This window comes from Amborella trichopoda, chromosome 11 (assembly GCF_054954075.1).
Source record: "Amborella trichopoda isolate Santa Cruz 75 chromosome 11, AtrichopodaSantaCruz75HAP2 v2.0, whole genome shotgun sequence".
Lineage (NCBI taxonomy): Eukaryota > Viridiplantae > Streptophyta > Magnoliopsida > Amborellales > Amborellaceae > Amborella > Amborella trichopoda.
The window spans coordinates 17,899,032-17,971,120 of NC_142346.1; the positions used below are offsets into that span (position 1 = coordinate 17,899,032).

Consider the following 72,089-nt stretch of genomic DNA (forward strand, 5'->3'; position numbering starts at 1 on the left):
GCCTCACCATGCACATCACTATGTCCTCTCCTCGGGACCAAAGACCCTCTCTAGCCAATAGTTTTGAGGGTATCCTTACCAGTCAACCTAGTCTCAGGAGAGCCCACCGAAATATCTATATGAAAATCCTCACTACAGTCTTAGAGGGACCAAGAAAGCGCACAAAAATGCTCCCCAGAAGCCCTAACACCCAAAATCTGGTCGGCATCCTTTTTAATAGGAGATAACGCCTTAGGAGGGAGTTGAAGAGAGTTGGTCTCTGGTCTAAACAAGAGACACAACTCAGTGATCAAAGGCAAGTCTAGATGGAAGGGCCTAACTCTACATATGCCCCACAACCCTATCCTAGCTAACCTCCTGATCTTCCCCATTGTAAATAACTCTACGCACTCCCTAAGTGAGAATAGATGACACCTAGACCCTATTGAATATTTCTGCAAGCAGAAGAAAAGAAGACAAATAGTGTCATCAAATATATGAGAAATTTTGTGACAGACACTGCCCAAGCAGGGCAATTTTATAAGATTGGTAAAAAATCACCCTTCAGGGATACCCACACAACCCTAAGGTTCTACACACACCCATAGAAGAGATAACATCAATATGAGTGTTAAAGCAAGTTACCTGAAAATGGACAACATGAACTCGCATGGTTTGTGTAGGTAATTTATTTTTTTTCTAAACCGGCTAGTACACTTATAAAAATCCAAATATTACAATATAAACTCAAATAAATGAACACGAACGTAAATTTAAATTCTGCCACTTTAATAACTCTTTATCTTAAGAACAAAAACTATATAATCATTGACTTGGGAACAACATAGAGTGTCGTAAAGTAAAATAGATTCTAGAAGATTACCTCAATTGGATTTGATACACCCCACTCTAGGTTTCCTCCTCCAAAGACGTATGGGATTTAGGTCTTTCTTAAATCTTACAACTACAGAAAGCCTTGGCTAGAAACCCTTAAGAGATGTGAGATAGAAAAATTGCAAAAAATAAGAAAATTATATTTAGAGTAAAATTAAACAAAACATATCTAAATGAGGTTAAAAAAGCAGTGAAAAAATAGATTTTAAAAATCAATTTGTGACAGAATATTTTAGAAATAATCCAAAAGGAAGGCAAATGCAAAAATAAGTATTCATGACAAACACTTTTTAATATTTACCAAAATGATAGAATACAAAAAAATATATTATAAATAAATTTCATATTTTTTAAAAAAAATTTCATAATGTTTTGGAATTTCTTTACCACCCAACTCTGGGATACTTAGACTCACCTGGGTGGCGAGTTCGAGTTACTCGGCCACGTTTAAGTTGCCTCGCCTGAATTATTATACACTGCCTAACATCATGCTTCCAAGAGTCTTGTTCTGTCAGCAAGCAAACTATGCTTCCAAGAGAGTCTTGTTCTGTCAGCACAAACTGTAAATTAGTATCCACGAGCAATCTAGTCATGCAAACAACCGCCACTCTTCATTTCAGTTGTGGGCCAAATATCTAAACCACTAGTGGCCACCAAACCATTTGTGGTTCAGTCAGTTGCAGTGGTGATACAATGGTGGAGGTGGAGCTGGAGGTGGAGCTGGAGGTGGAGGTGGTGATGTTGATGGTGTTGATGGCAGTGGTAAAGTGGTGATGGCTCAGTAGTGGCAGTAACAATGTTGCTGGTAGTAGTGGTGGTGGTGGAGTGGGTAGCGGAATGGTGATGGCTAGGCATTGATGGTGGCGGAGTGGTAGTAGTGATGGTTATGTGGTGGTGGCAATCATGACAGTAGTGGAGCGGCGTTGGAAGTAGTGGCAGGTAGGTGATGGTGCTTGGTGATAGAGTGGTGGTGGTGGTGGTCGTGGTCGTGGCGGCAACGCGAATGTGGTGTGATAGAGTGGTGATGGTATGGTAGTGATTAAGTGGTGGTAGACAGTGGTGGTGGTGGTTGTGGTGGCAGCGACGAGGAGGTAGTGGTGGTGGTGGCGGTAGCGGTCTCATAATGGTCATTCGGTGGTGGTGGCGGTAGCAGTCTCATAATGGTCATTCGGTGGTGGTGGCTTGGCAGAGGCTGTGGCAGTCATGGCAGTAGACTGGGTTGTAAATAGTGGTGGTGGTGGCGGTTATGGTGATCGGGGTGGTGACAGAGAGCGCCAAGTTAACTTTTTATCATACTTCTTCGATTAGAATTCAATTCGAAAGCCCAATTACATTTGGGAATCAATCAAAAATTGTGAATCAAACATCTCTTGAGGTCAAATTACAAGTGAGCAGTTTTTAAATGGGCCTAAATTATAGTTCAACATGAAAAATTAAACGATGCATTTACTTGAGTACCAATTTAGTAGAAAGGTTTGGATGCATTCACTCTCGAGGGAGTACACTGTACATTCATTAAATTGTACACGTATACACATGGAAAGAGCTTTTATAATATTTTGGTGTGGCCTAGCCTGCACCTGTTACTTGCGGGCCAGAGATCTACACCATCTACCAAAACAAAATCCCTCAAATAATAGTCGTCCAAAGATGAAGCAAAATAAACGGTTCAAATATTTTCTCTTGAGAGATATCATTTGTAGTTTTTAAAATTTTTTTATTTTTACAGATTAATAATCTCCATATATTAGGTCCAAATTTTGTTTCAAAAATAAATTCCACCAAATGCATCTTGTGCATCTCTCCCCACTGCAAGCATATGAATCAAGAAAATGCCAATGTGACCTTAGATTAGGGAGGAGAATGTATAAGGCATTGGGGCCGCTCATAGGCTCCCTTGTGGGCTACGCTTAAGGCATCGTAGGAAAATGGCACAACCAACTTCTACCTGTGTTTTAAGCCGTGTATAAAAGACAGGGATCTGTTGGGCGAATTGGCCTTCAGATAATTTATTCCAAATTGGCAAACCGGTGTGAGAATTGGTCCCAAAAAAACTAGATAATAATTTTAATTTTGAAAATTTTAAAACTAATAAAAAAAAAATTGAAATAGTTGAAACCCAGTGATATAGATTGCTCGGCTCCTAACAAGCTCGCCCGATTATCTATAGAACTTCGATCACTCACTTTTGAGACACTGCTTTAGAATAGCGCCAACAAATGAAACACTTGGCGCAGTACATTATTTATGCATGGCACCACGTAAGGCAACTTGGTGCAATTATTTACCAAGCCAGTCAAACAAGCCTTTGGATGCATGCATCCACACATGATAAGAAAGACGACAGTATCACCATCCCAGCTATAGCTTTGATTGCCAATCAAAATCCCTTCCTCGGTCAAGTGGAAGAATATTCAACTTTTTAATGATAGTAAACGCACAAATTCTCTGCTTGGCGATCTTTGAACATGTGGCATCCAAGCTGGCACACAACTGACCACGACACGAGGAAGTTCGACCGCCAGTTTTGGCCCATCATAATACGACTGACAATGGACCCGATAGCCCGGCCCTAAATACTAGGGCTGTCCACTAGGGCCCAGCCAAGACAAGCCCAAGCCCGGCCCGGCCCAAGCCGGCCGCATTTCCAGCCGTAAATTAATGGAGCTCTTATGGAAATGGACAATTATGCCAAGAAACTACAAATTACAAGAAAAGCACAAATTCAGCCACAGCTAATATCCAAGAACAATATGGTGGTCCCGCAGCCAAAACACCAACTACAGAGGGGAGTTGCTGGACCAACATCCAAATGGTCAGTCATCAGCTCTAAGAACAATTTAGAGAAAGAAACGACTCATTCCAGCTCCAACATTTACCGTCCATGTGATGGACAATCGAATGAAATGTTCTAGGAGCTCAGAATCTCTTTCCTATGTGTCCTGAGATTTGTGGAGAAGATTAATCAAATATGATTAGGAATTTTCAGGTCATAATAATCAATAATCTCTTAGCCAATTGTTTTGCCCATAGGATCAAAAGCACAATCTGACCACTTCATGCAGCATCAAATGCTGATTGGAAAGATACTCGCTCTGTTAGTGACATTTCAATTAATAATTGACTCATATTCGCATGTCACACTCCAAAGTACCAAAAAGAACAAAATAAAAAGAAAAATAAATGTAGCACACCATATACTTGCAACCTCTAGCAATAAAAACCACGGAATTCTCTCTCTACTTGCAATAATTCATTATAGAAGGCTTCAGTGCCACGAACCATAGATACACATTTTATGCTCACTCTTGCAATAGAAACCACCCCATCTTCATTTATCTACTTGCAATAATTCATTAAAGGTTTAAAGTAATCAGTCACCACAAGCCATATGTACACATGCTTTTGAACTGTCCGTTTTCAAACACATCTTGATCAACCAAAGCATTATACTACAAACCCGTGAAATAAGGAGCCAGGATCTAACCCTATAGCGAGGAGGTCAGGCTCCTTCACAATGGCCTAGGAGTAGAGCTTCAAGCGTGTGCTTACAGGCCTCCGACATATGGGGCACAACGATAGAGAGGCACCACACTCGGAACATGTCTTTAACAAACAGAACAACAAGACTATCAGGGAAAACTGCTCATCACACATTGCTGCAACAAAACATATTGAAGGAAAACAGGATGGGGCCTAGGATAAATGTGTACATGATATGTTGGTATTCCAATAAGTAAATATCTTGACAGATAATGACTTCTTGGGAATATAGATAAACAGCCTATAACACGCCTGGAAGTTGAGTTACTATGCATCAGATATTCTGAAACAATGAGAGCCTCCAAATGATCTTCTATTTCAGAAAACCTCATATGCTTGTTACTATTTTTATTAACACCATTTATGCCATCAATCTGAATTTCAATACACCAAAATCGAAAGGTCAACTAAACAATTAGAAAGGGAAAAAAAAAAGAAAATAGTTGTTGTACTTTCCTATTCTGATATTCATATAACGAGCCGCCTCTACTCGCTCCATCCTATTTGTAGAACACCAGTCATGAAAAATGCTCTTTAGAAAAGAAAGAGAGGTGGTTATATACTACTATTTTCCATAAAATGTTTGTTAGCTATTTTTTCTTTCTACATCCAGCAATACAAAAATTGGATTAAAAGGAAACATAAAACAGTGATATCCTACCTCATTGCTTCTCTGTTGTTTACAGAATTTGAGAAAGGACACTTTTGTTCTAAATCTGAAAGGAAAAACATATAATAGGACCATTCATATTTGGTACAAAAAGGTCGCAATCACTTTCAACTGTTAAATGTAAAATCGGAGGATTTAAGGATATACCATTGACAATACACAAAGTCTGAAAATAATTTTCTCAAACTTTGTGCCACTCCCCTGGAGCCCACTTTCATATGCTTACAGTCAGAGTCAACCTTACCTTGTGCCAAAGGTAAAAGGTCTTTGTTTTATGATCCCGATCAGAAAATGCCGTAGAAGATATAAGGTAGTCTCTGACAGTTGGCCTAGTTTTTTATCATATGCACTCCTAGTGCAGTACTATACGTATCTAACTTCTTTTTAGGAAAACATGTTGTGACAAACACCAGATTGGGAATATTAAAGAAGGTAAAATGCATAAACTTTCCTTCCCTAGGCCAGGGTTTGAAGTTCTAGACTACATTTTCTTTAAAAGAACAATTTGTTCGGTTGCATCGAGCACGGGATGAGAAGCAGAATGGTAACAAGAAAAGAGCTTGACCATGCCAACCACTTGCTGATTATGCTCACGAATTTCTAGGCACCTGAACATCATATGTACTTCTCCAACACAATGCCTTATAATTTTCCTCGTATTCTATTCAGGCAACCTTAAAATCAGTGACATAGAAAAGGATAAGAAGTGCTCACCAGGTGACCGCAGCCGAAAGCCATGTCTCTTTGATTTGTCAAGCATATGGGACAAACCTTCATGAAATGGATTCACAAAATCAAGACTCCGAACAATCAACCACATGCAAGCAACTAATTGAAAAGAAATGCAGTAAAGCCAAGGGTAGTGCATACCGGCCCCGTGGTTGTATCATCGTTGCTATTATGTAGGGAAGTAGACTGGAAATTGGTGGTGTGTGGGTACACATTGATGGCATCATCATGAGCAATTACTTGAGGTGGTGGTGGAAGGGGACTCAAACGTGATGCCTTGCCTTTACGTCGTCTGTGAAGTTAACATCTCAGCATTCTTCAAGTACTGTTTTTTCTTTTTCATGTGTGTGTGAGTTTTTTTTTTTTTTTGAAGGGAAGTGGGGCAGAGAGATGCTCATTACCCAAGATATCCAAGCTGCTGAGTGGCTTTAAATTGAAAGGGAATCTCCATGAGAGCAGCCAGAGCAAATGCTGCTTCTTTTTTGGATAAAGCTTGGTTTTCAGACATGATCTTTGTGAAGTTTACAAACTGCTTTCCACGAGTTTGACAAATAAGAATTGAGTTAGCAGGCAAATGGGCAAATCCAATCCTATTTTATCTACACCATGGGTCATGGGATTTGAAGATTAATGTGAAACACACCAATTACATCATTTATCTTTAATAAAATTGCATGGAGACTTTTGTCTACAAATCTGCGTCATGGATGCCAAGCTTAACAAGCTAAGACCAGTCATAAGCAGGTGTCAAGAAAGTACACATGCATAAAAGACATGCACAAACTTAGGCTCATCCAGATCAGGTCCGAGATGTTAACATTCACGCATCTATGTTGAAATGAAGTTGACCCAGGATGTTAATTTAATTTTAAACTATGAGTTCAAAACTTATTTATCGTTAATTTTTGTGATGGTCTATTTTGCTCAGGCTCAGGTTGTATCTTTGGACTTCTCCTCCCCATCTTTTTGCATTTATCTTCTGTACATTTAATGATGCTTAGGTCATGATTGCCTCACCCTATTATTCCCTCTATTTCCATGGAGCCACGTGCTATGATATTTGGCATCACTCTCTCTCCAAGTGTCTCCCTCCCTCCTTTTTGACACATCTCATGCTTCCTATTAAAATAATAAAACTTGTGTTTACTTGTGTAAACACCTTTGGGAAGAGAGAGAGAGCATGAAGAGATGTACGAACTTGGAAGTGTGAGGCTTAAAAGAGAAAACCAGGGACTTATGGAAGTGGGGTGTGAGGCTTTTAAAGAAATAGTGAACTCATAGATTTTAATCATGGAGTTTCATATTTTTAGAGTGAGATCAGTCTTTTTTCCGTGATTATTTGCAAGTATCTTGAGTATGCAACTCAAGAAGACTTTGATCTGGCTTTATCCTAGAGGGCTGTTCACCAACGACCCTATAATACTAGGAGTGTTTCGATTTTCTGATATAACCTCCAAATCTGGCTCTGATTCCTACAGGAGTCCGACTGGTATTAGGAGCGTTCAAGTATTTTTTAGACACTATCCCAGGTCTAGGGGAGGGGTTGTTGCATTTTCCGAGAATTGAGAGAGTGAAAAGGCTTATCGAGCCTCAATCAAGCTTATCGAGTGTCAATCAGGCTTATCGAGCATCATTCACGCCTATCGAGCATCATTCACGCTTATCGAGCATCAGTCAAACTTATCGAGCGTCAGTCTAGCCTATCGACCGTGCGTCAAGCTTATCGATTGTGCGTCAAGCTTATTGATTGTGCGTCAAGCTTATTGACCGTGCGTCAAGCTATCGACCGTGCGTCAAGCTTATCGACCGTGTGCCAAGCTATCGCTACAAGAAACTAACAATTTTGAAAGTGTTTACCAGACGTGATGGCTGCTGCAAGCTCGCCTAAAGCAGTGATCCAGGATTTTGTCAAGCTGGACCGTTTTGATGGACTTAATTTTAAATGATGGCAGTCGAATGTACTATTCTTACTTAGGGCCTTACAAGTGGAATATGTGCTAAGACAACCACATCCTATTGCTCCAAGTACTTCCTTGACAACTATCGGTGATCAAACTTCTGCAGATATTGCATCATGGGATAAAAATGATTATATATGTAAAAGGCATATCTTGAATGCTTTAAGTGATTCGTTGTTTGATCTATACTCAAGAATGCCAACTGCATAGGAACTATGGGCAGCTTTGGAAACTAAATATAAGGAAGAAGATGCTGGCACAAAGAAGTATCCCATTAGCAGATACTATAACTTTAAAATTACTTAAGAGAAGTCGATATTGGCTCAAATTCATGATTTTTAGATCAAAACCAATGACCTAGCATCAAATGATAATAAACTTGATGAAGCATTCCATGTCAAGGCAATAATTGACAAATTCCCACCTTCCTGAAAAGACTACAAAAATACTTTGATGCATAAGTCAAAAGACTTTAGCCTCGACAATTGATGACCCATCTAAGAATTGAAGAGGAGACTAGACTTCGAGATGTCAAAGAATACAAATCTCAAATGGTCGCCAGAGCTCACACAGCTGACGGTCCGAGAAGGAAGAAACCGAAGATTGAAAAAGGAATCAAGATTGAAGGAAAGAAAGAAGAAAAATGAGTACTCTAGACCTGATTCCTAAGTGCACGAATTTAGAGAATACTATGTGTGATGTATGTGTACGATCAAAGATCACAAGAAAACCCTTTCCTAAAGAAGGAAGAAGTTCCAAGTTATTGGAATTGATACATACTGATGCCTATGATCTAAGAGCATACAAACTCGTGGTGGGAAAAAATACTTTGTCACTTTCATAGATGATTTCTCAAGATATTCTTATGTATATTTGATTAAGAATAAAGATGAAGTATTTGAGAAATTCAAGGTCTACAAAATAGAAGTTGAAAACCAACTGAATTCTAAAATTAAGGTTCTTAGAAGTGACGGAAGTAGTGAATATTGTTCCGCAGATTTCACTAACTATTGTGAATACAATGGAATTATTCACCAAGTTACTACCCCATACACACCACAACGGAATGGCTTAGCTGAAAGACAAAATTGCACTCTCATGGATATGGTCAATGCCATGCTCATCAGTTCAAACCTCCCTGCTAATCTTTGGAGAGAGGCCCTAATGTCTGCTTGTTTCATTTTAAACCATATACCATATTCGAATTCTAGTTCTACACCATATGAACGATGGAAAGGTAAGAAACCTCATTTAGGATTTCTCAAGGTTTGGGGATGTGCAGCCTTTGGTAATGCTCCTTGACCTTAAGAGGCCCAAACTTAAACCCAGGTATGTTTAGTGCGTTTTTGTGGGCTATGTTGAACACAGCAAAGCATATGGATTTCTAGACCTGGAGTCCACGGATGCATACTTTTTTTAACAAATATTTATTGGTGAGCAGGATAATCGATATGAAGCTCGACATTGTAAACGTAAAGTTGATGAGCATGAAAACCTTGAGCACTTAGAACCAAGGAGAAGTAAGAAAATCAAGAAGCCAAATGATTTTGGTCATTTCTAGATGTATTTTTTTGAAGAAGATCCTAAAACTTTCAAAGATGCCATGTTCTCACATAACGAACGCTCCTTTCTGGAGGGAGGCAGACAACAATGAGATGAAATCGATGCTGGAGAATAACACATGCATATTGGTAGAGTTACCTCCTAGTGCTAAGCCCTTAGGATGTAAATGGATTTTAAAACGGAAAATAAAGGTGGATGGTACCATTAAAAAATATAAAGCTAGACTGGTTGCAAAAGGATTTAAACAAAAGGAAGGTGTCGATTTCTTTGATACCTATGCACCAGTTGCTCGTATGGCTACCATTCGAGTTCTCATAGCATTGGCTTCTATATACCATCTAGAGATTCATCAGATGAATGTCACAACAGCTTTTCTCCATGATGAACAAGATGAAGAAATTTATGTTGAGCAATTTGAGGGATTTGTCCTTAAGAGACAAGAGCATGAAGTTTGTAAACTTGTGAAATCCCTATATGGTTTGAAGTAAGCAGCCAAGCAATGGCATGAAAAAATTAATAGAATTATTTTATCACATGGATTTCAGATCAGTGATACTGATACATGTGTATACGCTCGAGTTTGTGATAGTGTGATAGCTATAATTTGCATGTATGTAGATGATATGCTCATACTAGGCAGCAATATTGCATGCATTAAGGACAAAGAGCTTATTGTCTTCTGAATTTAATATGAAAGACATGGGGATAACTGATGTGATACTTGGAATTAAAATAGTGAGACATTTGACTGGGTATGTTTTAACCCAGAGCAACTATATAGAGAAAGTGCTCAAAAATTTTGATCACTTTGATTCCAAGCCAGCTTCAACCCCTTTTGATGCTCAGAAAGCACCATGAAAATCATGTCTCCCAATTAGACGATGTCGGAGTCATTGGATGTACATTGTATAATGTATGCAATGTCATGCACTAGACCAGATATAGCCTTTGTTGTGGGTAAACAGAGTAGATATACCAATAACCCAGGTCAAGAGCATTGGAATGTAGTCTATAGGGTACTGAGATATCTCAAAGGAACCATAGACTATAGTGTACATTATGTCGGTGACCCCGCTGTACTGGAAGGACACCGTATGCAAACTGGATTACGGATTCCGAAGAATCCATGTCTACTAGAGGATGGATCGTCACCTATGGTGGGGGTGTTGTCGCCTGTGGTCCAAGAAGCAAACTTGTATCTCCAAATCCACGATGGAATCGGAGTTAATAGCCTTGGAAGTCCACAATAAAGAGTCTGAGTGGCTAAGGAACTTGTTGGTAGGCGTACCACTTGTCTCTGGGCCCATGCCTGCAGTCTCAATTCAGTGTGACTATGAAGCTGCAGTATATCGAGTGAAAAGTAAAATTTATCCTGGCAAATCTAGATATGTTCGCTTGAGGCAGAATCAAATTAGACTTCTGTTGGAAGATGGAGTTATATCACTACTCAATGTTCGACTCAAACCAGAACTTGGCGGATCCATTAACCAAAGGCCTTGCAAGGGACCAAGTCTGGAAGATAGCTAGAGGGATGGGATTCAAGCCTATTAGCATTATGCCACAGAGTGATGGGAACCCTACCTAAGGACAAAGCAATCCCAAATCTAAGGTTCAAACGGAAAACAAGTTACTCGTGTGATACCAGATGAATGTTTGTACAAATTTTATTCAATGGAAATTTATAAATTTCTACCTCATCCCTGCTATTGGTACAATTATTGCAATGAGTAGAGACTCTTAGTGATTCAATATGCCTAGATGATGTAAGGCCTAGGATGGGATGTTGCACTACAAAACATCTTCCATTGACTCACCTATATGAGTGTGGAAGTGAAGGCCACTTCCTATGAGAATTAGGCATTCCCTAGAGCGCCCATAAAAACCAGATAAGGCACAGACGCTTACATGCGCAAGCCTTTTAGAAAGTCACAACTTTTTTTTTTTTTTTTAAGTTTAAAAGTAAATATTATAATAGTAAGATTTTTTACAAAAGTAAGGGTCGAGATAACCCACAGACTAGGTCTCTCAACCAAAAATTGGTCACTAGCGACACTAGGGAGTGACCTGTTCTAGAAGACTGGCTCTAGCATCACCAGTGAGGCAAAAGATAGGAGCTTATATAATCTGCCCGTTACAAGATAGAAGACTACAATCTAGAAAGAGGAGGCCTCCCCGCAGTGTTAGTGATATAAAACTCCATGTTGTGCGCATCTATACGTGTGCAGAAGGATGGTTCCTAGCGGCTTCCTTGGCGAGACGATCTGCGAAGTTGTTGGACGTCCTCCAAATATGCGTCCATAAGACGTTTATACCCCTACAAGTATGCTCAATTTCGTAAAAAATGTGTGCTAGGTACCAAGGAGGAAAGGCCTTTCTAGCGGCCCAGAGTACTACATTTTTGGCATCTCCCTCTATGTTCAGGCGTACGCCCTGGAAGGATTAAATTTCTTGGTTCCCATCAATAGGGTCGTGGCGTCTGCAAACTGTGAGTCTTTGTGGCCAAGGTGTTCTGAGAGGGATGACATGACTTCACCGTTATGGTCACGGAAGACTCCTCCTGCGCCTACTAGGCCTGAATTTCCCAAGGAGCAGCCATCAAAATTGAACTTAATATCGCCCACCGGTGGGGGGGTCCAGTACGATACTCTTGGGTTGCGGTGAGGGGTTAATTAAATAAGGTTCACCCAGTTGCAAAGAAAACTAGCCGCCGAAATCCCAGCGAACAAGTTGTGGTTGGAAGCCCAAAAGATTACCATCGACGTAACCTTGTGGAACAACGCTGGGAGCTCAATTTTGATACCACGAAAAATTCTCGAAGTTCTTTCTAGCCAAATGGTCCACACCGTAGCATCTAGAGCGGCTTTCCAGAGGATCCTGCCCGACTTCGGCCAATTAGATTCGAAGGAACAGGAAGTCAACGCCAGAATTGAAGGGGGGGTGATCCAGGATATTTCAAAAAGTTGGATAATTCGACTCCAAAGTTGAAGGACAATCTGACAGTGAATGAACAAGTGGGGGTTTGTTTCTTTTTCGTTTAGGCACATGACGCACCTATTAGGAGTTTCGACACCTCTTCTCTGAAGTAGGTCTATAGTGTGTGCGCATTCGGAACACATAATCCAGTGGAAGGCTTGTACTTTTGGGATTCTCTGGAGTAGGTCTATAGTGAGTGCGTGTTCGAAACATATAATCCAGTGGAAGGCTTGTACTTTTGGGGGGGCTATGGATGACCAAACTTTGGAGAGCACAGAGTTCGAGTTTAAGGGGAAAGAAGGTTGCAGAAGTTTCTTGTAGAAAGAGGCCACTGTGAAGGAACTGGTAGGCGAGGGCGTCCAGACCAAGGTGTCTGACCTTGAGAGGGCGAGGAAGGTGGAGTGGAGGGAGTCCAAGAGGGACATAAACTCCAAGGTTTCTTCTTCTATGAGAGGTCTCCTAAAGCATGGATTCCAAACTCTGCGATTTCCTGAAGGTATTATTTCCTCCGAGACTAAGGAGGCTTTGTTAACTGCCTTTGAAAGGAAATATGTGGTATGTGGGAGACTTATCTTTGATGAACACAATTCAAGGTTCATCCACTCACTGTCCTGATAAATGTTCTGTATAACATGAAGTGGAGGTTCAAGTCTAAACGACACATTCAATTATGTATTTCCTTTCCTAATCTCACTTCCTTTTTCTTCCCATCTAGTAATTTTTGAAACTGGTGGGGGATTGTTATTTTAATTTTAAATTATGAGTTTAAAACACTTATTGTTAATTTCCATCCAAAAAAAAAAAAAACTTATTGTTAATTTTTGTGATGGTCCATTTTTCTCATGTAGTATCTTAAGACCACCACCTTTTCTCCTCATCTCTTTGTACTTATCTTCTTTGCATTTAATGATGCTTAGGTCATGATTGCCTCACCCTCTTATTCCCTCTACTTCCATGGAGCCACATGTTATGGTATTTGGCATCACTCTCTCTCCAAGTGTCTCTCTCCCTCCTCCTTTTGACACTTCTCATGCTTCCTATTAAATTAATATATCTTATATATAAACTTTTGGGAAGAAAGAGAGCATGAATAGAGGTAGGAACTTGGAAGTGGGAGGCCCAAAAGAGAAAACCAGGAGCTCATGGAAGTGGGGTGTGAAGCTTTTAAAGAAACAATGAACTCAGAGATTTTAACCATGGAGTTTCATAGTTTTAAGAGTGGGATCAATCTTTTTTCTGTGATTTTTTGCGAGTATCTGAGTATGCAACTCAGTAATCAGGAAGACTTTGATCTGGCTGTATACTGAAGGTGTGTTCACCTGAGACCCTATTGCATCTCGGATTTGTATCAGGTAGGGGGGAATCAATACTTCGAAGAAAGCGAACTCCTCCGTGCCTCCAGATCTCGGATTTTTACTGCCATTGTGTATAACCTCTGAATCCAGCTTCGATTCCTACAGGAATCCGACTGGTGCTAGGAGTATTTCGATTTCCTGATATAACCTCCAAATACGGGAGTCCGACTGGTATTAAAAACGTTCAGGTATTTTTTAGGCACTATCCAGATCTAGAGGAGGTGCTGCTAAATTTTTCCGAGAATTGAGATAGTGAAAAGGGTTATCGAGCGCCAGTCAGGCATATCGAGTGTCAGACAGACTTATCGAGCATCAATCTGGACTATTGACTGTGCGTCAAGCGAATGTGCATCAAGCTTATCGATTGTGCATCAAGCTTATTGACTGTGCGTCAAGCTTATTGACTGTGAGTCAAGCTTATCGATCGTGCCTCAAGCTATCGACTGTGCGTCAAGCTTATCGACCGTGTGTCAAGCTATCAACTGTGCGTCAGGCTATCGATCGTGCGTCAAGCTTATCGACAGTGCGTCAAGCTATGACTACAAGAAACTAACACAGGATACATTAAGAAGTTGTGTGAAAGCTGTCATTGTATATCCAGATTCAATTTAGAGAACCATAAATAAGATACAGAATCATCAACAAGAGAAGAGAGCTAACTGGGGCCTCATATTAGAAGAATAAACATTGCTTTCATTCATGCAACTCGAATGAAAGATGGACTACGTTAGCATTACGACCCCTGATAACCTTGATAATGTTACAACTTCCAAACTGTTGTATCCTAAAGGTCAAAAAACCATTAGAAGCAATAGATGCAGTACTGAATATCCGACATGAATCACTAGGGACGATAACTAAACATACAGGGTAGATAAATTCCGACAGGAATCACTAGGGATGACAACTGCCATGTGTAGAAATCGGAGAGCCCCCAACTAGGGATGACAACTGCCAACCATCCTTGTAAAGAAAGCGAGTTTACTGACTTGATAAGACATAACACAACAGGATTTTCTTTAATGTATGGAAACCCAGGTCCGAAAGAAAGAATCATTCTCTACCATCAACATTCCTTTTTATGGGTAGGATACCCCTTCCTTGCTGAACTATTTAAAAAAAACAAACCATCCCGTTGCTGTTGCTCTCGCTCACTTGATGTTGCCAAAGGCATGACTTTTCTTAAATAAGACAGACATTGACACACTCTTCAATTTTCCATCGATAAGACATTACTACTGAGAACCTCTTCATATGAAGGCAACAATAAGGGGATGCCTATCCTATCATAAATGCATAACCATAAATGTCCCATAGACATTTAAAAATAAATCAGAAATTTGTTATTACAAATTAGTATGGCACGACCCATATAAGATCTCCAAATGACCTGTCATGAGCTTTAGTTATCTAAATGCTAAAGTAGCATCCCCATCAACACTTGATTCAGCCAATACTTTTCATTAATATATGTTGCATGCAACGTATTTCAGAAGTCTGTGCTCCCAGACTTTTGCTTCCCCTGCAAGGCACTATCAAGTAATAGCTTAGCAGATAAACCAAAAATGTTGCTCGAGAGTACTTTGTTTCAGCTGCAAACAATCTCAAACATTAGCCTCCATTTCTTTTGCTTGTTTGAACTCTGCATGCAATGTGACAAGATATACTATCAAGCCCTAGAAACTTCAAACTCTACGCAATCTAAAGAAGCTTCAAACATTCCATAACATAATGAAACTTTCTAGTTCAGGTGCGTGAATATACAAACATGCTTACTCAACATGCATATATTACTCAAATCCAATGTTACCTGAAAATTATCAAATGCCCTACAGGGAATGTTATCGTCAAACTGCCGCATTCCATCCCATGGTCCATCACCCACGCCAACCAAAACTATCGAAAGAGGGTACTCACTGAATAGGCAACCTCTGATTCAGGATAAACGTCCTATGCGGTATGTGCTTCAGCATAATGAAATAAAATTTTGCGATTTACCTTGCAGCCACAATGGCATCTATAGTTGCATGCTCTTGTGGACTCAAACTTCCAGGGTCTACGTTGACACTCCTAGTCACCTAGAGGGAATCAGTTTAGCTGATAAGGTAATAATTAGAAGAAAAATCACTTGCAAAAAGACAATCTAAGATGTAAAATGTCAAAGAAGATCAGAGACATGTTAACCTGCCCATCAGCAATGATCACAAGGACATGATACTGCCCCCCACTTCTCTCCACAATATCAATAGATGCCTCAATTATAGGAGCAAAGGATGTTGGACCTGGATAAGAATAAGTAACTCATAGGACAATGGGAACCAGGATGCAACACACAGATGTTAAATAACAATTGAAGAACACAATCAGATGCAAATGTCTACCAACTTTGGCAAATTGCCAATAAATCACCTACAGGAGTATAATATCTGAAGTTAGACATTTACAACCAAAATGTTTTGAGGAGCATTAAATAATATTTAAATGGAAGGATTGTCTACAAATATACCATTTATCTTTTGTACAAGCAGGTCAACTATTCCCACCCACTTGTTAGATGTCAAATTGGATCGCTTAGGGTCAATCAAAGTTTGAGAATTTTTTTTTGGAACTTTGTGCTATTCAATGACACAACTACCCCTTTTAAAATTTAAGGGACAAGAGTGATTGTGACCTCCTTATACAAAAGATAAATGGTCCCTTTGTAGACAATCCCTTAAATGGATGTGAAAATATTGTAACAATCTAATTGTCCAATTACAATTGGCATTCTGGCTACCTCTGGAAAAAAAAAAGCAGATTGCAAGTTTGCAACAATTGATAGGTTGCATGTTTCTGCAGGAAAATATATAAGAAGTAGCAGTCCAGCCTCTGGGCAGAAGTCAAACCAGATTATCATTGAAAAACAAAACGCATATCAATCTAAAACAACATTTAGTGCTAACATTTGGCATTCTAAGAAAATCTCGAAGAATGTTTAGTGCTAATATATGGTGTTTTAATAAATACTTGGAATGCATCTTTAGTGCCTCTACGCATGTAATGGAATAAATTTCAGATTAGGGTCTCACATGTTTATCACTACCTAGAGTAAAAATGCCTTCGCCTGTTGTAAATGTTATTTGTAAACATAGCATCATCTGTTTTTATCATAAATGCCTAGATTTAGATTATGTGTAGTTACCTTTGATGATTTATTTTCAAGATGACATAAGAATGGTAGCATATACTCAACTAGTTTTAACAGATGACCATGTTGATTACCTCTTTTTGTGAATATATCATATTACCAGCAAATAATAGGAAAAATATAATGTGATGCATTGCTAGGTAATTAGGTCTTTCTATGCTCCTACTGTGATCCAGTGCTTGGCTATTAGAAATGGTTACTCTTAGGTTGTTGCGAGGGATGATGTAAACCCCAAGTGAATATGACATATGCAGGCAGGCGATGGTTTTATTAATTATCAATATCAATAAAATAACATTTCTTACTCAATTTGACATTTAAAAACTTTTTCTATGCAAATAGTAATATCCAGTACCCTGCAAAGTAGTAACATCCAGTTACTGTGCAAAGTATATTCAAAAGTTGACATGAAAATTTGGCTTACAACATTTATGATGATCATATGCCTATGGTAAAAGACTTACCTGGTAAGGATGGGATAAAAAATTACATCCGTATAAAGACTTCTACCGGGAATTCAAGGGTGTCATCATCATCATACGAGCCTTATCCCTACTATTTGCGGTCGCTACACAAATCCTACTCTACCATTCTGCTCGATCAAGGGCCACACCCTCAGTAAGACCATAAGTCATCATATCTTTTCTCGCTGCTTCCATCCACATCTTTTTGGGCCTTCCCTTTGCCCTTTTAGAGCCTTCACCTCCTAACTGGTATTGTATTAGGCCTACGTTGCACATGGCTAGGCCACTTAAGTTTATTTTCCTCATCTTATTATCTATTAAAGCCACACCTAAATTCCTTCGAGTACTTTTTGGGGTATATGTCTTGGGGAAATTCAAGAATAGTTGTCAAAAATATATGCAGTGGTCTAGGAACAGAATACTAGTATTTTTGGGGTATGTATTTTAATTTTACTTATTTCCTATACATTGTCTATTTTTTACGGACACTTGGAAGGGTATACGGCGGTTTTGGACTTCCCAATGTATGGGAACTTGGTGAGGATCTCTAAAAACATCTAGCCCTACAATTGGAGCGTAAAAGAGTCTTGCATGTTGGCTTAAAAACACTTTGACAAATTACGAGTTTAAGCTATGAGTCAACCCATGAACTCCTCTCCTCTCGCTTCCTTGGTTACCATAAAGCGACCATGGGGGGGCTGAGTCTGCCAAATTACTCACAATGACGTTAAGAAGAGGCTGTGTGGTCATGGTGCCAACAATGAACCAACAAGGAAGAATTTCAAGGCCAAGGAGACAAATAGAGGAATTGACAAGTTCTCATGCGCTAAACGACAGCTCACCGTGATTCGGACATTAGTAAGGGTGACAAATACATAGCAACAGAGAGGATCCCTTCCGCAATACGTGGTGGGGTTAGAGATTATGCTTAGAGGATAAGCTTGTTCAAACCCCTGAAGGAGAGCATAAAGGAATTTCCATTTCATGTCCCTGAATCCCCTGGAAGGCTTCAACTGGATGGCTTCCTTGGTTCGCCAGATAGTGTAGATTTGAATGGAAGGAGTTATTGGACACAAGAAAGAAAATTTCGAGGCTACAGATTTGAAAGGACTCGCACATGCATGGTGGCAACAAAGTCTATTGAATTGAGAGAGAAGGGAGAAGAAAACATTGCTATTTAGAGGAAGATGAAGTTGTGCTTGAAAGAGAGATTTTTTAGCATCTTCAATTATGCCCAAACTCTCTCTCAACAATCCCATCATCTTATTACACAAAGATAAAGAGTGCACAAGAGTACAAGACTATTCAGTGGAGTTTTAGCAACTCATGAGCTGCAGTTAGTAGCAACAGTTGATCAGTTAGCGCCACGCTATGTCAGTGGACTGCAATCACCACTCCAAGATGCCCCTTCAATGTATATTGGGGTAGAGGAGGCATATCAATGAGCCTTGAAAGTGGAATGAAAGATCAAGCTGACCTCTTATGGTCCTGCTTGTGCCTGTGGATTGACGTTGACCCAGGGAGAGGCACCAGCAAAAGGACGCAGCAGTAGTGTTGGATGGCATTGGGCCTAGATACTCAAGACTACCCAAACCCTATTTCTGAGAGAGGCAGAAGAGCACAGAGGGCTGTCCAAAGATGATCATCTAAAGGTTGTGACCAGCATTTCAACAATTTCGAAGTGTGGTGAAACCAGGAAAAGACTGTTGCAGTGCCCAAGAGGAACGTCAGCGCACAAGCTCATCATGTGCAGCCAATGTATGAAGAGTATGCAAACGATGCAAAAGGGAACCTGTTTATGATTACAAGCCATAAGGGAATAGCGGAGGGCTGGAAAATTTGTATACCCATGCAGGAGAGTAGCCCGACTCATGAGTTCACAAGATGCAAATTATGAAGATCATTGGCATTATCTTAATACTACAGCATGAGATGCACAAGTAAGGGCACACGGTTTGCACCATTACTGTTGATAGCAGTGTTTGCAAACTTTGGTAATTCGACTCAGACTCGCCTAGATGATGAGCCTGCAACCTGCAAACTGAAGAGGTATATATAAGATTTCATCATTTTTTATCATAGGTGTGCCCAATTGAGCCCAAATTTTGCCCATAAATTGCAAGATCAATACATGAGATTTGAGCAAAATCATCAACCTTGAGAGATCTGAGAGATCAAAGATTTCAGCCTAGGGTTTGACCAATTTCAAACAATCGCAATTTCTTCAAGATGGTTGATTGATCTTTAATGAAATTTATTCTGTCTATTTTTGGTCCTTCATCCAATATATGCTTGTTTCTCACAAAAAAATAAAAATTCTTGGAATTGAAAGTTCTTAATATCAGAATTACTATTCACATGGAAATTTCAGGAGCTTAGATCAACTAGATCTGAGCTTGAATCGTAAATCTTGTATGAAGGTTTTGATTTCTGATGTCTGAAGAAGCTTTGATAGAGATCGAAGGCAACGACTTTCCCTGCGTGCAAACATCGGAGGGTCGCCCTATAAATTTTGGGTAAATTTATGTTTTCCAATTTAAATTTCAAAGGATCGACTTATTTATATTTATTTTTTATTTTCCAATTTTTATGTTTTTATTATGTTTCAAATTCTCTATCTTTCATCATTTTTCCTGAATCTAGGGATTTCTTAGGCATCTCAACCAACAAGGAACAAACTCGAGAAACTGGACACGGACTCACAGAAGTAACTAAACTTCACCATTGGCCTAGTTCCGTCCTGAGCTGCTTTTTCAAACATTGGATAATAGTGTGAATTGCAAGAATATAGTTTTAAAGGAGGCATTGACCCAAATGATTTTAATTGTGAATTTAGAAGAAATAATAAAGTACCCCTTGATTCTCGATGTCTTGTCAATATTACTATTGCGAAAATATATGAGGTGAAAGTTTGATTTGAATTGCTTCTCATAGATGTATGCTGCATCACACATTGTCCCTGGCAATATGACTCAGAAGCCATTCATAATGGTAAAAATAATACATACACATTTCGAAAAAATGTTGTTAAGATTACAGTTTGACTGTTAAAAGAAGATTATCAACCCAAACCTTAATAGAGCAAGAATCTTCCTCTAGGAAAGTCATGAAGAAAGGATGATTTTTTGCATTAGCGGCCAAAGATCAAGTGGGGCCTAAACCCATACCAAAGAGTGTGAGCCCTTGTTGCTGAAGTACGAAGATTTGATACCCGATGAGCTGCTGGATTTTTTTTTATTTTTTTTTAATGCTGTTAACTATAGTGTAAAAGGGAATAAGTACAAGGGTGTGCAAAGAGAACCCACATACCGGACCTCTTGCCAAAAGAATAGACCATAGTTGTTGGAAACGCCTGGGAACCTGAATCGTTTAAGGAACCGGAATCGTGGAACCGCGCCTGGCTAGAAGTTTCCCATTGTAGGAATCGTTGTCCGTACAATAGGAATCGTTGGGAACGAGATTCCTAATTTTCAGGAATTGAGTATCGATCAGAATAGGTCCAAGTTTCATCCACATAAGGAATCGAGATTTCAACCTCCTTGGAATCTAGATTCCCATCCCCTTGGGTTCCACACTCCAAGTGTCAAGTTTCATGAATATGCGGAATCGAGTTTCCGTCATCTATAGAATCGAGTTTCCGACATATGCGAAATCGAGTTTCCATCATTTATGGAATCGTGATTCTATCATATTTGGAATCGAGTTTCCATCATCTATGGAATCGTGTTTCTCAAATATTTGGAATCAAGTTTTTGAGGTATATGAATCAGAGATCCATGCTGGTTTGAGATCAAGAATTATAATAGCATAATCGAGTCTTCGACATCACTTGATTCGAGTTTCTGACATATGTGGCACATAGATATTTTGTTGTGTAGAATCCTCAATTCATGTGTGATGCATTACATGATTTCAATATTTTATAGGCATTTAAATTACAGGTGAATAAATAAAATTAGCATTATTAATAACCACTTTACATTCAGAATTTCAATACTAGGCAATGTTGTGAGGCTACACATGGTGTAAGATCACTTAAGCAGTCTTTTCAAATAACATATGAGTAAGATTAAGAAACCAAGGCAGTTTACATCACTGCAAATATAAGAAACATTATTCTATGGGCATTTAAATAATTTCACATAACATATGAGCAAGATTAAAAAACCAAGGCAGTTTACATCACCGCAAATATAAGGAACATTATTCTACAGCCATTTAAATCAGGAAAAAAAGAAGTAAAAATAACATTACTAATAACAATTTTGCAATCGGTAGTACAGTACTATGCAATGTTGCAAGGCGAGACGTCGTGCAAGTTCACTTAACCAATTCACATAACTATGAGCAAGGTAAAGAAACTATAGCAGTTTACATTAACGCAAATATAAGAAGCATAATAAATATAACTAAAAAACAACAAAATCTCATTAAATTCCTTCTAAAATACATGCCTTATAAGTAATAATACCCCTTTCGAGTACACATGCTGCCTAATGCTATCGTTTGGGACCTTAAAACATGAAATCCACCAGAAAATAAAACATTACTTTTGTGGTTATTATTTACAAGAAACTAATATTTTATACGGTGTAGATGATTCAAAACCTAGACGAAATGGGTTCCATTACTTGTAGAATAGTATATCATTTAATATGGAATCAAGATTTAAACCTTACTAGAAGCCAGATTCAATCTATTTGGGAGGGAGCATCTACCCACAATTAGGGGGTTCAAGTTTCTCTAGATGTGTTGGATCGAGATTTCAAAACTAAGGAATCGAGTTTCCTTGGTTCCGAAAAATATTTTTAAAAGAAGTGTTGAATCGAGATTCTGAAATTAAGGAATCGAGTTTCTTTGGTTCCGAAAATAGGTTTCCACATATGTGAGGAATCGAGATTCTGAAATTAAAGAATCGAGTTTCCTATGTTGCAAAAAAAAAGTTTCTATGGAATCGAGATTCCGAAATAAAGGAATCGAGTTTTGTTGGTTCAAAAAAATGGTTTCCATGGAGTTTCTTTAACGGAAACGCAGAAACGGGTTTTGAAACAGGAATCACGAGGTCCGAGTTGAGATTCTAGTAACTATGGAATAGACTACCCCAGTGGGGTTGCCCTTTACAAAAAAAAGTTTGTGCTTAAAACAAGAACCTGAAAAGGGAAAGAAAACTGAAAAACAGAAAAGAAGGCCAAAACATCTGCCCAGTCCATGTACGATAGTAAAAAGAGTCCAAAAAACAGTCTATCAAGAACCCAAGGTACTGGTAGACGCTCCATCTTTAGCCAGTTGATCGACCAGGACGTTGGATTCCCGCCAAATATGCCTCCATAAGACAGTCATGTCCCTACAAATGTGAGTAATCTCATAAAAAATCAAAGCCAAGTATCAAGGGGGCGGGGCCGGGGGATGCCAAGCCCACCACCCAAATGATAATATTAGGTGTGACTCCCTCGACGATAAGAGGTTGTGGCCACGAGGGGTCGCAGAGCTTGAGGCAGCTGAGGAGTGCCATTGACTCAGCCAGTTGGGAGTCAGTATGGCCAATGTTCTTGGAGAAGGACGCAAGAATATTGCCAAGGTTGTCACGGAGGACCCCACCCATTCCTGCCGGCTCAGGATTTCCCAGTGAACACCGGTTGAAATTAAGTTTTGCAAGACAAGCCGGGGAGGGGGAACCAGTTGTTAGACCTGAAGGCCAATGACGAATGGGTGAGGAGGATTTCTTTCCAGTGGTGTAAGAAAGTTGTGGCCGAGTCTCCTCTGAAATTCTTGTGGTTGGAGACCCAAAAAGCAACCTCTGAGGTGATTTTGTGAAATAGGGCCGGAGGTTTGCACTTTGCGCCTCGAAATATCCTCGAGTTTCTTTCCATCCAAATCGTTCAGATCGTGGCTGCAATGGAGGAATGCCAGCAGTGGGCCATGGCATATCCTTTGAAATGTTGAGGAGTGCTGATAGGGAGGGAGGAGTGACCCATGAGAGTTCAAAGAGTGAAGGAGTAAGCTCCGTAGCTCCAGGGCAAGACTGCAGTGTATGAAAAGATGGGGTTTGGTCTCTTCCTCACTGGTACACATCACTCCCCTCCGTTGGAGTTGGTCAACTGTGAGGACCTTTTCGAAGCATGCAATCCAGTTGAAGAATTGCACTTTAGGGGGGGCTAAGGAGGACCACACCTTAGCTACGATACATCATAGAGAGAGAGGAAAAGTGGGGGCTAACAAGAGTTTCTGATAGAAAGAAGCCACCGAGAAGGAACTCGAAGGAGAAGGGGTCCATACCAAGCGATCTGGCCCAGGAAGGGCTAGGAAGTTTGAGTGAAGCAAGGAGGACAAAGGGGAAATCTGTGGTTTCGGGATCGGTGAGAGGCCATCTAAAAGATGGTTCTAGACTCTAAAATTACCAGAGAGGGGCATCTCATGTGGATTGAAGACAATTTGTTGGCGGCTAGAGAGAAAAGAGAGGAGAAAAGGTCCTTAAGTGGGGTGTGGCCCAGCCAAAGATCTGACCAAAAGCGGATGTGATGGCCTTCACAAGGGTGGAAGAGAATGTTTTTCTAGGAGAGGGTGTGAGAGGACAAGAAAGACTTCCAAGCCCCTGAGGCTCTGCTCAGTGTTCTCCCTTCCAACAACTAAGAGGTAGAGGGATATTGATTCTTGTACTCGGAATGAATGACTTGGGCCAAAGTTGGGTGTTTTGTATGGAAAAACGCCACCACCATTTGCTGAGCAAGACGATATTATGTTTTCTCAGGACCCGGATGCCAAGTTCACCTAAGTGTTTGGGTTGGCAAACTTTATCTCAGGAAATTAGGTGATATTTTTTGGCGTTGGCATCTCCTGTCCACAAGAAGTTCCTCATCAACTATTCTAAATGGCTAGCGACCATCGTCGGCATGTGGAACAGGGACATAAGGTAAACCGGTGTGATGGCCAGGGTGGCCTTGATGAGGGTAGATCTTCCTACGAATGGAAGGAACCTTCCTTTCCACCAGGCAAAATGTCTATCGACTTTGTCAATGATGTGGGACCATTGCTCTTTTTAGGTTTGCCGAGGCCTAGTGGAATGCCAAAGTAACTCGTAGGAAGGTCTTCCGCTTTGCTCTCCCAATGAGGAATGAGGGCTCTTGTTTCAGACCTAGTGAGGGCAACCCTTATCATGGTCGATTTATCCATGTTGACTTTGAAGCCCGTGGCAAACTCAAAGCATTTAAAGAAGAGGTGCAGTATCTCAATTTCCTGTGGGACAGCATTTAAGAAGACTAGGGTATCGTCAGCATACTATACGTGAGTGATGATGGGGTCCCTTGGGCCTACTGTCTCCTTCGCTCCCCGAAGCCCATCCAAGCCATAGTTTCGTCGAGGATGTCCCAATCCACGTGGTCGTACGCCTTTTCCCAATCAATTTTGAAAATGAGACCCGATTGTTTGGTTAAATGTCGTCAATGAAAGCATTCATGAGCCACCAGTATCCCATCCAGGATCTGCCTGTCTTTGATGAAGGCACTCTGGGAGAGAGGGAGATCACGAAAGGGAGCACCTCTTTAAGCTTGGAAGCAAGCACTTTGGAGAGGATCTTCTAAGTGGAGTTGACTAGGTTAATCGGTCGGAAGTCCTTGAGTTCTTCAGCCCCTTAAATTTTGGGAACGATGGCAATAAAGGTGGCACTCATGGCTTTGTGGATTATGCCTCTGTGGAAGAATTCTTCGAAAAAATCCACAAAGTCAGGTCTGAAGGTATCCCAAAAAAGCTTGAAAGGGGCCACAGGGAACCCGTCCAGTCCTAGGGCTTTATCTTTACCCAATTCAGTTAAAGCCGCTAGGATTTCAGGTTCAATAAATGGTGGTTCCAACCATTGGGCCCAATGGTCTGAGATAGAGAGAAACTGTAGATCAGACATCCTAGGTTTGGGACCTGAAGGAGCAGTGTATAAGGTTTTAAAGAAGGAGAGAATGGCTCCTTCAATCAGCGAGCAGGTCCAGGTTCATGTTCCCAACCTTGATGGTCGAAATGGAATTATCCCGGAGACAATAGTTGGTTATCCTATGAAAAAAGCCCGTGTTGTGGTCCCCATGGTGGAGCCACTTGACCCTGGACCTCTGGTGCCAAAAACTCTCTTCCTTTTTGAGAGTAGAGAAGTATTCCAACATGTGGTGGTTTCTCAGAGCAGATTCAGAAATTGATAGGGTACATAAGAAACCACCACAATAATTCCCAAGGGGATGAGAAATTACATCAGCAAGGCCGTGACATATCAAGGAAGAGACTGGTTGGGGAAAGTATGAAGCCATGTGTTATGTCCATGCTACTTAACTCTAAAGAAAGATGGGTCTTGGCACATGTGCACACGGACAGCTGAGAGAAAAACAAAATAACCATAAAATACCACCTTCACATATCTTGACTTCCTGACATATTGGATACAATATTGCTGTCTAAAATTCTAACTAAGATAGACCTTCACAGCAACTACCAGCAAATTCCATCTAGCTGGGTGACGAATGGTAAGTGGGATTGAAGAGCAAAGGGGTAATATGAGTGGCTTGTCAGGCCATTTGGTTTGACGAACACCCCAAGTAAAATTATGCACAAGATGAACCAAGCCTTGAAGTTGCTTATTGGAAAGTTCGTTTTTGTTATTTTGATTAAATTCTTATTTATAGAGATGGAAATTCAAAATGTTAGGTACATTTACTGTATGTATTGCAAATTTTAAGTGAAAGGAAACTTCATGTGAATCTTAAGAAGTGCTTGTTTCTAATAACCTTGTATTTTTGGGTTCTGCGGTCTCAGCCGATGGCTCAAGGGTCGACCAAACGAAGGTTAAGGCAATAATAGAGAGGCCTACACCTAAGATCATAGAAGAGTTCCCGAGCTTTCATGGCCTTGCTATTTACCATCTGAAATATTAAGGAGTTTCAGCACCATCAAACTCCTATAACAAATTGCATGGAGGACATTTTTTAATCGATGACAGCAATGGCTTTATGAATGAAAGTTTCTAGCTGAACTAGAGGATTATAACTGAGGCACGGGCTTCAATACTCCAAGACTTCAATAATATCTTTGAAGTACATTGAGATGCCTTGCAAATTGGCATAGGTGCTGTCCTCAATCAAGAAGAATGCATGGTTGCCAACTTCAGCAAGAAATTGAGGTGGTCAAAGGCTGATTATTTAGTACATGAGATTGAGCTTACGAGATTGTCGCACTTCATGTTTATATTCATGTATTTTTAGTTCATGTAATGAGTTTATTAGGTCAGGGGTTGATTTTTCATAACATTTCCATAAAGGTATTTATGAACTTTGCGCACTCCAATCATTTGTGCATATATGAGATTAATCCCTTATTTTCATTAACGAGTATACTGCATAAGTTTCTCTGGTTCTAAATATAGCAGCATCTGTAGTGAGACTCTAACACCACCTTCACGGAACTGTGGCAGCACAAAGAACTATAGCTGCAGTATAGCAGTTCTACAGTTAATGGTACAGTTTACATAAAGAAAATGACAAAAAACAAGAAAAATGAAAAATTCATTAAAAATCACAAAAAATAAAAAGTAATATACAACATAATAAAAAATATAAAGCAATTATAAATGATCCAGACCAAGATTTAATCAATTATAGATATAATTAATTACAAATAAAATAGGGAAAATTTGTACGTACACCCTAATTTGATGTACCATTTCCCAATAGACCTATAGATTGGAAATATATCTAGCGGCATTATTTTTTCAAAAAAGCTATCTTCTAACCCCCTAAATCCATGTGACTCTATTTTATGACATTTTAACATCCCAAACAATTTTCAAAATGACAGGCTCTCTTTCTGTCTTTTACCACCATATTTTTCCCCTTTCTCTCTCTCTCTCTCTCTCTCTCTCTCTCTCTGTATGAGGCCATGTTTTAGGGTATTAACGGCGCACAGAGAGCTCAAAGAACACTTTTTTTTTTTTGGGTGATTCAATGGGGAGAGGGTCCCTACCCTTGGTAGGAATTGAGCCTAAGACGTAGCGTTGCAAATAGTCAAGTGCTAACCAATTAAGCCTGGGTTCAAAGAACACATGTTAATGTTAGTGAGTCAGTAACTGATGAACGCTCTGCCTTATAAATGCAAAAAAGAGAGAGAGAGGGAAAAGAAGATAGTAAAAAGTGAGAGAGAAAGAGAGTTCGTCATTTCAAAATTAATTTGGGACTTTAAAATGACATAAAATAGGGTCAAATGGGTTTTGGGGGTTAGGAGATAGCCTTTTTGGAAAACTAATACCAATGGATACTTTTCTAATTTGTGGGTCTACTAGGAAATGATACATAAATTAGTGTGTACTGAGGAAATTTTCCAATAAAGTATATACCCCGAGTTTGGGGAGGTGATACAGACTCGGCAGCCTAACAAGCTCAAATTATTTGGGCAAGTCTGAGAAGACTCACTCTAAGTTTTTCAGTTTCACTGATCAATAGTCATTATGAGTGCTCACCTTCCGTAGAAATAACATAAGGGATCAGTAGAATACCATAAACGGAAAGTACATTTGTACTCATTGACGTGGACGGCATATCCATTATAGGGGGGATTTCATATGGATGTTACCAAGCACAAAATATCACTAACAGACAATTCACAATGTGGAAACAGAAAAAACTAGTGGATCGGATACTACAAGAACACTGAAGTTAAATATGTAGGACTGCTAGAGAATTGTGATTACAAATAAAAAAGAAAAAATGCAAAAAATATTGGAAGGAAGACATTGTACCCTTGCGGAGAGTAGAAAAGGATCAAATATATATCACAAACCTTCTTAATAATATGAAGACAGCGGTAGTTAATTTTTGAAGTTTGCTTTAGGCAAAAATTAAACGCTTACTGGATTAACATTATCATAATTCAAAGAAAAATATTAGAGAATTTAGCAAAGTTTCCACATCTACCACGATATGTCACTCCCCGTATACTACAAAATTCATAAGCACCATTTGTATGGAAGATATATATACCAAATCAACATGCTCTAAGAAACTGAAAGTCCTGTAATGTCTGTTAAAACATAAGATTTCCAACCCCATTAAATAAACTAAAAAAGAAAACATACACGAAGAACATCTTTTCTATATTAAGTTACCGAGAGAACAGGTCCTCTACCTGATAATGCCAAATGAGGAACAATCTCCCTATATCGAGCCAGAACCTCCTCAAAACCATGACAGTATCGGTGATCCTGGAAAAAGCTAAACACATTCTGATCATGTGTCGAAGCTGCAAAAACACAACAAAGATGAATCATTTTGAAAAAGACAATAATAAACCACATCCAACGAGAAAAAATCACTAACCATCACCAAACCCAAAGCAAGGAATCAAGTTATCCTCATCAAAGTGAGACAATGTACGTCCAAGTATAGAAATTGCTTGCTCATAGGGGTTAGGTGTGGCTCCGATGGCATGAAGACTTCTCTTGTTAAATGAGAATTTCCCTGGAACCATCAAATAATAGCACAGCCATTATTATTTATCATTCCCAATAATTCTTTTGTAGTCCAGAAAATGAGAGAGTTACACGACTCAAAAATAAAATGCTAAAGCATTCTGATATAATGCTGACTTCAATTTTGGAAAGATATCCCAGAAGCCATTCTCTTACCAGACCACTCATTGCTTTTTGTGAAATCAATTCCAATAATCAAATTTGATGATTCGAGGCCAGAGTCTCTCAAAGCAGAAGTTACCTGGAAGAAAAGATAAACGCAGATATGTGACATGCGTACACCTAATTAGTAAAACAAATGAAATTCTGAAAAAAAGGACTACTTCAGTGATAATAAGTCAATAAGGGTATCCATCACAAGAGATACAATAAAAGACTACACAATATCCTGACAACTGATCTTCTCATAACCACAGCATTGAAACTAAACAATACAATGATGGTTGTTAACTTCATCTTAAGTTAAAACTAATGTTTTCATTGAACAGTAATGAGTTACAAGCACAATGCAATTTGGGCAAAGAAGTAGAGGTTCTAAGTCAGTCAGTCTGAAATCTGCTAAAACTGTTCAAAAAAGGTCTTTTCTCCATATTGTACAACAAACACTCACAAACAATGCCTATCAAGGGTAAAGATAGATATTGCTTCACACCACATCTTCCCTCTCCCTGCAAGATACGGTAGATACCCCCCACTGCATGTCCCTCCTTTGCTGCCTCCCCAGGAATAAACAAAGTTGCGCGCCAGAACAAGAGCTGAAAAGAAGGAAGCATGACATTTCTTATTTAGAGAAATAACTAGACTTCATCACTTGTTTTCTTGGTCCCTCTTTGTGCTTGCTGTCTCCCTCATGACATTTCTGATATTTTTCCATAATTTTGATGGTGAGTTGTACACTCTTATATCCCTTGCTTGGATGTGGAGCAGTTGTTTTCCTTTTTCTTTGTCTTTGAATTTCTCTCATCCTGAATGTCCCAAACCTTAGTTTCTTTAGTTGCTATGATGCTCACAATTGATGGACTTGTTTCAGTTTGTTGTTGAAGTCAAGCCACGCATCAGTTTAGTGGTAATGTTTGCATAACTCAAAAACAAAGATTAAGGAAAATGCTTGTAAATTCTGTGATCTGAGATATTGTTCGTAAACTCTAACTCGACGTCGATGGCAGATCCCAGGCTCACACCATCAGATACATAGATGGCGAGTTTGGGAAAGAGAGTGGAAGCCAAGTCGCAGGTCCTACATATATGCCATAAGGACCAGCCATTAATTGGTTCAATAAGGCTGGGATGTACCGTGGATCTTGTAGACGCAGCTCTACTTATCATTCCTCATAACAAGATATGAATCTTTCTTTATGCTATATTCATACACCATAATTTGCACTACATAATTTATGTACCAGAAACAAAAACATAAATAAATAGATCAAATTTACCCTTTTTTTTTTTTATTGACAGTTTAAATACATAGATAGATAGAACATTTATGGGAGATATTGCAGTTATCCTCTCCAGGGAATCCATTATCCAACATTTTGGTGGAAGGAGATCTAATATCGTATAGACAGACTAATGTCCTAATCAACTAAGTAAAAAACTGTTGTGAAGCGGATCCTCCAAGGAGGATAGCCCGTACATATTCCTTACGAAGCATAATAGGCATGTGGCTCATTTTCCATAATTTTGGCCCAAGGGCCAAAACACCTGCATAACATTATTTTTTCTGACCCCAAAACATCCAAATCATTTTTCTTCATCTCAGCAATTAGCCTACAAAGGAAAAATTTGATTTGGAGCTCAAAGAATGCTCCATCAACATTTGCACTCTAAGAAAAAAATCTAGATCTCCCACTTGTTAGATAATAAGATCTAGGGTATTAAGAGCTCAAAAGCAGTTTTTTCTTCTGTTTTTTATTGGGCTTTCTGGAAGTCATTAGAAGATAAATCCATTTTCAAAAAAACAGATTCGCCCATGTAGACGGGTACCAAGGTTTCTAGACGGCCCAAAGTAGAGAGAGATAGACATCCATCTATCATGCATATGCTTGGAGAATCAAGCAAGGCCAGCATGGTCATGCATAAATCACTATTCCCATCCCTTTTCACAATACTACTTTTCCCATTCTTTTTCAAAGTATTATTTTTAACCTTTACCAGTGCACTCAGAGACATGGACATCCATCAATCATGCATATGCAAGGGGAATGGAGCATGCTCAGCTTGCTGGTCATACATAAACCATTATTCCTATCCATTTTCAGAATTTTATCTTAATTAATGTGACTCTTATACAGACATGTCCATGAACCCATTTCTTCTTTTCTTCGATATATAGAGAGACATGGACATCCATCAATCATGCAAATGCATGGAAAATCTGGCAAAGGATAGATAACATTCATAATTCATTTTTCCCATATGTTTTCAAAACATGACTTCTTAAATAAATCAATGTGGACTTTGTACAAATTACAGGTACTACTTTTTCTTTTATATTTTCTTTCCCCTCCTTTCTTCTTGTGGAAGTGTTCTCCGGCAGTCTCCCTGGGCACCTGCCTTGGGCAGAAGGCAGGTGCCTTGGGCAGAAGGCAGGTGCCTTGGCCCATGTGATTTGCTGGCCAACCTGAACCACCTACCCAGCTATGTAGCCAAATTTTAGAACACGCATGCAGTGCTCACACACATGTATCGATATATGTGCCAGTAGAAGCAAAATTTACATTTAAATCCTAGGGCAAATGCCCTACGTAGAAGGATTTTCTTCATCTCAAACTTTTGATTCCCCTTTTGGATCATGAGATGAGTAATTTAGAGAGAGAGAGAGACGGGGGGAGGGAGGAAATGTACATTTTGCTCCCAAGGGCGAAATACATATATGCCTATTGGGTGTGCGTGTGTGGGAAAAGCTTTGGTCTGCCAATGGCACAAAACCGTAGAAAACTGCCCAGATAGGTGTGTTTGACCTCAAAAATTAGAGATCTTCTATAGTCATCTTAGCAGATCAATCTAAAAACAAATGTTTTGAAGTCAAAAAAGATCTGCACCATCTGTCTTGTGGCAATTTTTCAGAGCTCAAAACCCCCCTTTCTTAAAATCCTTTTAGGTGTGAGAGAAAGATGATTTTCAAAAATCTAGGTCAAACAAATTCACCAAGCTAGGTGCTTGGGCCCATGGTGGTTTCTACAGTTTTATGTCATGGAACCACAACTATTTTACACACACGAGCAAAACTGTGAGTATCTGTAAGTCTGTCTACATGTATATCTGTGTATATAGAAGTTTTAGAAACCAAAAAAATTTTACTTAGCAAAAGTAATCCCTTATTCACAATTCTGGTCTGTTTGACAGTCCTTACCAGCTAGTAGAACTGGTCAGACCAACAAAATCAACCAAGCATAGCTGATGGACTCAATGTCATAAAGTGGGAAAAAGTAAAATACATAGAGAAATCGATAAATACCTGCTCAAGTGAGCTGAAATGATCAGCAATGAAAGAAGACATCTGTTTATGTCCACCATGACCCACAGGAGCACTCGCTTCGAAAGAAGGTTGATGCACATGTGCCTTTGCCGAAGTATTTGGACTTGACTTCCCATTTCCCATTTTTTCATACTATATCATCCTAAACTTGTCATAAGAAGATACCTGCAAAAGTCGAGACAAAGACTAATGGCCTTCATGTGTACTTGTGGTGCATCTTAGCAATGAATCAATGCATGACAGGAATGTAGCATGATCAATCCTTTGCATCTTGAAAGACGTGTAAAACTAAATGATATTGTACCTAAGCTGATTACAAGCAGTTATGGAATATCCAGAAAATGAGCAACAAAAGCAATCAAGAACAACTTACATATTCGTAAGCACTGACTATGAACTGTTGATATACATTAAATCGCATACTCCACAGATCTTCAGGAGACTAACAAGCTAATAAGTTCTTCAAGGCTAATTAATGAATGACCAGGGGGTGGGGAGGGCCGGATTTGCTCTTACACAAATACTACGCAATATGGGCTTAAAGAATATGAGACCCAGTCCACCACGAAAGAAAAACCATGGGGGTTACTACCAGTTTTAATGTGGTCAGTGATAATCTTTTCTTTCAGGGTCATGCCCCTCGGAAGTGGTACAAGCCTCTCCAATGGAATGGACAGGGACAGGGCTGAATTTAAAGAGTTATCTATGTCGTGGAGTTACTAATCCAGGTTTAGAGCACCTTCATTTGCCACCATGAACCTGTCAATCCTTTGGAGGATTTCTAAAGGTTTCCCTAGGAGTTGAGTCAACTCTAGTGAGCTGTATTGAACCACTAATACCGTTACGAGGAGGGGTAGATTGTACGCTCTTTTTTTTTCAGGATCTGCACGAAATGATATGCGAGGTCGTTACAGACTGTAGGTTTGCTACGCGCCTTGTTTTCAGCTGAGTCAATAATCGGCTTATGGCCATTAGTGTGCTCTATAGGCTATGGATTGTCGAATGACACTTATTTCCTCAACAAAGTCATTGAGAACTTGTTGCCTGGCATTTATCGTGCCCATTAATTACTTCAATTGATTTTTACAGTGATGAGAGCCATAGGTGTGACATGGTCTAGTAGATAAGATCAAATCCAAAGCAAACTCCCAAGGAAGAAGTTGCTCTCAAACCACAACTGATATATAGGACAAAGGGGGGGCTAGTACAACACGCAAGGTAGGCTTAAAAAATAAGGGACAGCAGGATTATGACAGAATTGAGGTCTCCAAGTTTGAATATGGTTAAGAAATGTGTGGCCCATAGGGTAGGATCGAATGTACGTTGACAGAGAACGTAGATAAAATTAGGGAAACAATAAGGGATAGGTGCAAAGGGTGTTAAAGGTGTTTAGGTTGATTGTGGGTCCTGCCAAGGCAATTGACAGATTTGATAGATATGTACTGAGATTTGGGGCAATTTGGGGTTGCTGGGATTAAGGGTATGCGTGATGGGTTTTGGAAGGGGACGGTCCAGGTTATTAGGTTTAGGAAGGTTCGATTAAATGGGGTAGAAATCAGGTTATGAATTTGATCAAGGGAATCACAGATGGGGAAGCGTGACACGTGGAAAGATAAAGGGGCCCAAAAGCACCAATCAGTCCTAAAGAATGATAAAGAACCTACATGCATACTTAGAACTACATATACAGAATAAATATAAAATATACGCACTCTTTGCTCTCCCCCTCAAATTGGTGCATGTCATGCATGCCCAACTTGCTCATAATGATATGAAGACAGTCTCAACCCATCAGCTTGGTAAAACTACTGATTTCAGTCCTGGCATATGGAGTGGATAGTTTTTTCTTTCACTTTGAGTCTGGCAAAATGATGATCATATAGTTTTTGCTTTCACTTTGTCTGGTAAAATGGCAATCAACCTTGACGTCCTTTGTCCTCTCATAGAAGACGGGATTAGTGGTGATGGAGATAGCAACTTGGTTGCATAATGCATAGATATAAACAATGTGATGTGCTTTCCCATCCCACTTAGGAGTGCTTACAGCCACAAAACCTCACATATAATTGATGCCATGGTTTAATATTCTGCTTGTGCACTGGACCGCACAACTATACTCTGCGTTTTGCTTCTCCAAGTAACCATCTTTCCCCCTATGATGATGAGGTAGTTGATTGGAGATCATTGAGCAACAGTCGCATTCAAAATCTGAGTGGCAAATAAATCATGAGAAGGTCTGCGCCTTAATACAAGTGATGCAGGAAAATGGATAAATGAGGCCAAAACCAGCTCACTAACCATCAAAATAAGCCGAATTTAAGTGGATTTGGCTTTCCTTGCACAAAAAAGTGACCCCCCAACCCTAAATAAGGCTTTTTGGCACTATTCAATCCGTTCCCCTCAACAGTGTTAGAAACCTAAACTCCCTAGGTCTTTGTATTACATTATATTAAAAAAAACCAAAACTACCCCCACTTAAGTTAAAACATTACAAAAATACCACATAAATCCCTTCACCAAAAATAAAACATAAAAGATCCCTAAACTGCCCTAACTTTAATTAAATCACTAGAAATAACTAGAAAACTGCAAAAACAGGAATAAACTAAAAATAACTCCTCCAAAAAATCATGAGAATATCCTCTTCACATATTCTGAGTATCTTGGTTTTCAAGACTCTCAATTTGCAGAATCCGTGGCCCTTCTGAAAGGGCTCCAATGCTTCGATCCCTCTTGGGGTCGCTCACTGGTAGTGGAGGGTGATGCTAAAAACATTATTTCTGGGCCTGTGGGACTACACGCCCACCATGGCAACTGTTATATATGTTTTATGAGATTAACCACATTTGCAGTGATGCTAAAAACATTATTTCTTGGGCCTCTGGGACTACACGCCCACCATGGCAACTGTTACATATTTTTGATAAGATTAACCACATTTGCAGTAAGATGACAGTATCTTGGAGGCATATCTCGAGGACATCGAATGGGTTCGCCGATTTGATGGCCAATGATGGAGCTGACGCCCATGACAAGGCCTAACTTGCCAGTTTACATCCTCCCCCACCTAGATTTTGCTTCTGGATGCTCTTGTCCCTGAATTTTGTTTATGGATGTATCTTGTATTTTCTCTTTTCCTTTCTTTTACTTGTATATGTGCAAGAATGATGTAAGGGGAAATTCCTATAACCCCATTTTGTATATGGTCTTCTGACCAATTCCTTTTTACCAGGAGTCTCCCTAAGAGCCTCCTGGAATAACCTTGTACTCTCTCTTATCAATACAGAAGTCAACATTTCAAAAAAAAAAAAAACTCCTCCAAAAAATCAGTCTTCTCCTCCTGGATCTCCTTGCGACCTTGGGAAGTGGAACATTATAAAAGGGGGCATCAAAGGATGGATTGACTAAATCAAAAGGCTCAAAGACACCTTGGCGGTTGGCTGTTCCAGCAATGCGAGATGTCGAACCCGCACCAATCACACTGCCTTTTCTTCCAAAAGCACCACCACGGGCTGCCACCTTATTCCCCCATCGCTCGCACTCCATTTGTTCAAGGGTCGTTTTTGCTGAGTTTCAAGCCTCTTTCCAAGGTTATAGACCTCATCAAGAGTCTAATAATGCTGCAACACCACCACATCTTGAATTTATCGGCGCAAGCCATCCACATCGCAAGCAATGGACTGCTCCTCCCGCTCGATCACATCACTATGGGCAGTCAAAAGGTGAAACTCATCTATGAATTCATCTACCAACCTATCTCGTTGGCGCAACACATGCATCTTTTGATATAACGACTACAGATAATTTTCAGATAGGTATCAATTTCTTTTTCATCTTCTCCCAAGTGCTAATTTTGGGCTTTTCCATCCTCTCTCGCCTTGCTCTCAGCTGTTCTCATCATACAGAAGCACCTTTCTTCAATTTAATCGCAATAATCTCTACTTTTTCATTCTCTGGCACAAACATGCAATCAAAGACCCTCTCTATTGTATTTGACCAGTCTAATGAAGTCATCGAGCTGCAACTTTCCTTCAAAATCAAGAACATTTTGAGTGTTGCAATACCTCCAATCATATTCGTCTTCACTCAACCATCCTGCGGAGCACGATAGTGAAAAGGGTTGTACTCAATATCATCTTGGACGGACAAAACTTCATCTCGCTCATGATCCTACAAGCCACCTTGTAAGTCTTTGAACTTGTTATCTCAGATACTCTATCTCCTAATCCAGCTCATCATGAGGTGGATCCATATGAATACACTTGCCTCAACCTCTTCTTGCTACCATAGGTGCACTAAATTCACAAACCCTACGTAGAGAACCAACAAAGCTCAAACCAACAAGTTCTAGGCTGATTTGGCGTAACTTGGCCTAAAATCAGTAAACACTAGACTTCTTGTAGATTCCTAGCTTTTTTATTGAAGAAAACCTAGGCTCTGATACCAATTTGATGCAGAAGATGGAGAAAAGGGGCCAAAAACAGTTCGATAACCATAAAAACAAGTCAGACTTGAATGAATCTGGCTTTCGTTGTACAAAAAAGTTACCCTATAACCCTAGATAGGACTTCTGCCACTATTCACGATCTGTTTTTACAGTTTACGCCCAAAAAGACCAAAACTACCTCCACATAAGTTAAAACATTAGAAAAAAACCCCATAAGTCCCTTTACTTAAAATAAAACATAAAAAGATCTCTAAACTACCCCTAACTTCAATTAAAACAGTAGAAATAACTAAAAAACTGCAAAAACAGCAACAAACTAAAAACAAACTCCTTTAAAAAGTTGGCATTCTCCTAGATCTCCTTGCAACCTTGGGATGTAGATCATCATAAAAGTGGTCGTCAAAGGATGGATTGATTGGATCAAACAGTTCATAAGAACTTTCTTGAATAGTCAAAGGACTGCCAAGTGCATCAAGAAGTCCTAGCCAGGAGGACCATGTGTAACATATTTTAAAAGTGTGTAACTGCCTCTAATGGTGAATATTATGGGGCATGCATAAATTGGCTCACCCTACAAGCAGCATTAGTGATACCAGGACATGTAATGCTCAGATAAATGAGGCAACCGACCAGCATCTGGTACATGCCCACATCACCATGAACCTCTCCTAAAGTTGCATCCAGCTTGGTATTAGGATCAAGTCACACGTGAGAAGTTTAACTGCAGATTTCCCAGATCACTATAAGAGATCAAAGTTATACTTACACTGCGAAATAAAAACTCGTTGCTTAGAGGTAGCAAGTTCTATACCAAGGAAGTACTCAAAGTGCCCTAACTCCTTGATATCAAACTCTAGGCGAAGATGTACCTTGAAGAACGATATGCCATCAAGATCATTTGCTCTTGGTGAAGATGTACCATGATGGAGCACATGCCATCAAGATCATTCTCTGCTACCACAATGTCATCAACAGAGGGTAGTACTATGAGGTCTTCAATGTTCAAAAAGGCAGAGGCAGCTGCCTAGGCGGCCAAGGGTCCAGACTGGCTAGGCGGTTGTGAAAGTAGGAATGTGAACTAGAACAGTTTATGCAGTTTAAAATTTTTCTTTTTCTTAACCGGCTAGAGCACTTATAAAGGTCGAAAGATTACAAAATGAACTCAAAAGAATAAAGTCAAAACACAAATTTGAATTTTTTTCCCATGCTAGTCCGCAGCCCCCCATGCATGCGCGCATGCGTACGCACGTGGGTGACCCCAGTAGGTGTCCGTGAGGAAAGGGTGGGTGGTGTGGTGCGGTTAGAACCAGCAAAATAAAAATGAGATAAGGCTTTCCTCGAAGTGAAGGAGTCAGATACACCCGAGCACGTAGCCCACTTAGATCATGGTGCATGTATGCACTTGTGGAAAGCCTCTCGATCACTCTGGTGGACGCGGTTTGGACTCAACCCCCTTGCTCTCTTCCCAACTCGATTTCCTCTCGAGTCATGCGCATGTAGTGGCTCAGGTCCTATGGACTCCTAGGCTTGTTCATGGCTTGGAAAAATTCAAATGTAGGCTTGGTTTGGAGTTTTGGTTGTCTAGGTTCGGAATGGGTTCAATAGGGTTTGGGTTAAGCGTAGGGTAGAACATGTGAGTTCGTGTAGGCTAATAGCGTGCATGTAGATTAGTCGGGCCAGGCTAGGGTAGGTGAGTTCGCGTAGGCTAGGTGAGCTTGGTTAGGGTAGGTGAGGCTCGTGTAGGCTAGGCAGGCTCGGTTAAGATTAGGCTAGCTTAGGTGGCCAAGGCCACAATAAGTGAGACTCGTGCAGGTTAGGTGGGCTCAGTTAAGGTTACGCTAGCTTGGGCAGGCTAGGCTAGGCTTATGTGTGTTACGTGTGAGGAGAGGGGTGATCGAAATCTACTAGCCCTCCAACATCACCTCCCCTAGGAGGTATATCAGCAGTGATAGGAAGGTACTAAGCAAATGGCCCAAGTACCACGGAGACTTTTCCAAGGGTATTACCCCGAACGAACCCAGTCGTACTTCCCAAGGAGAAAACCTCCATAGATAATGGGCTAGGTAGGGCACAGGGTAGAGTGGGGTTATCTTCTAGATAGGGAGTAGGGGAGAGAGCGGTGTATGGCCGTCTAGGTAGGGAGTAGGGTAGATTTGGGGGGTGTATGGTCTAGGTAAGGAGTAGGATAAAGGGAGGAGGCGTCTCCCTTTGCACAAAATTTCTAACTCCTCTCTCAAGGGCAAAAGAAGTTTCAACAAAGTACAGGGCAAAAAGAACCCTCACTCTCTTTCTCTCCCTTGATTCAAGCTCTTTCCATTGATTTAAAACCTTTCCAAAAGCCCTTTAACATTACATATCATGGGGTCTATATAGAGGTCACCCTTGAAAGAAAGGTGTACACTCAAAACCCATAAAGATTGTTCTAAAATAGAAATAATAAAAAATAAAACAAACATTCGGAATAATAAAAAAGTACCAAAAAGGATACCAAGAAATCATGCAAATGACACGCAGGTAATAAAAAAGTACCAAAAAGGACACCAAGAAATCATGCAAATGATGCATAGGTCCCCAAAAAGGAGCCTCTCCCATCCACATCGCTTGGGTCCTTTCGGCTTTTCTAACAGCGTTTCGAACGATCTATCGTCTTGAAAATGTAGATCGTGTCGAGGTGATCATTTTGGTATAAGATTTGCATCGTATCACTGAGTTTTTTTAATGATGTCCTCAAAACTTTTCATTTTTTTGGTTTTCGTGCAAACTTTATTTTCCTTTTCCACTTGATCTTGTTAAAAATGTCATGTTTATTGCTTTGTTTTAGCCGGCAAATCAAAGGGGATGTCGTCATGGTCGTTTCGCACGAAAATCACTTTTCTGGCGACTCAAAATTCATGCCCACTTACAAGCCTTGAACAAACGTCTTCTCAAACCCTAATCATGGTGTTTCTTATCTCAAAAATAAGCTTAGCGAGCTACGATCGAAATGCACTTGTTTTTGGGTCGACCCGATCTCTGGGCATTGCGTTACAAACATTGGAGCAAGGATAGGTCGCGCATACTAATTTTTTTCATAAATAATTTTCTTGCGACTTTCACTCTAAGATCTCTCTCGCTCCGGTCATCGGTTTTGTCCATGGCATATTGTCAAATTTTCGAGTCCATCGAGGAGCACGACATATCCGAATTTGAGCTCGATCCGACTTGAGGGTCATAAGATATGAGCATGCCAAGTTTGTCTCGCTTTTGGAAGAAGGTATCAATTTTTTACTATTTCTGGAAACTGGTTCAAGTTACCCTTCCTTGAATAGAAAACAGCCTATGCATTTAGGTATCAATTTTTTACTATTTCTGGAAACTGGTTCAACTTACCCTTGAATAGTAAACAGCCAACCCATTTTTGAAAAGTGGGACTCAAGAAGGTTCATTAGGAGTGAAACTTGGTAATCAAGGGCTTTTCGGCCTTTTGGAGACCATTTGAGATTATCTTCAGAGTTTTACCATGGTGCTCAATGTACACGCATAGAGCACAATACTTCTGACCGTACTCTCTTCCTGCCTCTTCACACCTTCACCTGATTGGAGCGAAACCTGGGGGATTACTTCAGGGTATCAAAGGCCACTCTTGTGCAACTTTTGGGGCGGAGGTGATGTCTTTGCAAAGACTCTTCAAAATCTGGGCTTATTCCACACGGGCTTCTGTAGTCCTTGGGGCATAACTGGCACATTAAGGGTGTGGTTGCAACTGCCTCCTCTTTCATACGCATGGGGGGAGGTTAATCAACAACTACCACTCAAACAACTCTTTACTGTATAAAGGAAATTACACAAATATTAACTTGAAAACAAGAAACCTAGACTGCAGTAAACAAAAGCGAAGTGCCAAAAGATTACCTCAATTGGACTTGATACACCCCACTCCGGGTCTCCTCCTCTGATGGCACATGGGATCAAGGTCTCTAGTAGATCTCGCATGTATGGGAAACCTTGGCTAGAAACCCTTAAGCAATACGAGAGCTTATAGAACAAACTAGGTCTCAGACTATGTGTATGGGGTGCCCCTCTAGGTTCACAATAGTCAAGGCGTGCCCCCCTTTTTCTTTCAAAAATTTTACTAAGTGTTGGAGGGTGGCTAGAGAGATGAGAGAGAGAGGGTGGCTAGAGAGATGAGGGAGAGAGAGGGTGGCTAGAGAGATGAGAGAGAGAGGGTGGCTTGCCACCTCGAGGGGAGAGAGACAGGGTCAGAGAGAGATGTAGGTTGTGGTGTATGGTACCCCCACTGAGACAATATATAGACTTGTAGTTAAGGTTAGGATTTCTAAGGTTTAACCATCCTTATAGAGATTTCATCTAGGCCATTTATCAAAGGAGACCTGTGGGGTGAGCGATCTTAGCCTTACAATCTATGGATCAACCATCATAATCCAATAGAAAGTGCTAGAACCTTATCCATCAGTTTCCTTAATCTAATTCTATCAAATATTTAGTGTAATGCTCTTTCCTTTTATTTCAATTCACTTTCTACAAATGCTTCTTTTGAAAGGTCAAATATCCTCTATTTAAAAAATTCATATTTTGTTTAAATTGATTGAATGGCCTATCTTGCATGCCATCGAAATAAGAAAGAATGTGCATTGTGTGGGGCATGCCAATGGAGCAAAAAATGGGCCTCACCCACCTCCGGACATGATCTATATTGGTCGGGCCCATAGAGAAAAATGGGCCCTCATGTGTATATTAGTAATTCCATAATTAATAAAATGATTTTTAGAAAACATATAGAATTTTATTTTTCTTTGAATTATTAAATACCTGAAAATGCAGTTTAAGCTAGTTTAAAAATCCATTTTTATAAAAAAAATATCCAGAGACATCCAAAAAATTATTTATAGTCAAATTAATTATTTCTAAATTAATTTGATGGGAATCAGATCCAACTTCGTTAAGGAAAATGTGAAAAATACTGAGGCATTCCATCTCTACTAAAGACCATGTCCCACACTCACTTTTTTATGACCCAGAGTCCATCACCACGGTTCATGATTAGGCTACCAAAGCCAGCCAATAGGTGATGACAACGCAATCTTAGTCTACGGACTATAGGTCCCCTTAGGAACAAGCCTAGGTCACACAAACATGTGCACACACATCACAATTGGTGCATAGGGGCTATCTGTTGCACATTTATATGCAACACCCTCAAGGGTGTTTTGCTTCCCGATACGGTTATCACATGTACATGCCATGTGATGATCATAATGAAGATTTGACCATCGTCCCTTCAAGCCTACCAATCACACACAAGGGTCACACAATCCGTTCGCTAACTACCCTGAGCATCTTTGACCTCATCAAGGGATAACCATCCTAACACTTCTCGGTTATGTATATGCCCAGATATCATAGTGTTTACAAATAAATTGGCCTAGCTCGTCAAGGCTAGTTTGAGTCTCCCTCTAGACCATACTCCCACTGGAGTTCATTGTTTCATTATAATAAATTTGGTTACATGCAGAAGCAAATGAAAATTCATAAATTCAAAATAATTTAATTTTTTTAAATGGATTATTTTTTTTAGGAATTGGGTGGGTGTGGCGTGAGTTTTTTTTTATGTGATTAAGGGTTCGATTTTAAGATAATCTAGGCTTAGATGGTTTTAAAGAGACAAGTTAGGCATGGTTGGGTTTTCAGGATATATACTCGGGGTAACTTGCATTTACCTAAAGAAGTCCGTAACTTGCATTTACCTAAAGAAGTCCTACTTTTTATGGATTTAAATATTTAAGAAGAGATATGGAGGCTATTCTCGTGAGAGAAAAAATAGGGAGAAGAGATTCACGTGGAACTTAGAGAGAGAGATAAAGGATAATGCATATTTTGAAGTTAGAGAGAAACAAAGAAGGGAGAATGAAAGATGGTAGCGTAAGTTAAAGAGAGAGAGCTTATTTTTTGTGGTTTTTTCTATTTGCTTATTTTTTCTTTCTTCTTAGTGTATTTAAAGGGGAGATATCCCTTCTTTGTACGGAGAATTGGTGATTTAGTAAAGAATTGATCTTGCGAAAATATCTTTTTAGGGTGGATTCCCTTGCAGACACTAAGAGAGGATAGATTCTCTCACCCTTTATTATTATTTTTATTTCAATTATTTCTTCCCTCCATCTGCTTTGCATCAGTTGGTATGAGAGCAAGCAAGATCCATCAACCACAATGCCACCGAAACCCACTCTTACACTCAAGGATATAGTGTCGCAAATCATGGGAGTATATGAGTCAGCAAATTCAAGAGAACATAAACACAGCCTTGGAGGATATTCGACAAGACATAAGTGAAACTAATCAAAGGTTAAGCGAAACTAATCACAGGTTGCAACAGTTGGAGAACACCATTCGTCAAGAAGAGGGCACACGCAACTGCATGGATTTGGCGTCAAATCTTACTGTAGAGACGAATCAAGCTCCCCAATCGATCCAGGCAGCTAATCCAGAACGTCAAGAACAAATTTGCAAGCAAGATCTACATCCTATAGAGCGTCCACAAGATTATTTACGAGTACAAACTAAATACTAATGGAGCACCGACATAAGTGATTTACACTCAGAAAGAGGATTCACGCCAACCAAAATTTTATTAAGAAAAAGGGATGCTTCAAAGATTACTTGTTACCAGTACAATGAAATAAGACAGCATGCATATGAATGCCCAAAAACGAAGGTGGTCAGAAACAGACCGCCCAGCGCCTAAGCGGTCCGCCCAGGCCTAGGCGCCAGAAAAGACGAAAATCCTTGGGCCACCTAGCGCCCAGGAAACCGCCTAAGCTGGCACCCAAAGCATGTGCCCCGCTTAAAGGCGGAAAAGCCACTCTGTATGGCCATTTTGAGTCATTTGTTTTCATACTAAGGGGCCAAAATTGTGGATTTTAGGTTTATTTGAAACCTAAAACCCATAAGAGCCCATTTTAGAGAGAGAAAAACTCCAAAAAACTAGTTTTTAGTGAAGGGTCAAAGGGTTTGTCAAACTTATGATAAATTGATCAAAACAACATTCATTGATATTAAATATAATTTTGGATGTTTTATAAAACTATTAAAGAGTTGTTTAGAAGATTTTAAGTCCTTATAAACATCTTAGACGTGGAAGTTTGGAGATCGAGCAAACAAAGTAAATAATTTTTTTATTGCTCGTATAAGTTGTATTATTTTGAGATGTCTTCTTCGGGATCTAATAGAGATGGTGATCCGGGTTGGAAATATGGCTACAACCCAAATCTTTTAGATAAAAATTGCATAAGATGCAAGTTTTGTGAAAAGGATACAAAAGGAGGCATAAACCGGTTCAAGAAACATCTTATCGATATCAGGGAGCATGTTGCCCTAGGTTAAAAAACTCCTGATGTTGTTAGAAATAAACAATTTTTTGAGTCTTGTAAAAATGAAAAAAGATGAGAGACATGCCTCCATAACAGAAATTAGGTCTAGTGTTCGGGTCAGTTATGATGATGATGACAGTGATGAGGACGAGGAGGGATGTCAAGAGGCAGGACAATCCATTATTAAGGGGAAGGGAAAGGGAGTTGCAATTGATTTTGGGAATTTGGTGCCTAAAAAGCCTTGAGTTAGAGGCCCTATGGATTGTTTTTTCCCCGGCCTGACCCTGAGGTTGCAGGAGAGAAAACACGAAAGCAAACCACCATTAAAAATAGAATGATTAAGGAAGAGAGAGATAAAGCTGCTTTTTATGTTGCTACATGGTTTTATGAGGCGAGCATTCCTTTCAATACTGCTTGCCTAAGCAACTTCTAGGCCTTGGTAGAGTCAATTGGCCAATTTGGGCCTAGGATGAAACCCCCAAACCCCATATCAGCTTTCAGAGCCTCTTTTGAAAAAAACAATGTGTCACGAAGGATGCTGTTGAAGTTCAATAGGATGCATGGGCTCAGTATGGAGTTTCTATTATAACTAATGCTTGGAGTGATAGAAAGAGAAGTCAGATCAATTTGCTAGTGAATTGTCCTTAAGGGACTATTATGTCAAAGAGAGAGATGATGATAATGATGATGGCAATGACTCCAATGCATATGATGCAAATGCAACTAACCCTACTTTTCTGATGATAAATGATAAATGATTATTAAACTTTGAACATTGATTGAGGAGTCTTTTGAGTCTTCAAGTATTTCTTTCATTTTTGTTTTCCTCCTCTTGGTTGTGTATTGTGAATAGTGGATTTGTGATTCTACTGGTTTGGTATTTGGTAACTTTAGTTTGGTAATTTGATTGGTAAATTTTAAATTTTAACTTTTAACTGTGTAGAATGTGGATTGTGGACTGTGGACTGTGGATTGTGGACTATCAATCAGACTATGGATTATTCATAATTCATAATTGGATATGGACTTGTGGTTATGCTTATAAAGTGTGTGCTCCTACGTGTTGTGTAGTATACTTGTGAATTTTGAAGTGCCCTAAATCCCTAATTCTTATATTTTATACAATATACAATTATACTGTTAGAGAGTATAGAGACTTTTTTTTTTTTACTGGGACGCCCAGGTTCTGAGCGCCTGCCTAGGCGTTGACCGGCCTGGACCCCTTAGGCCGCCTAGGACCCGCCTAGCACTGTTTGAAATACTGCACTTGGCTAAGGAAGGGGATGAAGTTCAAGAAGAAGATCAAGTTCCAGAAATCCAATATGGTCATGAAGGGGATGCGCTTTGAATCAAGTTCGACTTTTCAAACTCAAGGTCGAGCTTACCTCAACCTCGGGAGAATGACGCAAATGAAAATTCAAAAATTCAAAATAAATTATTTTATTTTATTTTTTTTAATGTGTCATCTTTTTTAAGAATTGGGTGGGTGTGACGTGAGTTTTTTTAAATGTGGTTAGGGGTTGGATTTTACGATAAGCTACCTTAGTTGGTTTTAAACAGATAAATTAGGTATGATTGGATTTTCAAGATATACAATTGGGGTAACTTGGGTTTGCCTAAAGAAGTTCTACTTTTATGGACTTAAAATTTAAGAAAGATATGGAAGTTATTCATGTTAAAGAGAAAATCGGGATAAGAGACTTATGTGGAAGTTAAAGAGAGAGATAGAAGGCTGAATGAATACGTAGACGTCAGAGAGAGAGAGAAGGGAGAATGAAAAAGTGGTACGTGAGTTAGAGAGTGGGTTCTTATTTATTTATATTTTTTCTCTAAAGGTATTTAAAGGGGAGATGTCCCTTCTTTGTACGAAGAATTGGTGTTGATCTAGTGAAAAGATCTTTCCTGTGGACTCCTTTGCAAACCTAAAGAGAGGGTAAATTCTCTCACCCTTTATTATTATTTTTATTTTAATTATTTCTTCCCTCCATTTCCCCTACATCAAATGCTCTCATAAGACCTTTAAATGGCCACAAAAACCCAATAGGTTAGACGTGCGCCCAAAGATATATGGGCTGCCCCCTAAGGGGCATCACTTTGATAGATATATATATATATATATATATATACCTTCAAATTACAAAAGTTAATGTTAGAGTAAGTTGTGATGGGTGGATCTATTAAATATGAGGGTATTTTTTAAAAAAAGTTATTTTTTATGATATCTTGCTCATCAAATACGAGTGTTTGTGCAAATTTCACTAAAGGCAAGGGGTACTTTTGTTATTTTCATAAAGGGTAAAGTTGAAATTCTTACTAAAAGACGAGGGTACTCTATAAATAAAGTTTCATAATACTAACTTAAAAATACCAATGTACTTTTCTACGAGTTCTAATTTGTCCTTAATGATTAAGTTAACAATTAAAATATTTTTTTAAACAAAAAGTAACATCGTTTGCAAAATTGGCCAGTTTGAACTGAAACCGGCCGGTTAGATCGGAACCACCAGGGTTCCGACTTCAGTTAGGGCCGGTTTCAGCGTACAAGTAGCCTAGGGTACACCCGAAAAACGTTTTCGGCCTAAAACCAGCTGATTAGAGGCTGAACTGGCCATTTTCTTAGTAAAACCAGCTGGTTTTATGCTAACCGGACCGGTTAAACGATATAACAAGCGTTTTTACAAAACAACGGTAATGTACCTGTTAAGACCATTATTTTAAAATCGGGGCCGTTATTTATAGCAGGCATTCTTGAATCCAAATTTTCACTATGTTTTATTTGTTTTCGTGCCCTTTTTTTGTCTTTTTTCATGATTTATTGTCGTAAATCACATCCAAAATCTATAAAACAAGAAATTTGGATTGAAACATCGAAAAAAAGTGAGTTTCTTGGATCGAAATGGCGGACTTTCTAGATTTTTGAAAATTTCTGCCATTCTTTAAATAACTTCTTCAATACCTAATGGTTCTTGAAGAAATTTGGTGGGTTTGATAGATAATCAAAGTATTTATCATATTCATGTTATAATTTCTTCAAAAAACCAAATATTATGGGAAATGTTGTTGTTCAAAGAACCTGTGTTTGATCCAAAAACATAGATTTTTATCAATTTATTGGTCATTTTTTATCAAATTGAGTTGTGGAATTTGATCATAAAGGCTTGATCGCTCAAATAAAATAGGTATGTCTATTTATGATTGATTAAATGTTTTTATATGAATTTTTTTGTTGCACCACATCATGAAAATTTCATAGATCTGAAATTTCTGCAATTTTTCAATTAAATTGAAAATACCGAATATTTTTCTATGAGATTTGGTGCGTTTGAAAGATGATCGAAGCCTTTACAATGCATTTATGTTTATTTGTTCGATTATCCAAACATTGAGGGTCGTTTCTTGCACGAAATGTTGCTCGATTTTCAGGGTTTTTGAAAACTTGATTTTTCTATAAAAATATTTTGTTTAATAACTTAATGTTTTTTGATGAATATGGGAATTGTTTTTCTATTTTTCTTAATAAAATTATTTTTAATAGAATTATGATTTTTTAATAAAATTATGTGTTTTGATTAATATGGGAAGTGTTTTTCTATTTGCTTAATAAAATTTTTCTTTTTGATAAAATTGTTCTTTTTGATGAAATTGATTCTTCTTTTTGATAAGCGCATGATAATGTCGCTTGATCTTTTGCTCAATTTTTTTTTATTACGTTTTTTTAAGTGCATGATATAGTTATATTTTTAATGATGGAAATGGGACACTTTGTTTTTTTAAGTGCATGCAAAAATTTCACTTGCTTGTGTTCAATGAAACACTACCCAATCGTCTTTTATGTGCTTGGTTCTTCTCTTTTTCCTTTTTTTTTTCTTTTCTTTTTTCATTTTCTATCAAGGTTTTTGGAATGTTATGGAAAGAGTCTTTAAAAGATCAGCCGATTTTTAAAAAATCGGCCGACCAACTCGGGCTCGGTCACTAGCCGATCCCGATCTGGCCCGATTCCACACACACACACACACAGTTTTACAAAGGTGATCTTAAATTCAAATCATTCACATTTTAAGGAATTGAATTTTTTAAAAAAAAATTCACTTTTCTTAATAAAATTATGTTTTTTGATCAATATGAGAAGTTTTTTCTATATTGCTTAATAAAATTATCTTTCTAATAAAATTATGTTTTTTGACTAATATGGGAAGTGTTTTTCTAATTTGCTTAACAAAATTATTTTTTTGATAAAATTATGGTTTTTTAATAAAATTATGTTTTATGATGAATATGGGAAGTGTTTTCCATTTTGCTTAATAAAATTATTTTTTTGATAAAATTATGGTTTTTTAATAAAATTATGTTTTATGATAAATATGGGAAGTGTTTTTCTAATTTGCTTAATAAACTTACTTTGATAAAATTATTTGTTCTACTGTTCTTATTTTTTGATAAAATTAACGCACAACACATACATATGAATATGGTAGATACATATAAGAATAGTAGAACATATCAGTGTACTGTGCATTGATTTTTCGTTTTGTTGCATATAATGAGATATACTTTTTGTGAAGTATGCCTTAGTTAACTTCATCGAAAAGTATTGTATGAATTATGCTTTACCTAACTATATGGAAGAGGTCCTTTATGTTTCTTGTCTTAATTAGTTAGCGTTTTTATTTGATTTAATAGTATTAAGCTACTTTTGTTATTTGCAAAAAAGTGCATAAACTTTCATTTCTAATGTTAGCAATTTTTGCACAAAAGAAACTAGAAAGTTTTTCATGTAAGGTTTGGGATGAATATGTTAATTCTTGGAAGAATATGTTACAGGACAAAAATATCTTCAAAGAATATCCTAATCTAGGAAACAAAAAGATTTATGTGACCTGCTTGGGATCATGTACAGAACCATAATATTCAAATATTAATTTATAAAAAGTTGTTCCAATTTCTTTTTTGTAAGATAAATATATGTAATAAGATATTATACACTTAATCTAAGTTTTTCATTTAAAAAAAAAATTGGGGGGGTTTTTGACCCATTTTTTTAGAAAAAAATCTACTTGAACGGTTAGTCCAGTTCCAGTTCAAACCGCTCCCAACGCCATGTCCGGTTAATCGTTCCGGTTTAATTTTGCAAACACTGAAGAGTAATGACTTTTTCAAGAAATACACCCATCACAACTCACTCTAACACTAACCTTTGTATTTTGAACAGTTGTTAACTCTAGACAAATATATTATATGCCCTAGGGGGCGGGCATCTCTCATTTGATATATATATATATATATATATATTACAACCACTCAGAGCACAAAGGTTAATATTAAAATGGGTTATGATGGGCGTATTTATCAAAAATCATTACTTTTTGTTTTAAAAAATATTTAACAGGTAACTTAATCAATAAGTAAGGGTAAATTTAGAATTTTTACAAAACAATGGAATTTTAAAAGTTAGTACATAAAACTTTATTTATAGAATTCCCATATCTTTTAATAAAACTTTCAACTTTAACTCTTATGAAGATGACCTGTCTTTCAGTGATATTTACATATACACTCTTACTCAATGAGCAAGATATCACAAAAAGTAACTTCTTTTAAAAAATGAAACCACAAAGTAAATCAATCCATCACAACTTATTCTAATATTAACTTTTGTATTTTGAAATGTTGTAAATGGTAAATTATACACACACACACACACACACACACACACACACACACACACACACATATATATATATATGAAAAAAGCTACTATTAACCAATAGGTTGATGGAATAGTATAAGCCCAATGGCCCAGATTGAATATGGGATGATCAAGTGATCACGATTGTATTTCGTATTTGAATTTTACTTTTTTTTTCTACATATTCAAATCACTGTAAATTTAGAGCGTCTATTCTTTAAAAATAGTAGAATCTAATAAAAATATCAAAAAAATAATTTGCAAAAACTAAATTAACCAAAATACCCTTGAAAAGTTTTAGGGTTATTTTGGTCAATTTATTTAAAATATTTTTTATAATTTTTATTAGGTATGCCTTGATGAGAAGAGTGGATGCTCCAAATTTCATGTTATTTGGATTTCGATAAATATAATAAAATTATATTACGAAATGCAGTCGTGACCGTCAGAATGGCCCAGATTCAATATGGGCCGTTGGGCTTAAACTATTCCATCAACCGTTGGGCTTACACTATTCCCTCAATTTTCCATATATATATATATGGAAAATTGTTTCATGCGGGCTGAACGGCATTTCTACATATGCAGTCTAGAAAGTGTAAGCATCCATCTTAAAGATGGATGCAAGTAGGTGTTCCATCTAAAAACAATGGAAACTAACGGTCCAAATGTGTTCTTACTAGATATAATATTTTTAGTTTTTAAAATTTATTTATTTTTTCATATTCATGATCTCCATGTTAGAGATTACATGTCCTTAAAAATTAAGTCTTAAAATCCATCCCAAATTAGATTTTATTAAGAAGCCATCATTTCTACATATGCAGGCTTGGCTGTATATATATATATATATATATATATATATATATATATATATATATATATATATATATATATAAGCATCTACGCAACCCCTATGGGCGAAAATGAATAGTGTTTTCGTCCATAGACTCATCACTGTCCAAAAAATCAGGCGGCAAGCATTTTTCAACCACCACGGACCAAGCATGTCCGTGGCGGTACCGTCACGGACATGCTAGGTCTGTTGCTGTCAAAAAAAAATGCGGAACCGCAATGGACGTCGGTTTCTCCGTTGCGGGTGTCCGTTCAATGAACTGTCACAGACATAGCAAGTCCATGACGATCACGAAACAGTATAGCACTTCGCCTGTAGCCATATTTTAGGATTTTCTATATATATATATATATATATATATATATATATTGAGAGAGAGAGACAGGGAAAGTAGGAGCGAGGCTCGCATCAAACACTTAGAGATCCTCCTATTTTCTTCTTATCTTATATGTAGAGTGAGAGACAACTACGCCATGGTCCCAACCCGGTCATGCCAGTCCCCAAGCCCGGATAAAGGAGGAGGGTAATAATAAGGTAAGGCAGCCAACGTAAATCTTTGCCACATCTTTTCATGAATCCTGAACCTAAGTACACCACAGATTGGGAGGGTTAAATTGGTTCAAGTAGAAAGCTCTAGAAGGGTAATGTGAAAGCCCAAAAGGATATGAATTGACATAGCTCGAAGAGATATGGTGACTTAAGTCTAACTAAGGGTATAACCCTTGACAGAGCAGAATGGCAAAACAGGATTTGTGTAGTTGACTTCAAATAATTGGGACAAGGGTCGGATAATGATGATGACTATATGCAGAGTGAGAGAGATAAAGAGCATATGCATCAGTGTGTGTGAGAAATAGGCCTCCACATTCTTCTATTCCTCGTATCAAACACTTGAAGGTCATCTTCTTCTTTTTCTTCTTATATGATGAGAGAGAGCATATGGGTCCATGTGTGTGTTTGTGTATATGTAAAAGAAAAAGAGAGAGGCCTCACATCAAGCACTTGGAGGCCATCTTCTTTTTATGCTTCTTATATTTAGGGAGAGAGTACATGGCATGCTGCTTTATAGGTGGGCACTAGGCACCCTTCTAGAGCATGTCCGCCTAAGGCACCCACCCAGGCCCATATTAGGCCCTTTTTTTTTTTTTTTTGCCTAGCCTGTCTAATGCATTATTCCAAAAGGCGGACCGCCCGGCATTTAGTCGGCCACCTAAGTGGTCTAGAGGGCCTGGGTGCCTTGCGCAAGCCAAGGCGACAAAAATAGGCAGCCTTCCCCTAGGCGGTCACCTAGGCGCCAAGCCATGGGCGACCGTCCAGAACCTTCACCCCACCAGGGGGTAGAAATGCCTCTCATTGAGGGCATTTTTCAGCTGTTTTATACACATAAGAGGGGATGAAGGTGAGGTTTAGGTTCATTTCAAACTTAAACCTCATTAGAACCCATTTTAGAGAGAAATAAACCTCAAATAAATTAGATATTTCTAATTTCCAGAGGATGGAAGGATTTCTCAATGTCGTGAGAAATTGATCTAAACATCACCTATCAATATTAGATTTAGTTTTGGAGGTTTTATAGGTCTATTTGAGGGTTCTTTATTAGATTCTAAGATTAGAAAACATCTCAAAGGTGGAAATTTGGAGCGATCGGGCAATCAAAATTAGTTAAAAATTTTATTTTTTTAGATTTCTTATATTATTTTGAGATGTCTTCTGCGAGATCTAATAGAAGTGGCGATCGGATTGGAAATATGTCTATAACTCGAATCCCTTGGATAAAAATTACATAAGATGCAATTATTGTGAAAAGGATACAAATGGGGGCATAAATCAATTTAAATAACATCTTTCTGATATCAAGGGGGATGTTGCCCTATATAAAAAAGTTCCTGATTAGAGAACAGGTAAAGAAACTTATGAGAATTGTAAAAAGGAAAAAAGATGAGCGAGAAGCATCCATAACAGAGCTGAGGTCTGGGCTTGTGTCAATTTTGATGATGATAATAGTGTGATCGAGAGGGGTGTAAAGAGTTGGAAACTAGGGGAAATGGGCTTGGGATGAAACCCCTTTCCCATATGAGCTTTCAGAGCCTCTTTTGAGAAACGAAGTGATTGTCATGAGGGACATTGTTGAGGCTCCGAAGGATGCATGGGCTCAGCATGGAGTTTCTGTTATGACTAATACTTGAGAAGAAGGCAGATGAATGTGCTGGAAAATTATCCTTGAAGGATTGTTTTTTTGAGGTCTATTGATGCCTATGATTAAATCCATGATGCCCATTACATATTTCAAGTGATAGAGAAGGGCATCAAGGAGGTTGGAAACATGTTATAGAGCTTGTCACAGATGATGATGCTCCTAATGTTGCTGCTGCTAATTTGTTGCACATAGCTTACCCTAGTACTTTTGGACACCACGCACAGCACACTATATAGACCTCATGCTTGAGGCTCTTGGTGGTTTAAGTGGTAATTTCAGGTGTAGTTAAGAAGGCAAAATCAGTGATGAATTTTATTTATAACCACACCCTCACCCTCAATATGATGTCTAGATTTACAAAGGAGATTGTAAGGCCATGGGTCACGAGATTTGCTACCTGGTACCTATGTATAGAAAGCATACATCCAAGAATCCAATTGAGGCAGGTGTTTACCTCGGATGAATGGAGAGCATGCAAGTGGTCCAAGGATCAGAAAGGGAAGTAGGTGAGAGATATTATTCTTTCTAAGGCTTTCTAGCAAGGGGTGAAGGGGGCTCCTAAGGTTTAATTTTATTCATCTTGTCAAAGTCCTTCGCATGGTTGATAGTGACAAGCCGTCCATGGGTTATATGAGACAATGGAGAGATGCAAGAGAGAGATAGCCCATAATTTAGATGATGATTTGAGCCGCTATGAGCCTGTTTGGAAGATTTTTTTTTTTTTTGAGAACTGTTAACATTGTATTACTAAGACAATAATAATTACAAAAGTGGGAGAGACCGAGAGCACCTACTAAGGGTGGCTTTCGGTAAAAAAATACATCAGTCAGTCACGTACAAAAATAGTTTATAAGTCCCGCTCAGATACAATGATTTACAGTGGTTTTTCAAAAAATAAGATTAAGGCTGAGGAGTGCCCGTGTCGAGGGAGGCTACGTAGTGCGGCTGTGGTCCTAAACAAAAAAGCAGTAGGACCTGGCCTGTTCTTCTACTTGGAATCTAGCTCCCTCCTTTGCCATGAGAGCCTGTTTGGAAGATTATTGATGAGAAGTGGGATAGGAAGATACATCGGCCATTGCATGCAGCTGGTTATTTTTTAAACCCAGCTTTTTTTTTTCATGCTGATAGGGATCTACACACAAATGACACAATAGGCGATGCTTGTTAAGAGAGATAAGAGGGACCCCCTCAAATCAAAAAATATGAATAATGCCATGGATTGGTTGGTTGATGACGAGGTCGAGAAGAATGAAGGATTGACATGGGATATGATCATGGAGGCCTTAGGGACATCAGCAACCCTCCAACGGCCACTAGATCTTCTCTTATTGGTTGTGTACTATGGTTTGTAAATTTTTAAGTTTTAACTATGTGTGGACTATGGATATGGACTTATGGAGTATGGAGGAGTGTATTTGGACTTGTGGACTATAGACATTTGCTGTGCCCCCTAACTCTTATGTCTTATTTCTTATTTTCTTTCATTTTCTTGATGAAGAATTGATGTCTTGCTAAGTTGCCATCTTGGATTATAGACTAAAATATGGCTCAATATATATTTTTTAATGTCTCAATTTGAAATGCATGTATTATGGACTAAAATATGTCGCTATGTATTTTTTAATTTGTTACACAAAATCTGACTTTAAAACAACTTTTTATTCTGCTGAACCACCACCTAAGCGCTAGGTAGCCTGAACCCCCCCGGTCGCTTAGGCCCCGCCCAGAGTTTTCTAGAACACTAGCCGCATGACAGAAGTTTTGAACAATGGAGGCCTCCTCTTAATATATAACCCTTGCTAAATCAATCAAACCATATCGTTGATTGCTTTAGGCTATAAATAGCATTTTTTAGCCGACAAACCTTCTAGAAGGCCTCAAGAAAACCTGGCAAAGGCAAGCATATAGACTTCCTGTTGTAAGTTTCCATAAGGAAAGCATTTTTGACATCCAATCAAAAGAGACACCATCCATCCTCTATAGATAGCGACCAACAGAAGAACCTAAAAGATTGTCATCATAGCAACAAGTGCAAAAGTTTTCTAATAATCCCGCACTTCAGAGTGAAAACCTATTAGGGAGCTTATTTGGCTCCAAATTTAGGAAGTCTAAAGGAATCTTCGAAACGTTTAGAGGATACTCATTTTCACTAGTTGTTGGTCGAGATTTACATCTCTCCTAATAAGTGCATTAATTACCCGATTTTCTTTCCTTTGTTTTCTTTTTTTTCTTTAGTGAAGGCTTGTAAGTAAATGCATTGGTTGGATCCACTATCTTTGTTTCACTAGGAGACTTTGTCTCTCCAAAAGGCTGCAAAACAATCTACTTATTCTTAACCTTGAAGAAGTAGGTGTTAGCCTCACCATCATGCTCAACCTTGGTACCATAAACTAATCATCCCCATAAGATATGGTTGACGATCATGAGAAGGACATCACAGCATATGATATGGTTGACGATCATGCGTGGTAAAAATAACATTGGCAAAAATAACAATGGCATCACCAAGGCAACCATATATAGTCATCTATACCTCTCAAACTTCAAATTGAACACGTCGACAAGCCCTTGTTAAGTTATGTTAACAATGACTTCCTCACAATGATGAGGTTGCATATACTTCACACTAGACTAATGTCCAAAAGAAACTAGTTTTCTTCCAATCTTTAGGCTCATCATTTAAAAGAGAGAAAGCAATGGTTGGAGAACAAGGACTTTCCCGATATCCTTTAATGATTCTTTCATCTTCTAGGTGGTTATACTTCTCTTTGAGTGCATTATAGACAAGTTTGAACGTCCAAACCACCAGTTACAGTTTAGGGAATCTCTTCACCAAAAGAAGGAAATGGTCTCAATCCTTTAAGTGGAGGCTCCCCCAATTCTAGGAAAGAGTTGTAGAAGCACTCTCTCTACAAAAATAGTTGAGATCTGTCATCTAAAGGTGGCCTCTCACCACAATTAAAAGCCAAATTTAATTAGTCAACTTGATTTAAGCCTACTGCCTACATTGCTATTTAAAGAGGATTCAGTCCCTCTTTGTTTGACTTAACTAGGGACTCTAAGGACTCAAGCTATCTCTATTTTCTTAAACTTCCTATATCTTTAAACTCTTCCAATGTGAGGTAACTAGCCCCTTTATAGTTTTAAGGAAACTAGACATGTAGAAAACATGGAAAGAATGATTCTAGCCTCCTAAAAAAAAATAGGAAACCATCTAACTTGCAAAACAAGGAAAGAAACAACTTACTAAAATTTTAAAGGCTCAAATTTCTAATATGTGCAGCCCACAATCTTCTAGAATATCTATCTTTCTAGAAGATTTCTTAGGTTGGCTACCCTAGTGTTATAGACCAACATATATCCTACAATCCATGAGAAGGTAAACTATACATAAACTTGAAATTATCGGGACTGCCAGTGGTAATAGAAACTACTCAATTACTTGGAGTAGACAAACTTCCAAATACATTATAAGCAACACAGCATCTAAGTAAGCAAGCAATATCTTGCATTTGGGCTACAAAAAATAACTGGCAGTTTCTGTTGTCCTTTTGCTATGTTCAACACATGCTCATCTTCAAGGGAGGATGCCCCACTCATAGACTCATCATTTGTGCTCAAAAGTTGTATTTCAGTTCGCATTTCATAAAATTTTGTTCCACTCGCAATGCGAGAGCATGTCTCCGAAATCATATTTTAAACTTATTCAGTTCTTGCTAATCTAATAGTATACATAAGTGTGTCATGACTCTTAAGTCTTAGTAATTGTATTCCAGTAGAAGCACAAAGAGTTGGATTCTAGCAAGGATTGCTACATGTTAAGTTCTACAACTGTTATACGTGAAACCCTTTAAGTGTGTGTACGCACAATATACAAGAAAATTTCACATTTTTATTAGTTATTCTTATTATTGACTAATATACTCCACCCTAGAGGCAAGCCCTTCTACGGTCATTTTTTACTATTATTCACTTCACTATCAACTAGAAAAGGATAATGAATACGTCAAAGTATTAAACAAACACAACTGACCAAACAAATAGAACAATAGAATGTATTACAATGCCCAGAACATGTATATTACCACAATTTCAAGGTTCATATAAGGGTTAATCCAATATGTAGAGAAAGAGGGAGGAAGAGAGAGAATAGATAAGAGACAAGGAGTACAACGGAGATGATTCCAGAAACCAGTATATACATCTGAGAAAAGAAGATCACAAATTTCTCTGCTCTGGAATCCAAGACAGAATAGAAAAATATATATTTCCCCTACAGAAAAGAAATAACAGCACCGATCCAGCAATCCACTTTCAGAAGTATGCAAACTCATTCCTTTTTGCTCTTTTTTGCTCTTTTTTGCTCTTAATGGTAGTTGAGCTAAGTCACAAGAACTAGGGTTTTGAAAGATTCAGCGAGAACGAACATCAAATAAAAACAAAAAGGTCCAACGAATGCACCACACCGAAGCAAGAGAGAAAAAGATGAGAGAAAGGCGTGCAACTCACCGTTGAAAAATTATGGAAAAATGTGATGAGAGCAAGAGAGAGCACCATGGCATGGCAGAACGAAGAAGAATAAAATAAAGAAGCCTCTTCTTAGTGGCCGTGGGTGGGAGACACACCAAAATGCGGGGAGATAAAGGAGAGGCGAGGCGTGGCGAGGCGAGGCGAGGCGAGGCGAGGCGCTGAGGGTGTAAAAAGACATGCGTGAAGCAAAATATCCCTGTGTCTCTTGGCCGGAGTAAATGCGTCAAATTCCCCGTCAACTCGTCCCACTCGCCATGTGGATGAGAACCACTTTTCTAAGAAAACATGTGCTGTTTGAGGAGGCGGATTTGCTGGTAAACAAGGGAGCTAATATACTCATATTGTGTTGTTTGAGGCGGCGGATTTGTTGGTACTAATATACTCATATTTTCAACAAATTGGAAAAAAAAACCTAACTTTTCAAAACCTTATCCACACCTTTTTGTCTCATTTTCACAAAATTTTTGGTGAAAATATTTTTTATGGTAGTCATTGTACCATTAAAACAATTACGGTATTTTTAATACCGTAATCTAGATTAGTGAATCGATATTATTAAAAAAAAAAACACCAGTACGGTACTTTTAGTACCGTAATGATTTTAAATAACATTACAATACTAAAAGTACCATAACGCTCTAAAATAAGAAAAAAAAAAAAAACCATTGTGGTACTTTTAGTACATACCTTAATGGTTTAAATAACATTACAGTACTAAGAGTATCGTAATACTCCAAGATTAGTTAATCAATATAAGTTTTAAAAAAAAATAAAAAACATTACTGTACTTTTAGTACCGTAATAGTATTAAATAGTATAACGGTACTAAAAGTACCATAGTGCTCCAAGATTGGTCAATCGATATAATTAAGTGAAAAAAAAAAACCATTACGGTACTTTTAGTATGGTAATGGTTTTAAATAACATTACGGTAATGCTCCGAGATAAGAAAAAAAAAAACCATTACGGTACTTTTAGTACCGTAATGGTTATAAATAACATTATGGTACTAAGAGTACCGTAATAGCCCAAGATTGGGACGAATCAATAATTAAGAAAAAAAAACCATTACGGTACTTTTAGTACTGTAATGGTCTAAAAAACCATTGCGGTACTAAGAGTATTGTAATGCTCATTATGGTACTTTTAGCACTGTAATGGTCTAAAAAACCATTGCGATACTAAGAGTACTGTAATGCTCATTGCGGTACTAAGAGTACTGTAATGCTCATTACGGTACTCTTAATGTTCTTAAAGAACATTACGGTCATAAAATAATCGTAATTGTTTTTACAGTACAACGACTACCGTAAAAGGCATTTTCGTTCGAAATTTCACAAAAATGGGGCAAAGGGTGTGGGTGAGGTTTTGGGAAGTTGGGGGTTTTTTTCCAATTTCTTAAAAATACGGGTATGTTAACGATAATTTCCCGGTAAACAACCTGTGGCGGCCGTCAACTCATCCAACACCCATGGTCGGGCCTAGCCTAGGCCAAACTGACCTGATTCAGCATGGCCTGGCCTTATTTTGTTTATTTTTTCTTTGATTTTATTTTCACATTAATTTGGCCTTGCCCTGCCCTCTCCTGTTCAGCCCAGCCTTCATAGGGCAAGGGTTGTGCTACGATTGGGTGTTTTTGGCCTAGTCAGGGTTGGGCTTGGCCTATGAGGACTACGATAGAGGTAGGGCCAAGGGGCGGCCCTGCCCTGCCCATTACCACCCCTAGACTAGGAAAACCTTATGTGTTTATAACAATAAAATAACCTAAGAGGAAAATATTTGAAATAGTTAAACTAATTTAAAATAAAGTGAATATAATTTTAAGAGAATGTATAGAATGAGACCATTTACTTTTGGTACAAGGTGAGACATTAATCTTGACAATAGGATGTGAAATTGAGTGGCTACAATTATTTCATTGATCAAGCTCAAATTTCAAAAAAAAATTTATTGAAGTTTGTAACACATCCAAGCTATCAAACTTTACATTAGATGGTTGTAAGTAATTGTGACATCCTTGTATCAAAGGTAAATGATCTCAGTGTATACATTCGTTAACTTTAATATCTATGTTGACAATTTAGTATTGGGGTCATATTGTCCCCCAATACTTTCGTACTTTTGATACCTACTAATAACAACAAAATTATTTATTTTTGCATCCAACCCTCTCCCCCCCCCTCCCTACTAAAAAAAAAAAGTTTGATTTTCTTGTTATCAAAATACCCTCATTTTAACACATGTTTCCTACCTTTTCTCTTTAAGCCGGTCTGGCACCAATATAGAAGCTAGTCCGTCACCAGTACAACTTCAAAATAAGCTGGTCTGACACATTTGTACTAAATCGACAAAATTTGAATATCAAAAGCACATTTTTTGTCAAACCGGCACTTTTTGTCCAAAGCTGGTCCGAGACATTTTTATATGCTGGACGATGCATGTTAGGTGTTACAATTTAGAAATGTGGGTTAAACTAGAGGGAGGGGGGTATATTTGTCCAAAAAAAAATTACTTGAGGAATGAATGCAAAAATAAGTAGTTTTGAGATTCGTAATGTGGTATCAAAAGTATTGGGGTGAGGCATGTCTAGAGTGTATAAATTGAGGGGTATTTATAATTTTTTCAATTAAAAAATACTTTAAATTTTCCTATTTTATATGCTTGCTTTTTAATTCCTTTTTGTTAAAAAAAAAAAAAAAAATTCCCCTTGGTTTGGAACCAATTCTTAACTGACTTGACTTCTGTAGCATTTTAGATTTGTTATTGATTCATAATTCCAACCTCCAAAGCATTTATTTTAAAAAAAATGAGGTTGGGAACTTAGAGGTCTAAACTATTTCTTTTTAAAATTTTGGTTCAAATCTTCGAGTTCTACACAGATTTTAACAAAAATATATGTCAAATACACTTATATTGCATTTCTTACTGAATTGTAATTCAAACCTTCAAGTTTAAAACATGTTTTTTTTGTGAATGCGCAACTTAGAACTTGGAGTTCAAATTGCTTTTTCTTTTAACTTTTTGTCAATAAGCAATTTGGAACTTGATATTCCAAACAACTTAAGGTCTTTTGTAACTTACATGTTCAAACCTTGAGATTTAAGTAATATCAGGGGAATCACACAAGATATACAAAACAAAATTTTTCAGAATTATTTACATAAACTTCCATTGAACTATGGGAAAACCCATATTTACTACAAACTACAAAATCAAAATTACAATAGTCTTTATTCATCAACAACTTCTTTACAGATCGAACATAACTCTTTTACAATTCTTCTGAAACAAATACAATAAATGGAAAAGACTAAAAAGTAATGTACATGAGTTTAATATCTCTTATGGGAAGGCAATTTCAAACAACCACCACACAAAAACCGCAACGATATAATTATAACCCTTACTATCACTCACAAAGTGATAGCCCAAGAAAGGGCTGGTTTTGATCTAATCTCGGGAAGCAAACACACTACCCCCACATGTAACGACCCAAACTTCTCTTTTTAAACATAATGAAGTCGAGCGCGGCGATAAGGAGAGAAGGAAGAGAGCGAGCGACGATAGAGGAAGAGAGCGCGCAACGATTGAGGAAGAAGGCGTGCGGCGATAAGGAGAGAAGGAAGAGAGCCCGCGGTAATGGGAAAACAGAGCGCGCGGTGATAATGGGTGAAGGAAGAGAGCGCGCGGCGATAGAGGAAGAGAGTGCGTGACAATAGAGGAAGAAGGCGCATGGTGATAAGGAGAGAAGGAAGGGAGTGCGTGGTGATAGAGGAAGAGAAAGTGAGGTGATGAGAGAAGAGAGCACGGGGCGATAGGAGAGAAGAAAGGAAGAATGCGGTGATAGGAGAGAAGGAAAGAAGCGCACGACGATAGGAGGGAAGGAAGGATGCACGCGGCAATAGGAAGAAGAAGAGAGAGCTTGCATACGACGATAGAGGAAGAAGGCACCCGACGAAGTAGAAGAAGAGAAGGTCGTGCATGAAGCAAGTCGACCACCTGTTGGTTGCATGCTACTTTGTGCGCTAAATGTCAACTTTCCTTTCATGCAAAGGCCACTTGGCGAGCATAGAAATCCACCTCCCCACCTTTTGGAGTACAAAACCACTATTTCTCTCTTTACAGCTCACGTTTTGAAGCTCAAGCTTAACCCTTTGTGCCATTGTTGGAGAGTTTGAGAAAGCTTGGTGGAGGGGACTGTGGAAGGAGTTTGGGATCATCTTTGGAGACCCAAAGAGGTAAGTAGGTAACTACCCTGTAGACTCATAAGTATGAATTGAAGCATGAATTAGAGCATGAATGATGTATGAATCATATATGAATGAAGTATGAATCCAAGCATGTATAAAGCATGATTTAGGCATGAATGATGGTTGAATTTAAGCATGAAATTGGGCATGAGATGGCATAGAACTATGTGCAAGGAATAGGATAGCATGAATGTCATTGTGCTCTGTTTTTCCATAAAGTTTACTTTCTTTTGCCTGTTGGAAATGAGCACTGAAATCCTTTTGATGGCCCTGAAATTTCGTGGGGTAATACTCTTGTGAGTCTAGTTTAAGCTAGAATTGGTTTCATGTTGTTACCTTGCATAGATTAAGAGTTAGGAGATGATTTTGGAAAGGATATCATGGCTGGATTGTGATTTTTCAGGGATTTTAGATATTTTTGTAATGAGATTTTAACTAAGAAAATGATACCCTTTTGGCCTCAAATCACAACTAATTGAAGATCTTTGAGTCTACTTTGAGTTTGGTGTTTATGTTTAGTTGTGATTTTTGCTAGTTTGGAAGATATGTTTCATGTTGTGCTCATATGCCACAGTTGGCAGACTGTGAGGAATTCCAGAAGCATTGCCTCTGTTGCATTGAGGCTTTGTCTGCCCTATTGATGCCCAAATGATACAAAAATGCAGCCATTTGATAAATGCATGAGTCCTCTATGATTTTCATGTTTTAACCTTGCCCAAATTCTATGCAAACGAGGAGCTATACTCAATAATGCTCCAGTATGTCACTGTTGACAGACCTTATAGAAACTCAGAACTTAGTCTCTGTTGCCATGGATTTTGGCCGACCAAATGGAGCTTGATCGCTCCGAAACTACAGCCATTTGAAGCTTTGAATGTTTATTAAAAGTTGTATGTTTAAATTCTTTTGAAATTCCTGCTAGGTTGAAAGCTAGGATCTAAATTGTGAACATATGTCACTATTGGCTGAATTCAGTGAGGTTCAGAACGATATATTGAACCCTCAATTGATCAAGTATTGTTCAGTTAGCAAATTGGATTCAGAATTTAGTTGAATCTCCCTTCATAATTTGGGTTCCATGCCTTATCTTATATATGCCCATGATTGATAAGGACAACAACGAATTTTAAGTTGCACATGAATTATGCACATGTCATGCATCAATGTCTCTTTCAGAACACAGCTTAATCCCTTTTGCAAGGTGATTTAAATAGCATGCTTATGATCCTACAAATGTTGAATGCTCTTGACCTTTTGAAAAAAGTATGAATGAATGAATGTTATGCATGCTTATACATGGAACTATGTTATATGTGATTTCTGACCACAACGCAATGGGTCCTCCATTGATAGTGGATATTTTGTTTCTGTTATATGAACTCTGTTATATGTGATTTCTAGACACTACGCAATGGGTCTTCTATTGATTGTGGATATTCTATTTCTTTTATATGAACTCAGTTATATGTGATTTTTGGCCACTACGCAATGGGTCCTTCATTGATAGTGGATATTCCGTTTCTGTTATATGAACTCTATTATATGTGATTTCTGGCCACCACACAATGGGTCCTCCATTGGTAGTGGATATTATGTTTTTGTTATATGTGATTTCTGGCCACTACGCAATGGGTCCTCCATTCGTAGTGGATTTTCTGTTTCTGTTATATGAACTCTGTTATATATGATTTCTGGCCACTACGCAAGGGGTCCTCCATTGGTAGTGGATATTATGTTTCTGTTATATGAACTCTGTTATCTGTGATTTCTGGCCACTACGCAATGGTTAGTGGATATTCTGTTTTGCCAGCAAGTTCTGATTCTGTCCTAACTCTAATGATAGGAGTGGAGTCGGGAGATAACTATAAATAACAGGGTGGGTCGCGCCCCCCAAATTGTTATGGGCACTACGCATTGGGTCCTCCAATGGTAGTGTAACGCCCTCTCGCTTGAAGGCACAAGGAGGAAGGGCCGTGTCTTGCAAGGCCTCAGCCTATCAAAACCCCAATGCACACTGGGGATCGGGTGTGAGAGTGAGGACACTAGGAAATTGGACTCCATTTGTCATTGTCCTCCCTCCCAAATGAGGATAGAAGTTTCAAGTTATAGGATTGGCTTAGCCTGCTCGATGTGACTTCTACACGGGAGTAAATGATTATGTTCCTGTTTATGTTTCTTATTCTGATTCTATTTCTGTCTGTTTGAATTAAGTATCTGTATAACTGTATGACTGCGATTGTGACATGCATCAATGTAACTGCCATTTAGAGAAATATTAGATGCTCCGACTTCTGAACAATACTCATTTTATGTTGTTAATGTACATATTCAAGGGTATGACTTTACTTTCTGATTGCCAATATGATGTCTGATGAATTGTGGGCCTTGTCATTATTTATAAGCCAGTAAGTAGGATTGCAGGGTACTAATTTACTTACTGGGCTTTTAGCTTATGCCTCTACTTTCCCTTCCATGTAGAGTGACAACCGATAGCTTGTACATGGACAGTTAGACGTAGTAGCAGACTTTTGGAAGTTGGAGTCTGTTTTAGGAAGCTTGTGATTGTACGTGTCTAGTGCCGTTGCCAGACTGTTATTTTGATCTATTGTATTTTGTTGTTGGGCCAGTAGCACCTTGAACCTTTGTAAAAGAATTTTTGAAGGATGAATCTATATAAATGGTTTCTATTTTGCTCTGTTTGTGGGCATGTGTTTATGTGTTTATTTTAGTTCATGGTTTGTTTTGATTCTGCAATTATAACACATGTTGATGCCACTCCCACTAGAGTGAAGTACACAACCTCCGGTAGTGATTCGCACTCCGTCACCCTCCAGTCGGGAACGATAGGGGTCAGGGGACGGGGTCGTGACACCACATCGTGAAATTATCATTCATACAAAGAAGTCCAAAGTGACTTCAAATGGGACATTGGATCATGAGAGCCAATGCGAAAGAAATCAGAGACAAAACACATTCAAAATAGAGTTGTTTATGCATAAAACCTCCAAACACCTATATGATCAAATGGACTAGACTTGGTGCGTGGAGCATACTAATACCTCACTGTTATGGTGCGTGGAGCATGCTGATACCTCACTGTTATGCATCATATAGTTGCATTTCCGGCAACATTGATGGCATAACAATTTGCACATGAGAGGTTCACAACTACTCATAAAAAATGGCATATAATGAAGGCCCTTCAAAAACACATCAAAGATGAAAGCTTAAGTAAGTAAGATTGTTGTTATGAGAAAATCCAACAACTTAGACTTTCAGAATAGTGGGTTGATCCCATAGAAAAGCGCATGATACTGCTCAAGAAGACATGCTTCCATTACGGAGTGGAAAATATGCAATAGGCTCTAAACTACACTATCAAAAGTGCACAAAATAATTGCTCTTCAATTCAAGCACTAAAGGACTTTCAGAAGAAACTATGAGCATGATTGCTTATTGTTTTTATGAATTTCCAGCAGCATATCTTAGATATAATAGCAGCCTTGAATCAATGAAGAGTGTGTGATGCTTCTTGAAGGGTGATACCTTCATCATGGGGTGAAGGGCATGAACCATAAAGGAGCTAGAAAAATCAATTTATGATCTTTTAGATGGAAGAAAGTAGAGAGACATGAGTGGGGTGTGAGCCTATTTGGCAAGAAGAGATGGTGTTTCAAAGTAAAGGTAAGAAGGCATGAATGAAATAGGAAGTTGTCCTTATATAGATTTTCCATGTGGGGTATAAAAGCTAGATTAGATATCAACCACCCATTGAGTGATTCAAGGGTTGAGAGAGGCTAAAGACTTAGCCTTATGAATCATATTAATAGCTATCACATAGATGGTGATGGTTGAGTACACCCTTATCCCTATGCCCACATAGCACCTCCAAAATTCCAACAATATCTCAAGTGCCCTTAATTTTAAAAATCAACTCATCTCAATCATTCATCTTTAAATTATTAAAACATCACCATTGATATAATATGGAATTTATAAGACCCTAATGAGGGTGGTGTGCCACCCCCTTCCTCATTAGTTGTAAAACTTGCACCACACTTGAGCTTACATAATGTCTTTATCAAACAGTGGACATTACATCACCTTATGTCATGGTGTGTCCCCCTTATCCTCTTCACACCAATCAAATTCCTCTATTTCAAATATCTAAGGTATATCAAATCATAAATTTAGAGTTTTAAAGGTTTAATGGAAAATATCTACCGCATGTGAACACACATATGCCCCCACACATGTGCTTCACACATGTGCCATAATGCATTTTTATACTTCTCAATGTTATATGTCATATCCAAACAAGGGTCACATGTTTAGGGTTAGGGTTTCCATGTCATGCCTATTGGGCAATGACTTGGAAGCTCCATTGGATGCACGTGTGGCACACATTGACCAATTGTGCGCCACATGCCACATGTGTGTACATCTTTAATTGGAATACAACAATTTTAACAAGGCATTTTTCCTTTAAAATAAAATTCTAAAAAATTATCTAAAAATATGATAAACCATTTTCTATCATTTCTCATCAAAAAAATAAGGTCTGGCACTTCTTATAAATTAGGTGGGAAAATGGCTCCATAGGAGCTTGGGCTACATGGTACTCCACTAAGCTAGAAGCGGAAACCCAATCCAATTTCTCAGACCAACTCAACAGGCCCCTAAGAGTCACAAATATTAGTCCAGACATGAGTGGACCTATCAAAGCTAACCAATAGTTAGATGCACTCCAGGGTGTTCAATAGATTATAGGTGCCCCCCCAAAGACATGCATTACTGCTGATGTGGGGTTCCTCTCTCAGAACATGTGTATAGATTTGATAGGTGGATCTTATCTCATCAAAACCGCTTCCCAAAATGCGACTGCCTGTGCACACACTGTGAGCAAGCTACATATGCCAGGGATTTGAGTGTATGTCTTCTTGCCGCCCAAATATGTTCACACTGAGCTTATACACAACATATATCAAACAAAACGGGATCTACTGATCCCTAAGCCCTAGCTCACACAACATGAGGCGAACGCAATCATACTGACCCTGACTAGAGGAAAAACCATAAAACCTCTCAATTCACAAAATAGCTCAAAAACCTTGCCTCAGTTAATCGAACATGATTATTTTGCCCTATTCGAATCCTAATACACAGACTCTGATAGCCACTATGTTACTGGTCACTCGCACTATGACTCTTAACAGTGCTGTCATTGCACACTCCACTATGACTCTTAACATATGGTCCTTGAAAGGCCATATGCCCAACAAAGGTTTTGAACTGCCTTTTTTTGCCATATATTTGCGCTCACTCTTGCTCTAAAACATACACCCTCATTCTCTACAACCTCAAACACCATTATTGCTCATGCTCATACCCACCCACCAAGACCAATTGCTCATTGTGATCCACACTGGTTATCAACAATTTCTAAAGGAGCCAATCAATTAGTACAGAAGAGGGATGTTTTCAAAATGAATTGTTTAGTAATCTATCGACCTAGAGCAACAATTCTACAAATGTGACTCAAGAAATGCTCAAACACCTAACCCTGCTTAGGTGATTAGCATCAAGTGGGGTTTTTGTTATTTCTTGGTAAATTGGCTCCAGGCATTTGTATATATTCTATAATAGTAGGTATTGAGTAATCAGTACTTGAAATTTTAATGAATTTAAGAGAAATTCCATTTAAAAGTGATCTATACCGAACTCGTGATGCATGTATCTGTGTTAGGGGTTCTACATATGTAACTTCTTAAGATATAATCTCACCACCTTATATGAAAATAGTTTGTACTACAAAACATATAGCTAGTATCACATAACCAATTATTTTTGTATTGGATTAGAAATTGAGTTACATTCAAAACCTCAACTAATGAAGGAGCAAAAGACATATGTTTAAACTGTTATAAATGACAACAACTCAAAGAGAGGAAATACAATATAGGTGACAATATACCTTCCTCGCATACGAAGGGCCTTCTATTATGTTCCTCCTGCTTTTTGCCTCTACCTATGTATGGATTGCCTCTCTCTTTTTTCTCTTTTCCAAGGCTTAAAACTATCATTCTTTTATAGACTCGTGCCAGGCAGTTTTCCACCATGCCCGTAAGTCATGTTGTAGTGCTCATTGTGGTGGTTGAGCCCATTGACTTAAATGGAGATGTGTTTTAACACAAGTATAGCTTCATGTAACTTCTACTGAGCTAGTTTTACAGTTTATGTAAAGATAAAAGACCTTCTACAAAAAGTCTTTTTTCATATTTCATCAAAGCTTTTCAGAAGGTAGGAATATTCGTTTCTTCATGTGAAGCATAATTTTAGTAATTTTTTGGGCCCTATGAATTGTCTCTCGAGAGGTCATAGATCTATGTAAGAAAGGTATTGTTAAAGGAGTTTTAGGCATGGATAGCCGATCTTTGAGGTTTTGACCAAAGAGAGAACATTTTCCCGATTGAAAGTTGGACAGGCTGAACTAGCATGTTATATGTTGTTTTTAATTTTATCTCTTGTATATTAGCTAGAACACTTACAGAGGTCTAAATACAATAAAATAAAGAGAAATTATGTACAGACACTATTTGGGAGGAGAGAGGGTAAATTACCAAATTAGCATTCATTTGCCCAAAATTACGAGCACCAACCCCCGTGCTATGACATTTTTTTTTCCTTAAGTTGCCCTCCTGTCCAACAATGCAAATATCGGATAGGAGGAGAGCTAATTTTTTTCCAAAGTGAAAGAGTTGTCTAGCGTTAGAATTACCACGACCCAATTCTCCTTCTTACCCAAACTTTTGAACTCATAATCAAATCCACAGGCTTTCCATTCAAACCATCAGCAAGACTCATTTCTCCAAGAACCCCTAAAATAACTACTTTTTGATCTCTCCAAATAGCTCAAAGACTTTAAAAACCATTGAAATTGTAGATCCAATCGATGATCGTACCAGCCAAGTGCTCATCCTCCACCATAGAAAAAACACGTTTTTTCTCCATAATGTGAAAAACTCACAATCGTTTTTTAACTTCGTACTAGTTTTGCAGGTATTTGAGGCCTTTGAAAAAATTCTCATTAGCATTTCCATGAAAGCATGAGATCATTAAATTTATAGGGTTTCCTTATCATGAAGGAGTCATTCATGAGAAGGGAGTCCTTGGAGGGAGCAGTGTACATGGTAGATAGGGTGTTTTTATGATTTTGAGAGAGAAACAGATGAGATAAAATTTTGTGATGGGGTGGAGATAAAGCAAGGGATGAAAGAGAAGGAGATGGGATTTGCAGATGGTAATGGATATGCGAGAGAGGCCGATTTCCCCCTAATGATAATGGAATCGTGAGAGAGGCTGGAGTAGCAGATGACAATGGATCAGCGAGAGATGGGATGTGCATTTTACTCTTGACGAACTTTGAAACTCAACTCTTTATTTTAACACATAAAGCTATCCAGAAATTTGAATACTAGACAACACTTTTGCTTTGAAAAAAAATTAGGCCCTCCACCTGTCTGATATTTGTATTGCAGGACAAGAGGTCAACATAAGAATTGTCCGTATGTAATTTGTTTCAAAATAAATAAAGATGAATGAAAAAATAGGTTCTCACTTGCTGCTACTAAATGAAACTCTTTTATTCAATAAACAAAAATTACATAAAACTCTTGGGAAGAAAAGACACAAACTCCATAACACAAAATTAACCTTGTTAGAAGATTAACCCAACTGAACTTTTCACATCCCACTTCAGATTTCCTCATCAGATGGCACACGGGATCAAGGTCTAACTTAGATCTTCAAAGTACAGGAAACCTTAGGCTATCAACTCTTTAATTAGATTACAATGATGGAACAAACACAAGCTAGGCCTCAATACCTATGGTATAGGGCATGCCCCTTTCTTTGGCTTTTATGGTTGGGGCGTGCCCCTTAATATTTCTTTCTCTAACATATTTTTTCACGATGCATATCGGAGAGATCTTCAAAGGAATATCCCTCTGATCCAAACCACAAACTGATTCTTTAAGAGTGATAGAGAATGGGGACAATCAAATTATGATCTAAGGCTAGATCTACTCATAAATGAACTGATCTGCTCTCAGATCAGTGGTAGAACCAACATTGATTCGAAAGATAAAATGTTATACAAAATGACTAATTCAATTGTAATAAAATAAACAAAAATGAAATGAAGTGAAGGAAAAAGTGAAATATACCAGACCAGGCCAGTTAACCCGGGGCTCCCGATGGCTTCGAGGCCTCGTCGGTATCAGGATCGACTAAGTTAATGTCATGTATCCTCTTTGTTTCTCTTCAGGTTTTAACCATACCTTGGCTTGGTTGGATAGCTTTCTTAACTTATGGGCTGAATGTTTAATGGCTTAAAGGTAATGTTTTCCTAGATCTAGGGTTTTCTTAGTGTCTTCTCTCAAATTTTAGTGTCTCAGGTTTTTGGGCATGACATTTTTTAGAGTCTAAGAGTATAAAAAGTCTAACATAAAATGGGTCCTGAACTCACCTTTTTAAAGGCTCAAATCGTACCAAAATGGATACATCCCAATTATTAACGAAATTGATAGTTTAAACTATTGTTTTGGGCGACACCAGTGGTGTTGCCTGACCAAAGGGGTCCAAATTCCATAAAGCTGCTAAAAAATGGTCACGGAATGGTAAGCATGCGAAAACTACCATTTTGGGCCAGTCTAAGCTGGGTGGCACCGGTGGTACCACCATACCAAATCTGCTCAGAAATGGCAGATTCCAATTCTAGGGTGATTTTTTAGCCCTTGAGATTGCCTACCAAAAATAACGCCATTTGGGCTAGTCTGGGCTGGGCAATGCCACTAACCAAATCTGCCTAAAATTGGCAGATTTTTATTCTGGCTGATTTCCAGGCCCTTGAGCTGCGACCTGCCAAAAATCATACCATTTGGGTTAGTCTGAGCTAGGTGACACCAGACTAAATCTGCTAAGAATTGGCAGATTCCAATTCTAGGGTATGTTGTTTGCCAAAAATCAGGAAAAAATATGCGATTTTTCTATTTTTACTTGATTTATTATCAAAACAGTGTGCCTTGTAGCATTCTAGATCACAGGGTAGGCATTATGGATAATGGTGGTCTACGGTCCGGGGGTTTACTTAGATAGTGTGGTCGTAAAGTTGTTTAGAGTTTAGAAAACCATTGAATTTGTCAGTTTTCAAAATGGGGTGTCTATAGTTTCCCCTCGTTGGTGCTCCCTATCCTTTGAGGGATAGGTGAGTGTCAAAGAAGTAGACACCGCTGACATTTTAATTTTTATGATGTCATGTGGTCAGAGGGCAAACCAACTTTTCCCTCTAAGATATTGCACTCCTCGCTCACCTACCTAGGGCATTTTCATCCTAGGGTTTTTGACGTGAGATGATCTGGTGAGTTACACAAGCTTGAAACTTAAGTTGGATTTTCTAAACATACCATTTAAGTACAGAGGTTTTCACAATTCAAATTCTTAAACCTGACATTTTCTTTTATTCCATGTAGGATTTTCGAAGGTCTCCTAAAGGTTTTACTTGTTTAGGATAAGGTTTGCCTGGTCAATTCTGAAGATAGAGATGAGGTAGTAATGCGGTATCATCATGTACAGGTGTCCAAGCTCCTTGGTTTTTAAAAGTCTTTTTAGAGATTTTGAAAACAAAATAGGGATTTGAAATAGAATCTGGAGCTTTGGACATGCCACAATTTTAACAAAGAAATTAAAGTTTTTGAAAACACAAGACATATAGTTAAATTTTTTTTAAACTAAGAAAGATATTTTGAAAGACAAATTTTAGTTAGCAGTTTTAACTCATATAACTATAGAGCCATCTAAGCAGTTTAAAGTCATGTAGCGATGGACGGCTACACCCAACCCTTTATGTCATACGGGGCTAGACGGATGCACCCAACTTTTACATCATACGGGCTAGACGTTTTGTAAATACACTCGATCTTTAATTTCATACGGGGTTAGACGTTTTTGAGTGACTTGTCATTTGAAATTGATTGGCAATTTAGGCTCATGCCACCAAGGAGCATTTTTCATTTTTTTTTCTTCTTTTTTTTTAATGCAAATATTTTTCATTTGAAATTAGTTGGCAGTTTAAGCTCGTGCAACCAAGGAGAAATTTTTGAAATTTTCTTATTTTGATTATTATCTTTTGAATGAAAAGGCTTTTTATTTGAAATTGGTTGGCAGTTTAAGCTCGTGCCACTAAGGAGAAATTTTTAAAATTTTTTGTATTTGGATATTTTTTTTAATGAAAAGGTTTTTCATTTGTACTTGGTTGACAGTTTATGCTCGTGCCACCAAGGATCAATTTTTGAACTTTTTGATTTTTTTATTATTATTTTCAAGACACATGTGGTGTCATAAGTATTGATACAGGCGACATGCTTTGTGTTCCCCCAATGAAAGTTCTTTTAACTTTTGCCTAGTTTCCTTGA

The 72,089-nt window shown here is 38.4% G+C and overlaps 1 protein-coding gene across 4 annotated transcripts; it reads right to left on the reverse strand.

Annotated features, from left to right (window-relative positions):
• Positions 1-4,181: 4,181 nt before the first annotated feature.
• LOC18444902 (E3 ubiquitin-protein ligase RGLG3) lies at positions 4,182-57,441 on the reverse strand. 4 transcript variants are annotated; one of them, XM_088851631.1, is made up of 13 exons: positions 57,347-57,441; positions 32,267-32,452; positions 28,963-29,047; positions 28,655-28,795; positions 28,464-28,577; positions 16,441-16,496; positions 15,849-15,946; positions 15,663-15,742; positions 15,475-15,580; positions 6,217-6,344; positions 5,957-6,107; positions 5,801-5,857; positions 4,182-4,479 (listed from the first exon to the last, which is right to left on the reverse strand). In XM_088851631.1, the coding sequence occupies exons 6-13, from the start codon at positions 16,490-16,492 to the stop codon at positions 4,396-4,398; spliced, it is 756 nt and encodes a 251-aa protein (XP_088707757.1). In that variant the 5' UTR covers positions 16,493-16,496; positions 28,464-28,577; positions 28,655-28,795; positions 28,963-29,047; positions 32,267-32,452; positions 57,347-57,441; the 3' UTR covers positions 4,182-4,395. The 4 variants fall into 4 exon arrangements, 3 of the variants coding, with proteins under 3 accessions (XP_088707757.1, XP_011627303.1, XP_088707756.1); XM_011629001.3 differs by lacking the exon at positions 16,441-16,496; XR_016044184.1 differs by lacking the exons at positions 4,182-4,479; positions 5,801-5,857; positions 5,957-6,107; positions 6,217-6,344 and adding an exon at positions 14,879-15,306.
• Positions 57,442-72,089: the final 14,648 nt, after the last annotated feature.

Coding starts and splice junctions, on each gene's coding strand:
- LOC18444902 (XM_011629001.3), bottom strand. CDS start 32,410: ATGGGAAATGGGAAGTCAAGTCCAAATACTTCGGCAAAGGCACATGTG. Junction 28,796..28,962: donor AAAAAGCAATGAGTGGTCTG/GTAAGAGAATGG, acceptor TGATGGTTCCAG/GGAAATTCTCATTTAACAAG. Junction 15,581..15,662: donor GATGCCATTGTGGCTGCAAG/GTAAATCGCAAA, acceptor TTGCCTATTCAG/TGAGTACCCTCTTTCGATAG.